At 37.8% G+C, this 72089-nt stretch overlaps 1 protein-coding gene across 1 annotated transcript; it reads right to left on the reverse strand.

Moving 5' to 3' along the window:
• Nucleotides 1–49974: 49974 nt before the first annotated feature.
• LOC149157111 (fatty acyl-CoA reductase 2, chloroplastic-like) lies at nt 49975–53445 on the reverse strand. The gene is made up of 10 exons (XM_089444989.1): nt 53028–53445; nt 52814–52920; nt 52517–52716; nt 52280–52380; nt 51974–52202; nt 51380–51541; nt 51220–51301; nt 50741–50989; nt 50554–50648; nt 49975–50155 (listed from the first exon to the last, which is right to left on the reverse strand). The coding sequence occupies exons 1-10, from the start codon at nt 53443–53445 to the stop codon at nt 49975–49977; spliced, it is 1824 nt and encodes a 607-aa protein (XP_089301115.1).
• Nucleotides 53446–72089: the final 18644 nt, after the last annotated feature.

The following is a 72089-nucleotide window of genomic DNA, read 5'->3' on the forward strand; positions in this document are numbered from 1 at the left end:
GAAAAAGTGAATCCATAGAAAACATAACAAACATAGTGATTGGAGCCTCCCACAAAAATACTCCAATCAAGAATTACATTTTCACTTGAATGATACATTATCGGAATGGTGGAGTCTATCGGTACTATGAATCGATGTGCTAAGAATGCATGAGGTCTATATAAATAGGGAGCAAGAGCGAGATTTCTTTTAAGCTCACAACCTACTATCCCTTTCACATCCCTATCGATTATCAAAATTTCACCATTGGGAAGGATAAGCATATCTCTCATAAAAATGGGTGCAAGTATATTCTCCATAGCCCAAGCTGGGTTAGCATCTATAACAAAAATTCTTCGATAGCTTTGAAGAGTGTTTAGGAAATTCCCAACAATTTATAAAGTGTAACCATTGTCAGGAGCACCACCATAGATTATAATTTATACCCTCTAAATCCATCATAAGAGGTTGAAACTGGCATCATATCAGATGAACAAGAGGAGGGGTATTTTCCCCATAATAACTTATAGGGCAGCCGCAAGCCAATTTTTAATTTAAAATAATTAAAAAATATAAAATAAATAATTGAGACGAAATGATATTTATAAGATAAAATGACAATTTCATCTTAAATAAATGCCTTAAACACCCCCTTCATATAATGATGCAAAACTCCCTTTCTTAGTAGCCTATCATGCCTCTCATATGATTCAAGACACACTTGAAATTGGTTCAATCTTAGAACCCTATTATCCATCATCTATAACAATTAACATTTACTTGGTTTCAAATTTATATGGCTTACAATTCATTCTTGGAAATAATTTTCCTATTCTTAATTGATTAATCCATTTTTATAAATTTTCTCATACTTTTGATCCTTAATTCTCTCCACTTTTATTAACAGTTTTCTACTCATATATATATATATATATATGTCTTTGTAGATATATTTTAATATTATTATCCTTTCTCACTTTCAAGCTTATACACATAAATAGAGTATCCATTTTAATCTATTTTTATTTTCTCCCCTCTTTTTGTGGTTGCATTTCCTTTACCTTCTAACTTTAAGTGGCTATTCAAATTCAAATCTTTGAAAAATATTTAATTTTTTCATTTTTAATATTCATTTTTAATTTTTGAAATATATTTAATTTAATTTATAAATCAATTTCATTCTTAAATTAATCTCACTTTAATTACTTTATCTTTTTATTTTAAATAGTTTATTTATTCATTATTTTTTATATTTTACTTTTATTTTTAATTATATTTGCCAGGTTGAAACATGTAGATTTTATGATTATTAATAATTTTTTCTTTTATTTTTTTTAATTTCAATTGCTATGATTAAGCATTTAAATTTTATGATTAATACTAATTTATTTGCAATTTATAATGCATTTTTTGTTTGAAATTATCTTTAATTTCACTTTTTATTGTATAGTAATTTTAATTATACCATAAGACGTTTCTCTTTGAAATGAATTCCCCTTTGTGCCACTATGCACTATCTTACACCGTTGATTGATGTGTTAGATGATTAAAAAATATTTACCATCCGATCATCATACATAGTTATAATAAATGTTGCGATACAGTGATTTGTTACCTTAACGACCCACATGGTGTGCATATCTGTTCGCTTGCATATCATATTGCCCACTTACTCGAGGGTTATGGTCTTCTACAACTCCAACTGTGCTTAGTACACTTTCTTTGAAGAAATTGTAAGATGAAAACATCATCCGGCCAGTGGTCGCCAAAACTTGTATAATCTTTTCTCTGTTTGATTGATTCATATTATTGCTTTTCTCTGTTTGGTTGATTCATATTATTACAAGAATATTCATAGTTGCTAAACTTTTTGTTTCAATTGTTGAAGATAATGGAGAATATCCTAGAATAGGTAGAGTTGGTTCATGTAACCTCATGATAGGAATTAGTTTCTATTTCTTAGGATGCTATTCTAACTTCCCTAAAACTATGTTTCCTATTTAATGTGTAATGTGGATGAACAATGTAGAGCGTTCTGTAGAGCCAGACTTGTCTGGTTCAGACTCTCTTTCGTAGAGCTGACTAGTGGGTTTTATTCTTATTAATTCAAACATTACCATTTTTATCATGGTATCAGAGCGTTAGAGCTGAGGAACCTGTATGTTGGCTAGTGGGTCGTTCTTTGAACTGAAATCATCACAGGTTTTGAGTGGATAGGCGCGATGATAACACTATTACACTTCTCGAAATTGATATTTTTCGACCATCGCAGTTTTTCAATGTACAACTGCGATAGTCTCAGAATATTGATGTATAACTGCGAAAGTCTCGGATATTGGGCATATATCTGCAATGATGTCTCAGACAATTGATGTATATCTGTTACAGTCTCAGATAATGGGCGTATATCTGCGACGATTGTGTAAATCAAAGAAACTACATGGGCGAGCCAAGAACAAGGCTGTAGCTATCAGAGAAGCTAAGTGAGGAAGCCAAGAACAAGGTTGTAGCTGACAACAGAAGGTTGTCTTGAGGCTGAGAAGGAAGCCATGATGATCTGCGGGTGTGCTACAAGATCAAACAACATTGAAGATCAGTGATCTGTCTCTGTCACAAATCTGGGGTAAATTTAACATCTTTTACCCATCGAATTTTTTTTCTAAATTGCCAAGATGAATAAAAATATATTTGAAGCATGCAGGAATGAGGATAACAAGCTCGATGGTTCCAATTATGCAAATTGGGAGTTTAAGATGTAGACTCTGCTAGAAGCGCAAAGTGCTTGGAAGATTGTGAATGGGGACGAACCAAATCCTGCGGCTGGACCAACATCGATCCTAGATTGGGAGAAATGAGAAAGTAGAGCAAGGACAATGTTAAAGATGTCAATGAAAGACTGCATCATTCCGCACATCAAGGAATGTAAGTTAGCTAACGAGATCTGGGGAATCCTGAAGGAGCTGTACGAGATCAGGAATTCAAATCGTCTTCTGTTCCTCAAGAGTAAGATCCTGTCCTTAAAGATGGAGGATAATGAAACAATTACTTCATTCGTAGCAAGGATCAAGGATCTGAAGAACAAACTAGCAGACATTGGTCACACAGTCGACGATACAGATCTTGTGACCATTACAATGAATGGTGTCATGGATGATTATAAGATGTTCATCACTGGGATAAACGCCAGAGAAAAGATCCTGCATTTTGAAGAGTTGACAGGAATATTGATGTAGGAAGAAGAGAGGAGATCGACTCTGAAGCCCCAAAGTGCCAACCTTGCATTAATGGCGAAGAAGAACTTCCACAAAGGGAAAGGGAGTCCACAACAACAAAACGGAGCAAGTTCACAAAAACGGCTAAATCAGACCCAAGGTATGCATCTGAATAAAACCTACTCTGAAACTAAATGTTTTTATTGCGGAAAATTGGGTCATATTTCCAGGGAATGTAGGAAAAAGAAGTATCATGAAGAAAAATAGAAGTCGAAAAGACATGCAGGTCATCTCGCGAATAGTGATCAGGTGCAAAATCTCAGATTGTTCATGGCAAATCGAGATGAGAATGTTGATGAAGACATCTGGTATGTAGATTCGGGAGCGTCAACACACATGACAGGGAATAAACATTGGCTAGAGGATTTTAAAGAAATCAACGAAGGCGCATAGATTTACCTAGGTGATGAAAGAAGTCATCAAATCAAAGGATGTGGGAAAGTTTCTGTCATTCTACCTAATGGTAATATCAAACAAATCTATAATGTTATGTATGTGCCTGGAATAACAAAGAACTTGATTTCTGTATCCATGATTACAGATCAAGATTTGAAAGTTGAATTTTTAAAATCTAACTGTTATATTAAAGATCTGCTAGATGGCATGAAGACAATTGCTACAGGGATCCGAACAGGAGGACTGTACAAGTTGGATGTGAGACCTGCACCAGTTCGAGCATTGACAACAGCGAGCCTGACTACATAAGAGCTTTGGCATCAGAGATTCGGCCACATCAACTACAATGATTTTTTTTACTATAAAGGAAGGAAATGGTAAGAGATCTTCCTATGCTAAAACAAGTACATAATGATTATGATGCCTGTATTTTAGGAAAAATGCATAGAGAAGAATTCATTGTTAGAGTAGAAAAGAAACAGAGGGATATACTGGAGTTAGTGCACATAGAGCTTTGTGGATCCATGCAAACAAAATCATTAGGAGGTGCACTGTATTTCCCACTGTTTATTGATGACTGTACGAAGTTTTCTTGGGTGTATTTCTTAAGTAAGAAGAGTCATACATTCAAATACTTTAAGCAGTTTAAAATATGATTGAAAGACAAACAGGGAAACAGATAAAAACTCTTCGTTCTGATCAAGGGGGAGAATACAGGAAAGATGAGCATATCAGATATTGTAAAGATCATGGAATTTTGTAGCAGTTTACAGTACCCCATACTCCACAGCAGAATGAAGTAATAGAAAGAAAGAACAGAACACTGGTGGAATGTGCTAGAAGTATGCTGAAAGATAAGAATCTTTCAAATGGTTTTTGGGCTAAAGCAGTGAATACTGCAGTTTATTTGAAAAAAAGGATTCCTACAAAAAGTCTTGAGTCTAAAACTCCTTTTGAAGCTTTATATGGATATAAGCCTGCAGTAAAACACTTAAGAATATTTGTATGTAAAGCATTTTCCTACATACCAAAGGGAGATAGAAGAAAATTAGACTCAAAGCATACATATTATTCGTCATATAAAGCAAACATATTATTTAATCCCTCTACTCACAAGATCTTTGTTAGTAGAGATGTTAAATTCCATGAGCACGATAATGAAGAACCCGATGAGCACTATGATGGATGGGACATTCCATACTTTGATAAAGAAGAAGCAGAGAACAATCAGGGTCAGCAGCAAACAAAGGTAGAGGATGAACAACAACAGCAGTAGCAGCAATAGCAACAGCAGTAGCAGCAACAGTAACAGCAGCAACAGCAACAGCAGCAGTAGTAGGAAGAAATAAATGATAATCAAATAAGTTTTGAAACGACCACCCCACCACTTAGGAGATTAGGTAGGAACGCTCAAATGCCTACAAGATATAGGGAAAATGCTTTTATAACTAGTATGATGAATGTGGTTGAACCATCTAGTTATAAAGAAGCAAATGAAAGTAGCGAATGGAAACAACCATGGAACAGGAATATGATTCAATTATCAGAAATAACACTTGGGAATTGGTAGAACTTCCTAGAGGAAAACAAGTCATAGGTTTCAAATGGTTATATAAACCGAAAATAAATGCAGATGGAACTATAGAAAAACTGAAAGCTATGTTGGTTGCAAAGGGGTATAAACAAAAAGAAGGGACAGATTATGAAGAAACCTTCGCCCCTATAGCTAAATTGAACACCATCAGATTGTTAATCGCTTTAGCTACTAAGAAACATTGGATGATGCACCAACTAGATGTAAAGTCTACATTTTTGAATTGAGAACTGAAAGAAGAAGTTTATCTAGAGCAACCGGAAGGGTTTGTCCAGAAAGGAAAAGAACATTTAGTCTGTAGGTTGAAGAAAGAATTTTATGGACTAAAAAAAGCTCCCAGGTCGTGGTATAAGAAAATTGATTCATTTTTTCTACAAGCTGGCTATAATAGAAGTAAGAATGACCCTAATCTTTACACCATGAAAGATGAACAAGGGTGCGTAGTGCTAATTTCATTGTATGTAGATGATTTGATAATTACCGGTGATGATACATATCTAATTGATGAAATCAAGCAACAGATGCAATAGATGTTTGAGATGAAGCATCTCAGTGAACTCAGATACTATTTAGGTCTTGAGATCTGGAGAGATTCAGGTGTAACATTTTTGTCTCAAGCAAAGTATGTCAAAGGCCTGTTAGAAAAGTTTAGAATGGATCAGTGTAAGCCGACACCGGTACCATTGCAGTAGAACATCAAATTGTAGTGTGAGGATGGCTCAAAAGTGGCGGATGCAACACTTTACAGACAGTTGGTTGGGAGTTTAATCTACCTAACCACCACTAGACCTGATTTGGCTTATGCAGTAAGCTTGTTAATCCAATTTATGTCTAAGCCACTCGAAAGCCATTGGAATGTAGCGAAGAATGTTTTGAGGTATCTACAAGGTACTGTAGATTATGGAATTATCTACACTGACTCTTCTGATGTTAGGTTGGTAGGATTTACAGATTCAGATTGGGTAGGGAATGTAGATGATCGCAGATCTATAATAGGTTATGCATTGAGTCTTGGATCTGGGGTGATCACATGGAGCAGCAAGAAGCAGAACATAGTCTCCTTGTCCTCAGCAGAAGCAGAGTATCAAGCAATGTGTGCAGCAACGTGTGAGCCAATTTGGTTGCAGAGACTTCTCCAGGATGTTGGGGAAGAACTGACAATTGCAACAACAATCAGATGCGACAATCAGAGTTCAATCAAGCTGGCAAATAATCCAGTGTTTCACAAAAACACCAAACATATTGATACTCAATTCCACTTTGTCAGAGAGAAAGTCCAATCCAAATAAATTCATCTGGAATATTGTAATACATGTGATAATGTTGCGGACATTTTCACTAAGCCTCTTGGAAAAGTTAAGTTTCAAATGTTTAGGGAGATGTTAGGCATATATGTGAACCCATTCTCCATTAAGGGGGAGTGTTGAAGATAAAGGAGAATATCCTAGAATAGGTAGAGTTGGTTCAGTAACCTCAAGATAGGAATTAGCTTCTATTTCTTAAGATGCGGTTCTAACCTCCCTAAAACTATGTTTCCTATTTAATGTGTAATGTGGATGAACAATGTAGAGTGTTCTGCAGAGCCAGACTCTCCTGGTTTAGACTCTCTTTCATAGAGCTGACCAGTGGGTTTTATTCTTATTAATTCAAACATTACCATTTTATTTTTTATATTTTACTTTTATTTTTAATTATATTTGCCATGTTGAAACATTTAGATTTGATGATTATTAATTATTATTATTATTATTATTTTTAATTTCAATTGCTATGATTAAGCATTTAATTTTATGACTAATGATAATTTATTTGCAATTTATAATGCCTTTTTTTGTTTGAAATTATCTTTAATTTCACTTTTTATTGTATAGTAATTTTAATAACACCATAAGACATTTCTCTTTGAAATGAATTCCCCTTTGTGCCACTGTGCACTATCTTAGACCATTGATTAATATGTTAGATGATTAAAAAATAATTCACCATTTGATCATCATAAACAGTTATAATAAATGTTGCGATACAGTAATTTGTTACCTTAACGACCCACACGGTGTGCATATCTGTTCGCTTGCATATCATACCATCCACTTACTCTAGGGTTATGGTCTTCTGCAACTCCAACTGTGCTTAGTACACTTTCTTTGAAGAAATTGTAAGATGGAAACATCATCCGGTCAGTGGTCGCCAAAACTGGTATAGGATTTTGTCTATTTGATTGATTCATATTATTGCTTTTCTCTGTTTGATTGATTCATATTATTACAAGAATATTCATAGTTGCTAAACTTTTTGTTTCAATTCATAAAAATAGTTCTCCTCCTTCTTGTAATTCATCATTTTCCATTCTTTTATGATGTCTAATTCACTATTTTATGGTCTTTTGATTTGTTCCACTCATTTCTATAGTTAGAAAGTGTATATTCATTAGTTAGTTTGGTTCTCGACTTCACTTCTCTTCTAAGCACTCTTCTAAGCATTTTGACAAACAGATGATCACGCCAGTGATGTATGCAAGAAGCTGGTTCATGACTTCTTTCTCTGCGGACAATCATTTCCATTACTTGTACGCATTTGGGATGTTTGTCTCTACGAGGGGATGAGTGCAGTTTTTGGAGTGGGTCTGGCACTGCTAAAATTATTTCAGGAACAACAGTTGTTCGTCCAAAAGGAACGACAATTGTAAACAACACATATTTCTAAAAAAAAATTCATTCATTCATGCAACAATGTTTACTATATTCAATCATGCAAGTAAAAAAGTAAAATGGACAAATTAATAAGCTATGTCCGTAGAAAATATATACATTATTTAAAATTGAAAAGAAACAATTTTCATGAAAGTAAAGCTTCTGAGTCATCACCCCCTGCACCTAAAATTTGCATAGTGGAATCACTGCATACCTGTTGACAAGAAGACTCTTTGGTGAGTGGCTTGTGATAAAGTCGCAACCGGTGTCCGTTCACCCAAAAAGGAGAGCCAGGCCCATCAATGGTAATCAAGGTTATAGTGCCATTGTTGTGTACTTCATGAATCTCATACAGGCCAAGCCACCTTGTCTGCAGTTTGCCTGGAAAGTCTTGAAACATGGAATCATAGAGGAGCTCACAGTCTCCTTTCCGAAACAATTTCTTCTTAGTAAGGTTATCGTGCCACTTATCCCTTTGTTGTTGAATAATTGTTGTACGTTATAGAGTAAGTAGCCGTGCTTCATTCAATTCATTTAATTGCTAAAGTCATTTCGTTTGGGCCTCTGTCAGATCCAATCCCACTTCTTGGGCTGTTCTGAGAGTCTTTATTTCAAATTCGATAGGAAGAATTGGTTCCTTACCAAATACAAGTTGGTACGGGGAATAACCAGTAGTGTTTCGACAGATTGTGCAATTAGCCCACAAGGCCTCTGGCATTTTAGCAACCCGGTCTCGTTGGTGTGTTGAAACTATTTTAGTTAAGATCACCTCAAGGACCTTGTTGGTGCTTTCAACCTGCCCATTCGCCTGTGGGTGATATGGAGAAGTGATTCTATGTGTTATATGATGGTTCCGCAGGGTGGTCGTAACCTTATGTATTATAAATTGTGGACCCACATCTGCTATCACTTCCTTGGGTAAACCATATCACACAAATAACTCAAACAAAAAATTAATTACAGTTTCTTCCGTAGCCCTTGGAAAAGCTACTACTTCTACCCACTTTGTTACATAGTCTGTAGCAACTAGTATGTAGGCTTTTTGGTTTGATGGTGGATTGAATGGGAAAACGAAATCCAATACCCAACGTTCGAAAGGCTCCATTACCAACCATGGCTATAATGGCATCTCATTGGCTTGACCAGGACGACCCATCCTCTGACAGCTATCATAGGCCTGAACATATTTTTTTTTCATCTTTGAAAATAGTGGGTTAGTAATAGCCCATTCAAAGTATTTTATGTCTAGTCTTGCGATTTGCAAAATTTCTGCCACAAGGCTCGTCGTGGCAAGCTTTCAGAATGTTGTAGATCTCATCTTCATGAATACATCATCGTATCTGCATATCAGACCCTGTGTGGAAAATATATCCATTGATCCAGGAAAATCGGGTGCTGCGTTGGACAATCAACTTCCTTTCTTTAGATGACAGGTGCCTTGGTAGTTTTCCTACGTACTAAGGTGTCTTGATTGCCATAGAAAACAAATGTTCGTGTGGAAACTGGTCATCCACTATTGATAAATCATTCGTTTTAGGTACCCGAGACAAAAAATCCGCAATTGGATTTTCCTTCCCTCGTCGGTCCTTAATAGTAATATCAAATTCCTACAAAAGTAACAGCCAACGAGTCACCTGCCCATTAGTAACAGGTTTATTAGCTAAATATTTAATAACATAATGATAAGTATACAAAAATACTGAATAACTTGTTATATAGTGTCTAAACTTGTTTATGGCAGAAAAAACGACTAAAAATTCATTTTTTGTGACTGTGTTATTATGTTCATCAGAAGTGAGATTTTTAATGATACAATAAATATCATAGGGATTTTTGTCTTCTTCTTGTCCAAGAACAATGCCTATTGCTGTGTCTGATGCATCTGTGGAAATGTGGAAAGGTAGCTCCCAATTTGGTCCTCGTAATACTGGTGCAATTGAAATCAACTTCTTCAGATCTGCGAAGGCAACATCGCATTTGTCAGACCAATTAAATTCGACCTTACCAGCTAAGACATACAAAGGTGCGACAATTTTTAATTTTTTTTCAATAAATCTGCGGTGATATCCCACGTAGCTAATGAAACTACGTACCTTGGTCTGGGTGTGGGTCGTGCAAGAATTACCTATATTTTAGCTGGATCTACCTGTATTGTTGCCGCGGAGATGTAGTGTCCCAAAACCACACCTTCAGTCATCATCATATGACATTTTACATTGCTCAAGCATAACCTGGTGGCAATGCATCATTTGAGTACATTTTCCAGATTTCGCAAGCCCTACTCAAAATCATTCCCATAGGGGGTAAAGTCGTCCATGTAAATTTCGAGCCCTTCGTTGATCAGATCAGAAAAATGCTCAATATCACCCTCTGAAATGTGGTGGGAGTGTTGCATAAACCAAAGGGTAAAACTCTGTATGCAAACGTACCCCATGGGTAGGTAAACGTGGTTTTGTCCTGGTCTTTAAGGGCGATTTGGATCTGATTATAGCTAGTGAAGCCATGAAGGAAGGAAAAAAAAATGTTTCCTTGCTAAGGTGTCGAGAACTTGATCAATGAATGGAAGAGGGAAATGGTCCTTCTAGGTGGCCTTATTCAGGTCCCTGTAGTCCACGCAGATTATTCATTTCCCATTTTTTTTGGGAACGACCACCAATGGGAAGACCCACTAGCTATTCGAGATAGGATAAATAAAATTTATATATAGAAAATTTTGCAGTTCCTCTTTCACAATATCCTTGAGATGGGTATTCAACCTTCTTTGGGGTTTCCAAATGGTGTGACCATCCTTCTCAATGTAGATATGATGAGTACATAGTTGGGGATCTATACCTTTCATGTCTGAGTATTCCTAGGCAAAAGTTTTTTTTTAATATTTTTGTAGTACTTGAATAAGCCTTTGCTGTTGGTGGCTATCCAAGTTATCGTTAATGTTAAGCATTTTACCTGGTTCGATCTCAATTGGCCTGCTGTTATAAACAACGATCGTGGGTATACGCTGATCATCTGCGTCCTTGGAGGGATCTCCATGTGCCTCATTATCAAGAATGGCTTTTAATACTTGACATGTCGGGTTATTCATAAAAAATGGCCTATTAATGAAATTGTTAATCACATCATCCTTTGTCTGATTCTTAAATTCAAGAGCTTCTTCCAGCGTGAGAGGAGAGCAGATGTTTTCTTCCAGATATCTAGGTGGGTGCAACTGAGTATTTACAGTAGGTAGACTTGGTTTAGCTAGAGGATATAAAACAATTTCTTTCATAACACTTCCTTGTGTAATAGTCATGTTCCCTGTACGACATCCTATATAGGAATCTGCCTTGCTAACCAAGGTCGACCCAATATCAAAGGATGTCCATCTAGCCTAGTCCTTAGGTTAATGACTAGGAAATCCATAGGATATTCCCAAGAATCAACAGAAACCGTTACATCTTGTAAGGTCCCTTCATATCGGACTACTGATCTATCAACAAGTTTCAATAAGGTTGAGGTGGGTTCCAAGGCTGTAATGCCCAAAACCCAGCAGGTTTCAGTAGTCAGAATATTAATGGCTGCTCCAAGGTCTACTAATGTGTTTGGAAAGGTGCAACCTTGTATTTGAATGGTTACTACATGATTCCCTAGGTATTCATATTTAATCGGCTCTTGTTTACCCAGAAGTAGGTCAGATAAAGTTCCTACCACATGTAATTTTGGTGGATTTTTCAATTTCCTCCTAGGATTTTTCCAACATAATTCCTTAATTGTTCTTGCATAGATCAGGATGTCTTGTATGGCCTGGAGGAGCGAGATATTTATACACAAATTTTTTAATTTCCTCAATATATCAAAATCAGGATAAACAATAGGTTTAACTATTTCTAATCTTTCGGGGAATGGGGGAGAAGAAATTATAATTTTCTTTGAATTTTGCTGCTTGACTGTGTCTTCTCCCTGTTTGATTTCTGTAGCAATCACAGTCGATGGATTTATTTCAGGTTGTTTTTAGTTTCTTTTTCTTCTCTGGAAATAACATGCCCTGACCTCAGCCGAAGCTCATTACATTTTACTGGTTCTGTTTCGTTATCCAAACTTTTGAGAATTTGTCCATATTGGACTGGTCTATTGTTATTAGGATTTAGATTTGGTTGAGCTGGCAGTTGGGGGTGTACGAAAGGCTGAGGGTTTTGAAATGGACTAGGCAATGTGGGCTGAGGTTGAGAACTCGCTCCCATGGGTAAATTTCTCATCCCCATGGGGCGCTTCCAATTTTGAGGCCAATTCGGGTTCTGTGAGGTGGAAGCAGCCCACAGTGAAGGGTAAGGATTACTAGCTGAACTTTTCCAGAAAGGGGCAGGGCATTGCATATTTGGCTAGCCAGCTCTTGGGCAGGGCTGGTTTGACCATGGTGACATGGGGTATTGTTGGGATTTCCAGGTAGAGAAAAGTGGTTTAAATTTCCGTGATGTTCCAGGATTTTGCTGTGGATGATATTACATAGCAAAAATCAAGGATGGGTCTTGTGGCATACCTGAGGGTCGTGCTTGCCATTGTCGACGCTGTGTCATTAAGTATGTCGGCTTTGTTCCTTCCTCAAATTCCTTGAATACTTCTTTTAACCCTGAAAGCAATGGACACTGATCCGTGGCATGACCCTTGGTGCATATAAAACACGTTTGTATCATGTCCAAAGGACATTCCCATTGATTGTGCTTCTTTCGACATCGTTGGCAGAATATGGCTAGTGTCTGTTCTGCCTTAGCTTGTCTATATCTGGCATGTAAGACATATAAGTGTGTAGTCAGCGTGCCTAAGGTATATGTCTTGAAGTCTTCCAGGAAGTTACTGATCTCTACTCTTGTCACGCCTCTGCTAGGTGGTTTTCTTCCTCTAGTCATGGAGTCTTGGATTCCTGACCCGGTGCGTGTGCTACCTCACGAACACCTGATACACAATCGAACAATTTTATTATAGTATTATTGAGAAATGTCACCTTTCCCTATCATATTTAAAGTTTTTATCCATTCTTCTTTCATCCCTTTTGTTAAGTTGGCTTTCAGGACTGCTTTTGGGAATGTGGAGTGAGGGGATCTCTACAAATTGTACTAAAACCATTTGACATATTCCTGTAGAGTTTCATTATCCTTCATATACATTTTAAATATTTCATCTTTTAATTCCCTAGTCCTACAGTATTCCTGATATTTCCTGAGAAAATAAGTTTTTATGTCATCCCAGGAGTTAATAGTGCGTCTGCCTAAACCCATAAACCGCCGCAAAGCTGCTCCTTTTAGGGTAGAGGGGAACAACTTAAATTTTTGAGGATCGATGGTGTAATCATAACCTCTACATAGGATGTCAAACTCAAATAAGAAAGCAACTAGATCCTCTGTGGTCATCCCATGAAAGGTTGGGATATTTTGCAAGGGAATAGCTTTCATTGGGGCATTGGCTACTTGGTCGAAGATGGGATATTCCAACGTCGAGGTCTCACCTTGAGGTGGTTGATTCGCCATTTGGTAGATGAAGTGCCAATATCCTTTAGGGATTTCAGGGGGTGCTATCTGAGTGAGTGGAGTACTCATGATCCGAAGTGGATTTTCTTCACTGCTCAAATCTGGAATCACAGGAGATCCTAGTGGCTTTGCCTTAGCAGCTCCATTGGTTTCTCCCTCTCCTTCTCTTAAATTGCATGATTTTCCCTCTTGTAAAGGACCAGAGTATTGGTGATTTGGACATTGGAAACTTTGCTCGGACCCTTCAGTCTTGCTATGGATCTCGACATAAGCTACAGTTGGTGATTCTGCTGCTTGAGGGATCAAAGTAGAGCCCTTTCCAGATACTGTTCGGGGTCCTACTGATGCCTGAGATTCAACTTTCCAAATGATTTCATCTATGAAGGTTGGTCTCCCAAGGGTCGCCGATCCCTGGGCTTTGGTGGTTTTTGGTAGTGTTTTCTGATCTATTGGTATCTTTTTTCCCCTAGTCATTCATTCCTATACAACCTCTGTGTATCTTCTGAGAGCAGGCAATAGGAGAAAGCTTTTTTCTTGCTGTGTATGCAGGTTCTTACCTCCCATTTTCAATACCCAATTCCCTTCAGAGACACAAATTAACTATTATCTTTGACAACCTCCCTGGAAATGACGCCAAAATGTTGGTGCACTAAGATGACTATTTAAATCAATCTTAATTCCTACATTACATTATCAACCTGAGATTCATCTGTTTATTTCAAGGATGTCACCACTATCTATGCAATAGAGGTCAGAGGTTGTTACATAACTAAATGAGTCTAATATTTCATCAAGTCGTTGCAAGAATGTATTAACAAATCCTTAATTCTCGAAGTTCAATCAAAGACAACTCAAACCATAAATCTAAATCTAGTCATAACTGTTTTGCAAAGGAAATGAAATTTAAACAGATGCATTAAAAGAAACCATATCTAATAGGCTACTGTCTAATCTAGTAAATGGAAAGAATCAGTACAGAAATAAACAATAAGTAACTACTTCAATCTTGAGCATGAATCAGAAAGAGCATCAATCAACCGTAATACTCAACTTATTCTACGCAATTCATTAAAAGAACAATATTAAATCAACAACGTTAAAGATCTATTTCAAATGCAGATATAAAGAATAACTTGATTCTATAAAAGAACAATAATAAATAATTGCAGAAAATAAAGAAATAGTTATGACACAAAGGAGCAACGAATCTTCTAGTGACCAGGCCCAAAGCCTCCAAAAGTTACTGCTGATAAAGTTCAGAACGTGATTAAGAGAGGATCTCTATATTTCTCATTAACTGAAATAATAAAGGTACAAAATCATTGTAATGTCAAAATATGCTCTATTAAGTACAAAGATACAATAACAGGTAAGAGTCAAATCGACCCCGATCCTTTTCACCCATCGGTATCATATAGTCTAATGGAAAACTAATGGATGAAAGCGAATCCTAAGGATCAAGAGATCCTTAGGATTTCGTGGCTAAACTATCGGATTTTTGTTTTTCGAATTAGCATTCTCGTTCATATCTTTTGCTAGCTCGTACATCCAAGGAACAACCTTCTCGTGGTTTAGCACTGTCATCCTATCAACTGAACTACAATTGTCCAATTCTGCTTTCCTGTGCATAAAAGCAAGCAAAAGTTAGTCTTTTCATGCTAAAAACATGCAATATGTCAATGATTGATTTTACCTAACTTTCACAATCTTTTCTTCCAAATCCTTTCCGAGAATGAAGAAAAATATATAAAAGAGAGTGATTTATTAAGTAATGTAAGGGTACAGACATACCTTTTCTGTGACGCAACATTGGGATGGGTCTATAACTTGTATGGGTGCAGTTTCATCAGTCTGTGCATGTTGCGCCTCCTGCTGTACCTATCCCTGCTGTGCTTCCTTCTCTCGCTGCATAACTCCTCTTCTTCCATGAGTTTCCATTTCAACTCTTGCAACTCCTTCTCTATTTCCTCCTTGCCTTTACGCGATCCTTTTGTCGTGCTATCACCTCTTGGCCTCAATCTCCAAAGCTGATTCCATCACAAGTGGATTTTCTTTGAAATTGAAACTTTTCTCTGCCTCTGTGCTCTCAACAACCTTCCTCTTGCATTTGTCGCGTGCAGGTCTGCTACCCTTTGCTGTCGCTGATGGTGTTTCTCGCTGCGATTATGCTGCCATTTCTCTTGATATCATTGTCTATGAAAAACTTGGCATCTTCATAGATAGGCAAGCTCATAGACACTTTCTCTACTGCATCCCCAGTTGCACTCTATTGATGGTGTTGGACCCGCCAACATGTCAGGTGATCTCCCCTATAAGAAGTCCCAATTAGACCTCAGACCATTTGGTGTAGGAGTCCCAGCAGTGGGTCGTATGGTATAGCCTTGACCGCGGTTTTGCACAAAGGCAAGTAAGATGTTCCTTTTGGTACTAAGGGTGTGACATATGCGGCAAGTCAAGGAAGGTGCATGAGCGGTTCTAACACACGGAGGGTGAGGTGAGTGCCCCCCTTAGAAACCTGTGAAAACACGTAGTTACGAAGGGAACACACGAGAAAAGATGCATCACAACATGGAAGGTAAGTAAGCTAGCAATCCAAAGTGATGGTTAAACCAACATAACATTTCAGTAAGTTTCATACATAAATATACAGAAAATAGCTACACATGCATGCGTAAACAAACAGATACATACATCATTTAAAGTAAACAAGATAGCTGAAATAGAATACGACATATGCATGAAACATGCTAGCTCTGCTATATTAATAAGTGTAAGTTCCAGTCGTACAATACAACCATGACCAACCACTAGTTCTGACAGCGGAACGTTACAGCAACTGCCGCCTGCTCCTCCAAAGAGATATAATAGCTTTGCACAGTGGAGAAGCCAAGGCTCATTACAATACTGTCCAAGGTTTCTCTAAGATACTCCTATTGGAAGCTTGGTTGACCAAAATCATCTACAATGAGTTATGAGGGAGTATTTATAGCAAAGGGTGGGGTGGCGCTTGACATTCCCCTTTGTGACAGTTCATCTACCCTCATGACTCTTCATATACTCTATGACTGTTACATCCAACTATTGACACTTGAACTTACACTTGACAAGACATTACATACAATCTGCACATGTACCCATGTGAGACAAAATAGGCTTGAGAAAGCCATGAAAGACATCACTATGACTTGGACAATTGTGGGAAGACCAAATCTTCGACATCCTCATGGTGATCGATAATAAAGAATTGATGCCAAGCCCGATAGTCTGCGATGGTGTCAGTGTACTCTAAGGTGACATCTTTTTGGAAATGAACTCTTGCCTCCATAGTGTCTAGGTACACTGCTTAGGCTCCTCTATCCAACACATTTGATAACATGCGCATCATTATCTTGAGTGCAGCTAGACTAGCCACATACTGAAGCATGGTGTCTGCACTAATCACCAAGTCTGGGCTGGTGGCTAAGTGCATCAACTCGTCAAAGTACGAGTCAAGCTCCAGTCGGACCTATGCCTTTGTCGTTTCCTGGGTGAGTGCCCCAATAGATGGGATTGCATGTGAACGAACAAAAACATCCATACTCCTGAATACCCATGCATGGGAAGCCTGTAGACTAGTGATGAGCTGCGGGAGGTGTTCATAGTTCCGTATCCGACTCCAAATGTGTTACACAAAAAATTGTCACCATGACTTTCTACAGTTTGTGTGAGTCCACCACCACTCATACATACCTCCTTTGTAAGTCTTAATCCTCATCTCTTCATGTCAAGCCTTGAAAATGGGAGAAAGACCTTAAAAATATCTCAAACCCTGGTTTCACACTTTCTCCAAGTATTGCCTGTGGTACCGCACCCAATGGTCACATGACCTGCGAACCTGACCGCTCTGTCTATTAAGAAATGGGTGCGAACCCCTGTAAAAGTTAAAAAGCATGGGTTCATTCTTAAAAACTCACCTTGGGTCACTTCTGGACGCTTCTAGAAGGAATATTACGTTGGCAAGTCCGCTCCACCTTGGTTCATCCATTCCATAACTAAGGTAGCTAACTCCATGATATGAGGTGCTTATCCCATTGAAGGAGGAACTTATCCCTTCAATGGAGGACCTGCAACTGCCTTCCTTTGCACTATAAATTAAGGCATTGGGCTGGTTGTAGGGGAGGTTGAAAGCTGAAGATTTTTGAGGGTAAATGCTGCTGGAACTTAGACTTCCTTTTTGAGCTTATGAGAGGAGAGATCACATACCTTTTGTCTCATTTGGGGAGTGAGTGAGGCTTGTCAAAGTAGAGGAGATTCCCACTGGACCTTGGAAAGAGCTTGTACAACATCAAGGCACCAAGGTTGTAAAGTTCTTTTATTCATAAAGTTAATACAATCAAGTTTATTTTTCTCAATGAACTGTCTTTAATGGTTTATTTTATGAGCTCCTTGATCTTCATAATGAACATGTTTTATTATATTATCTATGCAGGTGTTCTTTGATGTGTGTTTGTTTGTGTATGCAGGTTATTAAAAGGGAACTACTTGAAGTTGTTGGAACAAAACTGCCACAAATAAGCATTGGACCGAGGTAGGGTCTATTACACCTCTTAGTTTTCATTTATGAATTGAAACATGTTTAGAGAAAAGTAGATTTTCTTGTGCTGCTTGTTGCTAGATATCATTTGATACTAGGGAGATTAGTCTTGTCCGCAAAAACGATTTATCCGGCCAACAAATTGGCGACTCCACTGGGGAACTAGTTTTGGTTTTTAATTTGCCTTTGCTTTTGACTTGAGAAACTTGAGTTTTGGTTTCTGATTTTTGCTTGATGTGTGTGGGATTGGGTACTTATTAGATCCTGGTTTGATTTTTTATTTTTCAGATTTTTGGAAGAGGACTGCACCTTCTGCATTAGGTACAATGCGGACCTGTCCGCACTGTTACAGTATAACACAGAGCGGTACTACACCTGGTTCTACTGGGAGCCTGCGGACCCTGTCAAAAGGTTGAAAAACCTAAGATCCTTCTGCCCAGTTAGGTTTAGTTTTTGTCCATAGCTGTTAGTTTATGCCCAGATCTGCACGTGTCTTGACAAAAGTTCCTTGTGAGTTAAGTTCCATTGGCATTCTTGTTTTAAGCTTTTATCAATTGGGTGTTTTGAGTCTCTTTTTTGAGAAATTCTTAATTTGATTTCATTGGTCATTACTTGGAGGTTTGTCTCAGTCTTTGGGCTAAATTGTGTATGAGTGTTAACCGCCTTTGAGTGTTTTTATTTTTTGATCTTTGGAACTCTCACCCAATTTTCTCGACTTGCACTTGATTGGTTCTTAGATTACATTAGAATCATCTTGTGTTTGAGAATTCTCTTGCATAGATCACATTTGCATAATTAGAATTCTCATTTTCAGAATATGAATGAAAAATGTGCATAGATTACATTTGCATACTTTTCAAGTGAATTGTGCATAGATTACAATTGCATAGTTTACATTCTGAAAAATCAATCGTAGATTTAGATCAGTTTTCTTTGATTTGAATTTACATATTTTTATGCTTGTTTTTAACACACAAAATAAAAATAAAAAACTGTTTTGGAATTGATTTGCATTATTTTTTCTTGATGAAATTAGTGCATTAGAGAATTTGTTATAGTTTCTCTTAATGATCAATTTTTTGCATTGTTGGAAGTGAATGGAAACTCTCTCCTTACTTTAGTTAGGATTCATAGAATTGAAAAGATTACATTATCATATTCGATTGCATTCAGTTTTGGGTCGGGTCATAACACCATTGGTTTCATATCCATTTACCCTTTTGAGTAATAACAGCCTAAATAACATAGCGCTTAATTAAAATTCATCTAGTAATTTTTACATTTTTAGGGCTCTTTCCACCAATCTAGCTTAGGCTAGTGTCTTGGAATAGGTTTTAGTTAACTCTCCAAGACAGTAAAACAAACAAGTAGTCAATCTTGCGGTAGGGAGAAATTCCAATTGTTACATCTATGCTTTGGGAAAGCTCCTCTTAAAGGAGAAGCACGAGATCATATCTGAACCAGTGAGGTAATCAATCCTTCCTCATTGGGAACGATAGAAGATATTCACGTATTAAAAATGGTAAACCTCGGATTGACCATTGTCGAGGAGCCTGGGGTCACTTGTTGGTAAACCTTGGATTATGTCAAGGAGCCTTCAAGGGGATTGAGCTTTGTTACTCTACCCTTGCGTGTGTATCGGATCGTAGACTGTTCCCCCAGGTATATTTGTTTCTGTTGGTAACCTTAGTGGCCATAATCTATAGGATTCTTTCCTAAGGTGACGGTGGAGGGAAGATCCCACTGTAACTGGAGTAGACGTTGACTAGAATCACTTGGACACTCTGGGTGGTTCTCTTCACTTGAGACGGTTATAGTGGAGAAACTTGTGCCAGTCTGTTTCATTAAGCAGTTTGTCAGGGTAACTGTTCCAACTGCCCTTTCTGTATTGAATTCTGCGACATTGGATTTCATCACCAACTAGTGTTTTTGGTACGGAAAGTTACTGTTTGTGTGTGGTTTGACTCCTAGATTTGATAGCGCGTGTTAATTTGTTTGTTTTTACTTTTAGGGACCATAGGTGTGAATTGTGAATTTTAATTGTTAGACGTGAATTGTGAATTGTTAATTTTAGTTTTAAATTGTTAATAAAATTCACTGAAGTTGAATATAATGGCAACTGTTTCGGAATTTACCAACCAAGGAACCTCTCTTAACGAGAATCCTAGTACTTTCCTTGCTTTGAAAATGTTGGTCCTCCTTATATGGCTACTTTGTCATTACCTGGATTTATAATAGGTTTACCGATATGGTTATTTTCAACTTCGTTGGCCCCAAATACTCCAATTGTTCCACCTCAACCGAATGCTTCACCTCAACAGAGTTCACCATCTCAACATCACCAACCTTCTGTTGACCCTTTACCTTCTCCACCTAATTTTTCTTCCTCCATTGCTTCCTCTTCGCTTGGTAAAAGCCTTGACGCTAGTAACCAGGTGGCTAAGAAGAAGAAGAAAGTGAAGAAGAAGAAGAAGAAGAAGAAGAAGCAAGATAAGAAAGAAGTCAACCAACCAACCATGGCTGTAAGTGTTAGTTGTGTTGAGGAAACCTCCAACATGCATCGTAAACCCAAATACCCTTGCAGGCTTTGTAAGGGTGACCACTTCCTTATCAATTTTCTTGGTATTCCAAAGGTCTTGGAAGTATGGTCAGAAAAATCTCATCAACTTTCCATTGATCCATCAACCAGTGATAGTCAGGTTCCTGGGAAAAAGGGTAAAGTTAGGTTTCCTTGTAAGTTATGCAAAGGGAGTCATCAAACTCACATTTTCCCTCACATGGATGAAGCCTCAAAATTATTGGAAAGCCTTACTGTTCCACAGCAAGAATTTCCAACTGGTTACCGTAAACTTTCTCCCAACCTACCGTCAACTGACGAAGTGATTGATCTAATTTCAAGTACAATCGATCCCACTCTTCCATTGGAGAGTGAAACTCATATCACTCAGGTTGATGATCCATTAGTTGATCAAGTGGTCGATTCAATTTCACATTCGGTCGATCCCACTCTCCCTTTAGAGAGTGAACTTCATACTGCTCAGGTTCTTCTTGTTACATCAGATTCTTCTACGGCGGGGGGCATTTCACCTGTTTCTACAAAACCCCCTCCAAGTACTGAGGTCTTTTCCTTTGATTGGAATAGACTAACAGAACCTCGTCTTCATTCCTCCATCCCTTTCCAAATCATTGTCAACGTTGGTGGTAGGGACATACATTGCACAAAGGTAGATGAAGGTGCTTCTGTTAGTATTTTATCCTCAACTACTTGGAAAGCTTTGGGTTCCCCTTAGCTTGTGCCTATTACGCAGAATCTGAAAGCTTTTAACAGAACCATTTGTGAACCTTTAGGGATCCTTCCTAAGTTTTCTATTATCTTGGAAGGTAAAACTGTCTGTATTGATCTTATGGTAGTTCAAGGTCCCTTGGATTTCAATTTACTCCTTGGGCGAGACTATGTTTATGCAATGAAAGCTGTCGTATCAACACTCTTTCGCGTGATGTCTTTCCCTCACAATGGAAATATTGTGACTGTAGACCAGCTTTCATTCCCTAGTCTTGTTTCAACTACCAATAATATGACACCCCTAAATGTTCCTGATTCTAAAGTGGTATCTACCCCGCCACGGGTTAATTATGTGGCAACTGGTCCCATGTTTTCAGTTACCGATGTAAGTGAGCCTCTCACTGTTTGCTCATCTTCCTTTGATTTAGATCCGGTAATTGACATGGAAAACTCTATGGGATTACTTGAACGTGATGTTCTTATCCCTTTTGAGTCCCTTGACATGTGTTCCTTCCAGAGAACTATTATTCCTTCTGATGAAGACCTCTTGGAAGCCATGATCAAGGTGTGTCCATTGACATGTCTTTCTTCCAGTTGGAAGCCATGATTAGTTGTTCAAGGAAAGTTCCTTTTACTGTGTCAACCTCGTTAAAAAATGAATCAGTTGGTCATAGGATAGTTCCTTTTACTGAGTCAACCTCGTTAAAAAATGAATCAGGTGTGCGGACAATTCTTTTCTTGTGTCAACCTCGTTAAAAATGAATCAGGTGCGAGGATAGTTTTGTTCATGTGTCAACCTCATTAAAAAATGAAACAGGGTGTTATGAGGATGGTTTATTCCTGTCTCAACCTCGTTAAAAAATGAAACTAGATGTCATGAGCATAGTTCCTTGTCTTGTGTCAAGCTCGTTACAAAATGAAACAAGGAATCTCGAGGAAAGTTCCTGTTACTGAGTCAACCTCGTTAAAAAATGAATAAGGTATGAGGATAGTTCCTTGTCTTGTGTCAACCTCGTTAAAAATGAAACAAGGATAGGTTATATAGGTAGATTGTAGAGAGTAGAAGCGAGGATAATTTGTTCCTGTCTCAACCTCGTTAAAAAATGAAATTGGATGTTTCGAGGATAGTTCCTGTTACTGAGTCAACCTCGTTAAAAAATGAAACAGGTATAAGAGCATAGTTCCTTATCTTGTGTCAAGCTCATTAAAAAATGCAACAAGGAGTCATGAGCATAGTTCCTTATCTTGTGTCAAGCTCATTTAAAAAATGAAACAAGGATTCATGAGCATAGTTCCTTGTCTTGTGTCAATCTCGTTAAAAAATGAAACAAGGAGTCATGAGCATAGTTCCTTATCTTGTGTCAAGCTCATTTAAAAAATGAAACAAGGGTTTTGAGGATACTTCTTTTCCTGTGTCAACCTCACTAAAAAATGAAACAACTCCCCCGAGTCTTTCCAAGATCTTGAAAGTAAACCTTCATTTCAGCCACCTAGTTGAATGCAATGAGGCTTGGGGGCATGTACCTCGATTTGCGTCATTATGCTGGGGGCATGCGAACTTATAACAAGCATAGTTTTTCATTTCAAGCTTGCGTAAACATGAAACCGAATCCGAACATAGTTCTTTTCCTGTGTCAAGCTCGTTAAAAAATGAAACAATACCTCCTCTAATTGAGTCGAGCATTTGACTAGATCTCATAAATGTTAAGTTGTATATTTAGGTTAGTTATTTCAGTTTTTTGCATAATTTTCTTACAGTTTTAGTTCGAGTCTTTCAAATGATCTCGTAACTGAACCTTCATTCCATCCAGCTATTAATTACCAGCAATGTACTTAGTTGAATGAAATGAAGCTGGGGGGCATGCGCTCTAGCAGTTATGCTTAGGGGGCATCAAGCACAATTTTCTCTCTGTTTCAAGCTTGTGTAAAAATGAAACTACTCTGAAGAATAGTTTTTCTCTGTTTCAAGCTTTTGTAAAAATGAAACCTATCTCGAGTCAATTTCAATTATTTTCAAGACTCGTTAAACTCATGAAAATCCCGAGATTATTTTGCTATCTTTCATTCTCGTAAAACAAATGAAAATGCCGAGTTCTTTCTGTCTTTTCCTGCTCATAAATTAAATTGAAAGTCGGCCATATGAGTACATTTTTATCCCTTTTTCGAACTCATTAAAACTTACAAAAAAGTGAAAACCATGAGTACATTTTTATCCTTTTTTCGAACTCGTTAAAACTTACGAAAAAGTGAAACCTTAGTGTCAGGCCAGGGTAACTCCAGAATAAGCAGAAGAAAAATTGATATGTTATTTCATTAGAGAACTATTGTTTATATACAAAAAGGAGACGGAACAGTTCATCTTCTTGATGACTGTTCACGTTCTAGTTCACCCATCCGTTGAGGATTAGGTGTCAACATTCCCCCCCTTAATCTGAAGGGATGTTGGTGAGTCCAAGCATCGTTCTGAATCTTTCAAGCTTTTCTCTTCCAAGCGCTTTGGTGAAGATGTCTGCAATTTGCTCGTTTGTGGAACAATGACGGAGATGGATTGTTTTGGCCTCAACATGATGTCGGATTAGATGATATTTAGTATTGATGTGCTTAGTACGATCATGGAACTTTGGGTTCTTGGCCAACTTTATTGCAGAGGTGCTATCAATCATGAGTGGAGTTGATTGTATTTGTTTTACCTGCAAATCTTCAAGAATTTTCCTGAGCCACACAATTTCTTTCGTTGCTTCAGCTGCTGCCACGTATTCTGCTTCTGTTGTGGAATCTATTGGTACTGATTGTTTGCGTGATCTCCAGGAGACAGCTCCTGATCCAAGACTCATAGCATATCCTAAAGTAGATACCCCAGTTTCTTTGTCTCCATCGAAGTCTGAATTAGAGTATCCAATCAAGTTGAAGTCGTCCACCTGTGTATACTTGATTCCAAGGTCTTGAGTTCCCTTCAAGTACCTTAGAACTCTTTTTGCAGCAGACCAATGTCCCTCACAAGGCTTTTGCATAAACCTGGAGAGGATTCCAACAGCAAATGAAATGTCTGGTCTGGTAGTAGTGAGGTAGATGAGACTTCCTACAAGCTGTCTATACTTTGTTGCATCCTCAAATTCCTTTCCTTCAATAGATGTGAGCTTCAAGTTTTGTTCCATTGGAGTAGAAAGAGGATTGCACTCTGTCATGCCAAATCTGTTTAACAAATCTCCAATGTATTTCTTTTGAGAAAGAAATATGGATTTTGGATGTTGGGTTACTTCAATGCCAAGATAGTAATGAACATAGCCCAAATCAGTCATTTCAAAACTTTTTCCTAATTCTTTCTTTATGGATGCAATATAGCTTTCATTGTTCCCTGTCATTAAAAGATCATCTACATATACCACAAGATATACAACTGTTTTGCCAACTTTCTTGACAAATAAAGTTGCGTCATCAAGATCAAAATGTTTGAAGTTGAGTTTCAGAAGATGCTTAGTTAGTTTTTCATACCAGGCTCGTGGTGCTTGTTTAAGGCCATACAAGGACTTCACAAGTTTGCATACTTTGTGTTCATGTCCTTTCATAGCAAATCCTTCAGGATGGGACATAAAAACATTCTCTTTTAGATCTCCATTCAAGAATGCAGTTTTTACATCCATTTGATGGACTTTCCAACCGTTCTGAGCAGCTAGTGCAAAGAGTGTCCGGATGGTGGCCCATTTTGCTGTGGGGGCAAAAGTTTCCTCATAATCGACCCCTTCCTTCTGTGCAAAACCTTTTGCCACAAGCCTAGCTTTGTGCTTGTCAAGTGAGCCATCAGCTTTGTACTTGTTCTTGTAGATCCACTTGCAGCCAATTGGTTTGGTTCCAAATGGAGGATCAACCAGCTTCCAAGTGCCATTCTTTATGAGGGAATCATACTCCTTCTGCATCGCTTCTTTCCATTCATCATGAGAAGAAGCTTCTTTGAAGGAATTTGGTTCAAAATCTGTAGACAAGTTCAATTCACAATCATAAGTAACATCCATATCAACAGGTGAATTAGAGTTATCTACATCACCTCCATCTTGTCGGTTTGTATTTCTGGTTCCTGTTTTTCCAATTTCATCAGGATGAACACTTTCAAGTGTCTTTGTCAGCCACTTTGGGGGACCTTTCTGAGATGGTCCAGGCTGCTCTGTTGATTGAGTTGGGACTGAATCAAGATTGAGTCTCCCAATTCTATCAATTACATCACTTAAAGGATCATCCGGTGTTGGAGTTTCATGCAAGGGAGATTGTTCTTCAGAAGAAGATTCCATATGTTGATCTAGTATAGGAATCCCCCCTTCAAGATGTGGAATCTGATTCTCAAACTCTTGAAATGATTTCGTTTTTGTGAATCTATCCAAGCGATCAAGTTGTCGCTCAACAACACTGTCAGATTTGGATGATTAAAGAAAAATGACATCTCTAGATACAACAAACTTTTTATTTACTTCATCATAGAGACGGTATGCTTTAGAGGTGTTTGAATACCCCAGGAAGATACACTTACGACTTATAGCACCAAGTTTGTTTCTATGTACCTTTGGTATTAAAGCATAACAGGTGGAACCAAAGATCCTGAGATGTTTTACCGAAGGAACATGTCCATACCACAATTCATAAGGAGTCTTGTTTCTTATAGCACTAGATGGACATCTATTCTTTATATATGCAGCACATAGAACAACATCAGCCCAAAACATTATCTTTACATTTTTGAAGAAAAGCATGGATCGTACCATATTCAAGATTGTTCTATTCATTCTTTCTGCTACACCATTCTGTTGGGGATTATAAGGTACAGTTGTTTGATGTTTGATCCCATGTTGGCGAAGATAGTTTTCAAATTCATTTGATGCATATTCTTTTCCATTATCAGTGCGAATAGACCCAATATGAGATTGTGCATCATTTTCAATCCACTTATGAAAATTCTTGAATGTTTGAAAAGCATCAGATTTGTTCTTCAATAAATAAACCCAACACATTCTGGTGTAATCATCAATAAATGTCATGATATATTTATTTCCATTTGCAGAAGGAACAGGCATTGGACCACATAAATCTGAATGAATGAGTTCAAGCTTCCTATGTGCTCTTGAATGTGAATCATGAAAAGACTGTTTGCTATGCTTTCCTAGAATGCAAGCATCACATTGCTTATGTTTTCTAGGAATTGTAGGCAAACCAGCAACACCATTTTTCTTTAATAAGCGGAGACTGTCATAGTTTAAATGTCCAAATCTACCATGCCATAATAAACTTGATGGAAGTGTACCTTCTTCATGATGAGAAATATATGAGAAATGTTGTGCACGAGCAGAAGTTCCTTGCAGTTTAAGAAGTCTTTCTTCTTCTATACCCCTCATGACAAGTGAGTGGTCAGATGCCTTTCTTACCTCAAGCTTTCCATCAAACATATGAATGGAGTGACCTTGCTGGCGGATGTGGACCAGGGACAACAAGTTTCTCTTGAGCTGTGGGAGATATAGAACATGATCCAGAAGAAAGTCTAGAAGACCAGGCAGTTTAAGCCTGATTGTGCCAAGCCCTGATGGCTTGATTTTTGACTGATCTGCAAAGTATACTGCTCCATCAACATTGTCAGTGAAATCTTCAAAAAAATCTTTCCTATGAGTCATATGACAGGTTGCTCCTGAATCAAGCAGCCAATCATTTTTCGAAGAAGCAAGTGAAGCATTAAACAAATCTTCATTTACTCCAATGTTACATTATGCCTCAATATAGTGAGCGGATTCAGGTGCTTTACCTTTGTCTGTGTCATCAGTTTTACCTTTCTGCTGGTTTCTTCTCTGCTCAATTTTTTCCCATGGTAGCTTGCATGTAGAAGCATCATGTGATCCATTTCGTTTGCAGCGAATGCAATGCAGATCTGCCTTTTCTCCTTGAGAATGTCTGCCCCCCCTGCCTCTGAAGTATCTTCCTCTTCCTCTTCGTCCACCTCTTCCTCTTGTAGAATCTTGAGCAGGATGCTTTTCTTTATGAGCAAGGCAAACAGTCTCTTCAGAAGATTCAGGGACTGTTTTCTTTCCAAAGGCTTTGTCTCTTTCAGCAAACTTTTTCACAAGAGACTCAAAGGTTATGTCTTTAAGATTTCCATTTGCTTGTAAAGACTCAAGATAATTGGAGTAGGTAGGATAGAGTGCTTTGAGAAAGGCAATAAGAGAGATATCCAGCTCAACCTTAGTGGATTTAATATCATGCATTATAGACTTTATTTCAGATGAAAGAGCAAGGGGATCATTATTTTTCAGTTCAAGAGTGAAGAGTTTAATCATGAGCTGAACAACTTCAAGTGCAGAATGTGAATCATAGAGTTCTTTCAGCTTTTGTAAAGCTTCAAAGGCAGTGGAATAGGATGAAATATGACGACTTACTTCTTCATTTACAGATGCTGCGATCAATGCATAGGCTTTGCTGTTCTTGTTTTCCCAAGTGACAAGTTCTTTATCTGATGTAGGCTGCACAGGGTCTTTGTCTTCTTCTCCGACACACACTCCTTTCCACAACTCATTGTAGATGAGGGTGTGTTTTACCATCCGAGACCATTCAGAATAGTTCTCCTTGCCAGTGAGAACTATTCCGACCATAGAGATGATTGAATGCATTCTGTAAAAAATACCTCTGCTGATAAAAAAAACTTTCCTTACATTACAGCCTTCAAATCCCTCTAATGTTTGCTAGAAGCATCAGCATTGAAATGATAAATTTTCAATGCAGCATTATCATTCAAAAGAAAACTATGTAATAAATTGCGTAATATCAAACACTTTGATTGATATATATAAATACTTTGAAGAACAACGCAATACTCAGAATGATAAATAAACCCTTTGAAAACTGCACAATACTTTGACTGCTTTGAAAGACTGCTTACATAAACTGCGCAATACTTGACTCCATTCGGACATTCACACTCATATACTTGCGGTCGTGAGTGATGAAAAACAGAATCCAAACTGCTCTCAAATAATAAATGATGACAAAACTGTTCTCAATTAAATTACAGTGCTCTCATGTCGCCATACTTTTAAATTGGCTATCTAATAAGACATTTACTACAGAGCCTTTCGAAAACCATCTACGAATGCCACTTCTATTCATTTCACAAGTCTTGCAATATGAATTTGGTGCAAAAGTTTCTGAGTATATGAAACATTATTTATAACACGATGCAACGTGGACTAAAGTAAAACTTGAGATTGTGCATCATAAAACTTGATATAAAAGCGTGACTTGTCCACTGATATACCAGCGTGACTCCAAAATGTCTGCAATCACTGTACTCAACTTCCCATTCACGCCTCGGTCCACAGCGTAATTCTGGGCTCCACCGATGTGACCATCTCCTACTCTCTGCTTTCCAATACGAATTTCAACACACTCTTGGGTGGTTCGGACATGGATACAGTCGATCACAAGCTCAGGGTTACAGTTTATCGAAACTGGTTCTTGAGTGCTTCATGGACGCAGAGACTCTGTGCTATTCAAAACCTACGAGTGTGAAGACCAGTGCCGAGGCGCAGAGCGGATTGGTAGAAGGTGTCTTGCGAAAAGATGATCAGATGGAAATACAAGGTGTGTAATCGTTCGGAGGAGATCAAGGGATCGTCCTGCAATACATTTTTCACAAGGATATCCACCCAATGTTTCAGCTAAACAATTGAGGCGATTGTATGTGTAACGTTTGAATAGCTCAGTGCTTATGGACGCTAAAACGGTAAGATATGTTCATAAAAACAATGCGCAGTCTTTGGCAGTCAGAAAGCGCATAGAATCATCATTGAGATGCAGGACAGAGGCGCAGACAATCAATGATGCGCAGAGAATCAATGACACTCAGAACAGCGCTCAGGAGAGAGCAGCGCTCAGGACTGAGCAGCGCTCAGGACAGAGGCAGGAGTTACAACTATTTTTAGAACCTGGGACCTGTGCTCTGATACCATGTCAGGCCAGGGTAACTCCAGAATAAGCAGAAGAAAAACTGATATGTTATTTCATTAGAGAACTATTGTTTATATACAAAAAGGAGACGGAACAGTTCATCTTCTTGATGACTGTTCACGTTCCAGTTCACCCATCCATTGAGGATTAGGTGTCAACACTTAGAGTCTTCTTTAAGCTCTTTTTTGACTCCTAAAATATGAAAAGATTGCCGAGCTTTCTCTTTTTAAACTCGTTAAAACGGAATCAAAAAGACGGTCCACTTACAGCTCTTTTTCTGACTGTATAAACATGAAAATATTGCCGGACTTTTGTCGTTTCAAGTTCGATATTGGTAATAAAACGACGTGACTTTGATCGCTTTTTTTACTTTTTCAGGTCAGGGCCACTAAATATGAAAAGTACTCCTTGGTCGTAATGATCAAGCGGTTCTCTCAAGTATTATTTTATACTTTTTCGGGCTTGGGAGACACAAATTTACGAAAAAGGACAACCATGGAGTTTTCTTAAGTTTTTCTTCTGACTCCCTAAAATTGAAAAACACCGAGTTTCTCCTATACTGGGCTCGTTAAAATTTCACAGTAAAGGACCTGTTCAATTACAAACAGGAACGAACCACTCCTTCTTAGGGTTCGAATTTAAACTAAGTTGGACTCATCCGAAGGATGAGCTTATAATCAAGCAAATGTTATCCTCCTCAAGCTTGTCAAAAATAAAGAGGTACTTGCCAGAAATGGTGGGGGAAAAGAGAGAAAAATGAACTTGTTTGTCATACTTTGTGTCTCAGAAATGCATTCAACCACTCTTGAACACGACACTTTTTGTTCACCTGGGTTGGTAAATCCTTTGCCTAACAGTTAATCATGCCACATTGAAAGTCTTCAGCCGGTTTCTGGGTATTAGCTTTGGGTCAATTGTCACCAAACCATCTGCAGTGTCATTATGTGTTCAAGAGGTCAGTCCAAATAAACCATTCATCTGTAAAATATCTGTCATCCATCTTGACCATCCCTGAGTTAGTACTTGCAAATATATTTCTTTAAACTTGATCTATGATTTCGTGTTGTGGGCTCGCCTACGATGGATCGCTTTCTATCGACTTTAGCTCATTATCTAGAAAGATGATCTAGAAATCATCAGTACCTTGGAATCTGCATGCCTCAACGGCAGGTTTCTTGCCTTCGACGACAAGTTGCATCATTGGCCTTCGATCAAAGGATTCTGTGACGTGTTCGACATCAACTCATCTATTCACATTTCATGGATTGTACTAAGTACTTTGAGAGCCATTGACATTACTGGTGGTTTCTCTCACACTTGTTAACAGTTTACATCATTGACTGGTAATCAAGTGGTTTCTACCATGTTCGACTTCGACACATTCATTCACATGGATAGAATTGTACTAGTTCGGGAAGCAGAAATGAAGACCCTGGATCTAGTTTCCACTATCCAGGCTGCGAGGAATTTTGTTATCATTATATAGTAGACTATTCATAAACAGATGGCTGAGTCCATACTGTGTCCATATGTCTCTACTTGTGATGTATTACAAAATCATTCCTGTATCAGAACAGTTTTAGATAGTTCTTAGTCAGTTTTGATCTGAGTATGGGAATGTCTACCTCAGCGATGATATTTTCACATATATATATTTTGTGTTGAATGTTTTTATAGGTTCCGACCGGGGTATTCACAGGAAGATCCTTGAAATGATAAAGTCCTTCACTCTTCTTAGATGATAAAAAAATATCCTCATCTATTACAGACTTCGCACTTCAGGGGGCAATCTGTTACACAAAAATTGTCACCATGACTTTCTACAGTTTGTGTGAGTCCACCACCACTCATACATACCTCCTTTGCAAGTCTTAAGCCTCAACTCTTCATGTCAAGCCTTGAAAATGGGAGAAAGACCTTAAAAATATCTCAAATCCTGGTTTCGCACTTTCTCCTAGTATTGCCTGCGGTACCACACCCAATGGTCAAATGACCTCCGAACCTGACCGCTCTGTCTATTAAGCAATGGGTGTGAACCCCTATAAAAGTTAAAAAGCATGGGTTCATTCTTAAAAACTCACCTTCGGTCACTTCTGGATGCTTCTAGAAGGAATATTACGCTGGCAAGTCCGCTCCACCTTGCTTCATCCATTCCATAACTAAGGGAGCTAACTCCATGATATGAGGTGCTTATCCCATTGAAGGAGGAACTTATCCCTTCAATGGAGGACCTGCAACTGCCTTCCTTTGGACTATAAATTAAGGCATTGGGCTAGTTGTAGGGGAGGTTGAAAGCTGAAGATTTTTGAGGGCAAATGCTGCTGGAACTTAGACTTCCTTTTTGAGCTTATGAGAGGAGAGATCACATACCTTTTGTCTCATTTGGGGAGTCAGTGAGGCTTGTCAAAGTAGAGGAGATTCCTGCTGGACCCTGAAAAGAGCTTGTAGAACATTAAGGCACCAAATTTTTAAAGTTCTTTTATTCATAAAGTTAATACAATCAAGTTTATTTTTCTCAATGAACTATCTTTAATGGTTTATTTTATGAGCTCCTTGATCTTCATAATGAACATGTTTTATTATATTATCTATGCAGGTGTTCTTTGATGTGTGTTTGTTTGTGTATACAGGTTATTAAAAGGGAACTACTTGAAGTTGTTGGAACAAAACTTCCACAAACAAGCGTTGGACCGAGGTAGGGTCTATTACACCTCTTAGTTTTCATTTATGAATTGAAACATGTTTAGAGAAAAGTAGATTTGCTTATGTTGCTTGTTGCTAGATATCATTTGATGCTAGGGAGATCGGTCTTGTCCGCAAGAATGATTTATCCGGCCAACAAGATGCGTTCCTTCAACTCGACCGCTCTGGGATTCATCATCTTGGGCAAGTGTAACAAGGTTCCCTTGTATTTCATTGTCCATGTTTTCATGTAATCAATAGTAGCATGCACGTTTGATAAGATACGTGCTCGAACATCGCCGCTGCCAACCATTGAGATGGACAACTGCCTTATGCACAGTACCAAACTTAGAATACAATGCCTGCATGACTGTGTCAAGGGACAATACTTCATCCAGTATTTCCTTCTTCAACTCTACTTGGGTGGATGCAGTAACCAGTTCTCCTCCCTACTTGGCCATCTGTAACTCCTTAGCTATTCGATCATTCTCAAATATCAAGAAGCAAATACTCGAGCTAGTGGCTTCGACATATGCTCTGGTAGCATTGGCTAATGCTGTTGGATGCTTGTGCATGTCAGACATGATCACTCGTTCCTCAAACTGCGCAGGAGATGTGTGATCATCTAGAGTCGACACTCTGTGAGATTGCATAACTCTATGTTGGGACTCATCGAATGAGATGTTGTGCATCTCTCCCTCTAGATTGTCTCCAAGGATTTCAGTGCCTCCTTGGCCGCTTGGGACATGCTCCGCTTCTGGATTCTGTGAAGCTGGTGGGTCAACCTCTTGGTGGCGAGGCATCAGGTCAATGTCTTTCTCTAACTCTTGTTTCTCCATATATGTATCCATCTGATCAAGTGCTTGTTCAATCTCTTGCTCATGCCATGGCTCATCCTGTCTGCTTGGTGCCAACTGTTAAGATGAGTCGAATACCTGTATAGGCGTAGTTTCATTTGTATGTGCATGTTGTGCCCCCTACTGTACTCGTTCTTGATGCGCTTCCTTCTCCTGTCCGTGCAACTCTTGTTCCTTCTGGAGTTGCTCCTTCAACTCATGCAACTGCTTCTCTGTTTCCTCCATTCTACGTTTTTCTATCTGCCTTTGCACATTCCTCTTGTCGTATTGTTGCCTCTTCACCTCTATTTCCAAAGATGCTTTCTGCACAAGTGGGTCTGCTCTGAACTTGCAGCTTTGTTCCTCCTCCATGTTGTCGACAATCTTCCTCTTGCCTTTGTCACGCGTTAATATGCTTACCTCTACTGCTGTTGTTGCTGGTGCTCTTCGAGATTCTGCTTTGCTAACCATTCCACAACGATGCCGACCAGTTCATTGGGTTTGGAGAAGTTGTAACAATATCTCCATGGGTCTTCCTCCGCCCAATGACATGCCCCGTGGATCCACTGAAACTGTACTCTCGTGCAGTGATCTTTTACAAAACAATGCGGGTCATACAGATTGTAGCTTCAGGCATCGAATGGATATTTCTTGATCTCTTATGCTTCGATATTTTCATGCTTGAAATTCTGTATCTCGTATAACCCGATATGAAATGAAAGAGAGGGTCGAGGTGCCTTCTTCTTCCAGTGTAGCCTGGCTGAAAATCCTACGAAGATGTGGTATGATACTTCGTGCATGACGAGCTTGTCCAAGTCAAACTTCGGTAGAAAATGCGGAGGCTTCTCTACGTTGTACATTTGTATGAAAGTGCTGGACGGCGAGGCATACCAATATTCTATATCGATTAGTTCCTCCATTACTGCCTTCGACATGAGGGGTGGATCCTGTTCAAATATCATCTTATACACTAGGGTGAAAAAATCATCGGACAACTATGTGATAACTCCTATGAAGCTGCATTCGGACAACATTTTACAATAAGTGTTCACAAAGGTCTCCACTGATTTCCATGCGCACTTCAAGCCTGAGAACTCCTGACAGGCACAGATTGCATCCAAGATGTAAGCGGACATGTAGATTTCTGCTTGCTGACCTTTGGGCAGCTGTCGAGCTCTTGCTACTTGTTCCTTCAGCCTGTGAGCCAACATGTCGGACTAGTTGCATGCTTTTCCTTCACTGGCCAGTTGGTCCAACACGATCACCAACTCTGCGGGAAGGTTTCCGTGCTCTCTTGGCCATACAAGCGACATGCAAAGATGACCAAGTATTGATACGCCTTCTGTAGTATCTTCGTCTTGTAAACCTGGTTGGGTGTCATCCTGAATTTTCTCGGCTCCTTCACCAAGTTGTTTAAGATATCCCTGGAGTTGGCATTACTGTTGGGTATGTTGAAGGGTGTTTCCATGGTGACCACTGGCTTTGATATATGATACATCTGTTCATAATCCTATGCCCTAAAGGTAGAAATCTCCATCTTGCTGGCACTTCTCAATGTCATCATCTTAGGATCAATGTGCGAGAAGATCCAATGTATCATGTTTGTGTATGGGAACACGGGATACCTGCATGCAATTCGGTACAAGCCGGACTTGTGAATTTTCACATAGACTTGGCGGTCTTTGAGTTCTTCCCCAAATGTTCCTGCAAATGCATCATTGACCTCTTGCCATTTCAACTTGATGTCCTTGTCTACAATCAACTTGGTGTCTTCATAGATCGGCAAAATTGTAGACACTATGCTTATGGTTGATGTAATGAATACCGTTGTAGTTCACTTTGATATGGTTGTGCCTTTATTTGGTGTTTGATCAAGAGTTTTCTCAACTTTCTACCTCTCATGCACTTTGGGATTACCACATAATGAGTATGGGATGTATTATAATGTTTTATTCTTTTAGTTTCTTTATCTTCATTGGACTAGTGGCATATACGCTACCTATACATCCTTCCGTTAGAGTTCATGATGTTTTCCATGTTTCTTTACTTAAAATATATGTACAATATTCTAATCATGTGATTAATTGGTCTGTGCTATAGGTGGAACTAGAGGGAGAGTTCTAGCTAGAGCCAATGTGCATTCTAGACCAGAGGAGTCTCATGCTCCAGAATCGATCCATAGAGCAAGTCAAGGTGTAGGAGAAGCACTTTGGGATAGAGGAGGCCATGTGGGAAATGACTGATGCCATGAAAGGTAGTTATCCCTTCTTATTTGCTGGTTAAAGCAAGTGTGTATGTGATTGTAAATACCATATAGAGTTGTGTGTATAAAGCTCCATTAAACAATATGTGTTGTGTTTTGTTTTTGGTGTTGCATATGGGTAGATGAACACTGAGGATAGTGTTCCCTTAAAGGGGAGGGGACTATGACAACCCCACCCATGGTTATCTCTTAAAAAGCATTGTAAAAATATTTTGCTATGCGTGAAATTGAAAAAGAAGGGACTGAGACAAAGGGACACAGATTCCAGAGATGGGGATGATGGCTTGCTTGGGATATTGTGGTTTCTTGTGTAGAGAATTAAGAAACCCGAATTTTAGGACAACCATTAAAAACTAGTTGGTGCATAAATTTAAGAGACTATTTCTTGAATTAAATGGGTTTTAAGAGAAAGTATGCAAGCCCATATTTCTTAAGAAACAACAGCAAGAAAAGAGGACACAAAGTCCAGTAGAGGTTCTGCGCATTGCAGGTCACAAGGACGCAAGAAAAACACAAAACAAGGAAATATACATCAAGAGGGACACTATTTCCCAAGATAAGGCTAGAAGAATTAGAAGGCATGCAAGAGGAAAACATAGAAAAGGTAAACGAGTTTGAGCATCCAGTGAGAGAAAATGAGTAGGAAAATCTAAAGAGAAGAGAAGAGAAGAGAAGGGGATTGGTTCTATGGTTCCATGGAGGTTGTGGGTTGAGCTGCTAGTCTCTAGATCCCTGTAACAAATTGGGGTCCCCAGAGGCTATGGGTTGAGATAGTATCCTTGGAGCCATGTAACCGCTTGGGTCCCTCGAGGCTGTAGGTTGAGACAAAGGTCTCTCGAGCCCTGTAACAACTTGGGTCCCTAGAGGCTGTGGGTGGGGATAGAATATTTGGAGCCCTGTAACAACTTTGGTTCCATGGAGGATGTAGGTTGAGATAATAGACTTTAGAGCCTTGTAACAACTTGGGAAGAGGCCATCCTGAAGCATTATCAAAGGAAGACTTGATTGAAGAACTGTGGTTACGGAAATATTGTTACACTGGATTCTGGACTCCCTAGGAGGGGATGTGATTTGAAAATGGGGCACTTAGGCTTCTTGTCTAATTTACAAGAACCTCTCCCACTTCCAAAGTTTTAAAATTTTCCCAAGTCTTAATGATAATCCAATGTGGAATTAAAAATGCTTGACAATATAGTGTATGCTTATGTTTGTTTTAAGCTGATTATATGCTTTAAATTCTGTTGTTGTGCTGTAAGCTGATGTGCTCAAACTGATATACAAATATACATAACAGTAAATAAAGTAGCAGAGGTAATGCAGAAATAAAGCAGACACATGAACAACAATATTAATTTGGAGTTCACCCACAACTCTTGGGCTACATCTCTGTGATCTCTAGTTAATTCAACTAGGCTCTCTGGGATTATGGTATAAGTCATTTTTACAAGCTCTTGGCTTAACTCCTGCTGTTTTACACAAAAACAGTGGGTTCAGACACTGTGTTATTCCCTCTGTCTCTTGGCTCTTGGCTCTTGGTACTTGCTCTTGGCTCTAACTCTGGCTCTTGGGCTATGGCTCTGGCTCTCTGGCTCTTCAACTCTGGCTTCTTTATGCCCTCTATCAGTTCAAAGCCCTCTTGGCTTTTCACTTGGTTTCCAAGTGATTCCCTTGGCTGCCTTTTTCTTCTGCGCTACCTCTTTTGCCTTAACTTCCTACTTTGGCTTCACCTTTAGCAGCGAACCCTCAATAATCAACAACAACAACCAACAACAACTCAGCCCCCTCTGTCTTTGACATTCATGGCTTTAAAGCCAAATCGACGTTGTCTGTTTGTTTTCCCTTTCGGGCTCTCTGTCTTCCCGCTTTGGTCCACTCAAATCCCTTCTCTGAGCATTAGCAATCATTGCTAAACACCCTCAGGGATGGATGCCACCTGTTCCATAACGGAATGGGTCATTGGCACTTGAAATCCCCAAATTTTGGCATTCTCGGCTTACACAGGGAAAATACACTAACAAAGGGAAAATCCATAGAAAACACTGTTCTCGGACTTCAAATTTTCATAATCGGGTCCACCCATAATTGCTATTGCAAGTCGCCAATGCCTTGTTCCAAGGTTTCCCTTTGTAATTTAAAATTTCATTAAAACTGTGAAAACACCGCAAAAATGGCTTATGACGGATTTCAAATATTATTCGTTTTCATTCCAAAACCCCTTTGGGTCTGGACTTCATCGCATCGTGCTTCCCCATTGTATTTCTTTTAATAGCAAAATGTAGAACATACATAAAAAAATGCCTTTCGGCGGATTTCAAAATATATTAAACCTGGTTCATATTGTCGCCGGGTCCGGGCAATCGCATTGCATTTATATATATATATATATATATATATATATATATATATATATATATATATAACATATCCCTACTCCGCTGTAATGCACCGATGCGATATTGCGATGCGACTTGTCGCTATCGCAAATCGCTCATGCCCCGGGCCAGGGTAGCGCTCTGTTATGGTCGCTGCTTGTGATATCGCTCCGTTGCAATCATCGATTGCGATGTCGCGATCGCAATAACCATAGGTTGTGCTCCGATATGCTCCGATAGCCACTGCCGATTGCAATTTCCGATCGGATCTGGACCGTTGATCGGCCAGATCTGACAACTTCTGCTCACTCATTGTTCAAGCCTCCAATAGGCCTCATTTCTGCCATTTATTCATATTTTTGGGTCTCGATAGTGTAATTTGATAGGTCTAAAACTTCTCCTTTTGCGATGGTTTTGACCTTTTAGGAAATTTTGAAGACTTGAAGATTTAGAGGCTTATCCAGGATCCATTTTTGGATCAAGATGAATCACTATGAGTGCACTTGGGGGTGAGGAAGAGTACCTCTAGACTCCCTGTGTTGAAAAAATAAGTGCCACTCAGCTGGTGGAATTGAGGAAAAAGTTCCTCTGGTGTCCTTGTTTCAACTGGAAGTTGGTGTTTTAATCCCTTAAGCAAACACCCCACCTATAATTTTCAACCTACCTCAGAAGTGATAGCTACAAGTATGTGTGGATGCAATTGTCCATGGTTGGGTGGAGAGTCCTTTTCCTAGACTCAAATGCCCTACAAATTCAAAGATAAGTATCTGCTTATACTTGTTTATTTGTTGATGAATGTATGATGCATTTCTAATTGTAAGGGTTCAAGATTTTTAGGACTGCATTTGTGTTGTTAATGATTGAACATGTGGTTACCCCTCTGTGGGGATATGTCACCGATGGACGTGTCTAACATATCTGTGTGTGTGTCACTTCTTTGAAATGGATGAAACTCATAATGAAATATGTAACGATGAGCTTCTAAAGCTGGAAATAAAATGTTGTGTGATTAAGCTTAATGATGTTGAACACAAAATATTTAATGTATAAACTATGTACACAACCACATGAGAATAAGGATTATGTTATATTTCTAAGTTGAACCTTATTTTAAATGAAATGCTTAATTGTATTGAAAGCAACACATAAATAAATAACATAAAATAATAGATACAGGTCGTAGAAATAGTCATACGAGCTTGGAAAGAAGCTTGAAAATTGTAGGCCCAGAGGCATTTTTTATTACTATGAAAGGGTTACATGTAGGTCCTCTACTTGGCAGGGTCTGCATTTGCTTATAGCATCTTATTACTTAAGTTACAAGATGTTTTTCCACATGTAAAAAATTGCATTAATGTTGAGGGTTGTTTCCCTTGGAGCCAGATGAGCCCACTATCTTTACCTAAATGGTCTTCAACCTTGCATTCTCAACATGCTAGATCTCTTTCGTTGGAATCCTAGTGTCTTCGGTGAGGCACCAAAAGGTTCCGCATAGCTCCATAGAGATGCTTATAGGATCAAAATTGATTCTGGTACTGACAATGTGTGGCAAGCGAGGTGGATACCTATTAGGATCTCAAACCAAGCCCGTGGTAGGTAAGTGTTGCAGGAGCACCTACGTTGACATGCGTGGGATTCCCTGTCCAAAAACAGGGAATGTAGGCGGGTCAAGAACTCCTTGGGGTTGGATTCGACCAAGATCAGGAGGGGTAACACCATGGAACACCTTAATAAACCAATGACATCAACATGAATCCTTGATGTGGATCTGGAATGCTTCCAGACCCCTTACATAGAACCATGGTCGAGAAGATTGACTCAAGGAAGTCTATGCAGTAGTAGAGCTTGTACTTGGGGCGGTCGCGGAGATCCCCATCTGAGATGTCGCATGAGGTAGGCCCAAAGACCCTTAGCCAAGCCATGATAGAGAATGAGAAGGAAAACTTGTTGCGGTACAGAAGGATCAAGCTTTGTACTTATAAGAAAATATCAGGCAACCTTATCCATTCATAGATCAACCACTAGCCATGGATACCTTCCATTGTAACAACCAATTTTTGCCTCACGCGATTGGTCATAAGAGTGTTGACATGGCCTGGAGATAGAACCCAAAGGTTTCTCCCTAGAACATCTCTAAAGGCACAAGCAAGGGAGAACCAAGATTAAAGCACAAGGATGATGCGACAAGATGCGACAAGATGATGTGTGCCCAACGATGTTGCTATTGGCTGGAGGGTTGACCCACAACCCACATAAGCCTAGACGTCTAGCCCGAAAGAATGGAATGAAGGTGCAATGGAAAACGCCAGGAAAATCTTGGTGGGATAATGCAAAAGGGGTATGTAGCTGGGCCCACACCATTTTCATGACGCTATTGGTCAGGGAGTAGCCCACTTTTTGAGTCAACCCGACGAAGTTCACCCCAAAGGCATAAAGCGGGATTTAATGGAAAAGTGTCATGAGGAAACCAACATTATGATGTAAGTCATACCACACGGTAGTATGCACATATCCGGTTGGTGGAGAAGGGTCTCACTAGCCAAGTTAACCCAATGATATGACCCAAAAAAATAAGGGGAGTCGAAAAGGAGGCTTAAGGGTAAAGGAAGCGAGATGAAGTGGCATAAGTTGTAGTGGAAGTTGAGAGCTATCGCAACAGACCAATGAGAGAAGGGACTATATGGCCCCACCATCCACACAAGCCTGATAAGTGAAACTTGACAGGAGGTAAAGGATGCTTTTGGTATGCGCCGAAAGGGACCGAATGAGATGACAAGGGTCGGATACGTGGTCATCCATGCAAGCCTGAAAAATCTCTCATTGGTGGAGGAAGGACCCACAACCAGGTCAACCTGACGTTTTGTTCCCAACGGAATAAAGAGTCATCACAAAAGACAATGTGTCGGGATAATGTGAACCTGTGACAATAGTGATCTATGGACATGTTTGTGCCTATTAGGAGGAGGTGCGAGGGAATCACTGTCCTTGTAAGCCCGGTGTAAAGAGCCTGACGAATAACCAAGTGTACAGTTTGGGAATCGTCGGGAGAGGGTAAGCGGGTGATGTGTCTAGTGGGACCCACCCGGAAGGCAATCAACTAATGCAGAGAGAAAAGGCTAATTGAGTGATTTTTGGGCATATATATAGATATATATAAATGGAAATATTAACATGTAGGGTTCTAAGGAGGCACAAGTTAATTGGGGTAGAACCCAAGGTTAGATGGAACTGAGGGTTTGGGTTGCCTACCAAACGATTGGAAGTGAGGTTATAGACTGCACATGATTCCAGGGTAGTGGAAAGTACTGCCGGTTTGTTTGGGAAAAGTTCCCAATCAAACCATTTGCAACATTTAACGCTCCAGGTTTATCCTGTCCAAAATATTACAAGTGAGGAGCATCAGGGAGTACAAAGTAAAGGTATCGTGACTAAGTATAGATAAGCTCAAACTGTCGAGATTTTCTAATGGCATCTTCCTCTGTTTGTGGCAGAATTGTCACTACATCTTTTGTAATTGTGGGCAAAAGATATTTCAAAAAGGAATCTAGAAGAAGGGTTAGTGTGACATAGACCTTACATAAACTATGAAATTTTCTCCATTCATGAATATGGTCTGAGATGTGGGTGGAAGTTGTTTGGCGAAAATGGGTCAATAATTCCAACCCCATGTCATGACGTACTGGGAGATAGAAAAAGTGGGCAATGATCGAGCTAAAGATTCAAATATGTCATGGGAACGAGTTGTCTCGCTCACATACCAATTTGCTGCAAGGCTAGTGAGGTTGCAATGAAACAATCTCAGATAAACTGAGTCCTTTCATGAAATAAAGAGCTTTATTATTTTTATTTTGTATTACATGGTTAAATTTTTCAATGAAAAGCCAAGCCAACATGCACCTACAATGTTCAATCCTCTTTAACAAATTTCACTTTCATTTGTTACCAATGTTATGTACGATTATGTTTTCCTTGTCATTATTGCAACCATAAACATCAGAAGAAATAATATTAAATAAAACTATGTCAAATTTTAAAAATTAATTAAGTAAAATTAAAATAATATAAAATTCATTTTTTTAAATTAAAATTAAAAATAAAATTAACAAATACTACTTAATAGAGTTTAGGCTTCTGTGATCCATATCAAGTTAGAGAAAGATTCTTCGGCGAAAATCACATGGAATCTCATTTGTCGACGCGTTTCGAACCAACTAGTGTGGTTCATCGTCAGGACAAGTTGAAGAAACAGATCTAGCTCATCATGCTAAATAGTCTGAGCGGAGCCTCCAACAGCTATCTTCCCTAACGACTAGTTTGACTCAAGGACAGGGGTCAAAATTATTATAATAGTTTAATTCGTAAAAATAAATAAATTATTATTAAGGGTAAATGGTACAACTATCTTCCCTAACGGCTAGTTTGACTCAAGGACAGGGGTCAAAATTATTATAATAGTTTAATTCGTAAAAATAAATAAATTATTATTAAGGGTAAATGGTACGAGACCTAATAATTAAAAATTATAAGTTAATTAATAATTTAAAAGGAAAATTAGTCAAATAAATGACCTTGAAATGCCTAAAAAATATAAATAATTTTATTTAAAAGTATTAAAAAATAAAAGGTAATAAAGAAAATCAAAGTTAATAATTAAAAATTATAATTTAATTAATAATTTAAAAGGAAAATTAGTTAATTAAATGACCTTATAATAAATGGATAAGTGAAATGCCTAGATATATAGAGTAATAAATAAAATATTATTATTGAGGGTATTTGGCACGAGACCTAATAATTAAAAATTATAAGTTAATTAATAATTTAAAAAGGAAAATTGGTTAAATAAATGACCTTATGATGATGATGATGATGATGGTTAACGTCCGCTGAGACCAAATAATTATCTATCGGACCTAAAAAGACAAATTATTTATTTTGATTTAAGATTTTATTCCTATGCTCAAAAAGCTTGGAGAGAAGCTTCCCGAGTTCACTATAATTTTGGCATTGTAAAAGGCTAGGAAGGTCAGTATTGTAACAAAGGTTGTGAAATTGAGATCTAATGTGGTTGTATGCAGGGCACTCTAAGAGGAAGTGGTTTTCATCCTCGATGCTCCTATTCTCACAAATATGGCAGATCCTTTCCATCCATGGTGTTTTAGGAACTGCCCAACGGCCAGTTTCACTATGGAGCTCATGAGAATTCGTTCTAATCTTTGCTATATTAATTTTCTTCTTTGAGCTAGTTAAAATAGAGAGATACTTTTGATCTTCAAGGGTGGGGTTGATGACCTTCTTATAATAACTTAATTTTCTTTTAGACGCTAAATCTTTCTCACACCACAATTTTTCTTTGAACTTAGAAGTAACAATATCTTTAATGTTATTTATGTTTTGCAAAGCATCATTCTCATTGTTCTCCCAATAGTTTAACCAGGCCCTTGTGTCCTTATGCCATCCTCGGTTAAGCCTTAGGTGGTTTTGGCTGGAATTTAAAGCTAGCTTAGGAAGTCTATGGTTGTCTATGTTATTGAGCTTGTGCTTGTACAACAGAAACCTGAGCATAGCCAGGCTCTCAATAGGAGAAAGACCTGCTTCTATAAGGAGAATAGGATAGGGTGTATTACTTTTAATTTTCAGGTTATAAGTTATAAAACGCTTCTGGATTTGCTCAATCTTTCTCCATGATTCTCTGGAGATGCTGCAGCCCCAAACTTCACAGCCATATAAGATAACAGGAGTGACTAAAGTTTCAAAGAGGAACTTCTTTTTATCCCACATTACGAGGTTTGTTGTTTTACAATTATTTTCAAGACCAAAATAAGCTTTCCATCCCCCATTGATCCTTTTCTCAATACTATGGTTCCAGTTGAGCTTGTGATGGATATCAATTCCTAGGTATTTGTAAGAGTACACTTCCTCCAAGTTATTATTGTCATACATAAAATTAGCGCAAGTGTCCTTCTTGGATTTGATAATCATAACTTTTGTTTTGTCAGTGTTAACAGTCATACCCATGGTAGAGCAGAAATCCTTAAGAAGCTTGAGTTGCTTATCAAGATCAGAAGGGCACCTTGCCAAAAGAACAATATCGTCAGCATAGAGAAGAAGGATAACGACTATCCCAGCTAAGATTGTGCCACCACATCCTGCTTCTTCTAAATAACCTTCGAGCTTATCGATGTAAATGCCAAATAGGGTAGGGGAGAGGGGGCAACCTTGTTTAACTCCGATGTTACACTTAATATCTTTTGACCACCCCTCATTGTTCTTTAGCTTGGCAATTACATTCTCGTATAGCCTTATAGCAGCAGCTCTCAACTCAAGAGGAACCTTTAGCTCTTCTAACCTATTCCAAAGGTTGTATCTAGGAACCGTATCGAAAGCCTTTCTAAAGTCTACACAGCAGCAAAATAAATTGGATTTATCATTACGACATTCCTCCGCAATGATCCTAAGCGTAACAAGGTGGTCTGTTGTTGAGTGATGCCTTCTGAAACCTGCTTGGCCTTTAGCCTGCTTACCTTCACTTTCAAGCCATATGCTTAACTTTTTTTCCAGAATACTACCATACAACTTGGCTAAGAGAGGGCTGATCATAATTGTCCGATAATTAGAGGGGTTATTTGTATCTCCACTTTTAAAAATAGGGATAATGAGGCTCTCAGTCCAAGGTTTAGGGAACCCTTGCTTAACAGCTTGATTGAAAAGCTTGTGGATGTGGGGGATGAGGACAGGGCCTCCAATTTTTAAGATTTCTGCCTGGTAACCTTCAATGTCCTTAGCTTTCCCATTCGCGAGGTGATTAACCCCAAACTTAATGTCTTCTAAAGAGAAGACTTCTTTCGTTGTGAGCAGGGTTTCCAAATTATCCATGACATTAGGAGATTCATAAAGCTTTTTAAGATAAGAATTCCAATCATGCAGAGCAATTTTATGATTATCCTTAGTCTTCCTAGTCAGAATCTGCCTCCAAAATTTCTTAGGAGCTACCTTAGAGAGGTGTAAGAGATTCTCCTGTCTTTGACGAATGTACTGCCTCTTTTTCCTTTTAATTAGGGCTTTGTATATTCTTATCTTGTCCATTTTAAGAGAATCATCAACAGCTTCCTTAATTGCTCTCCTCGCATTTTTACAATATTTGTCATACCAGGGATTGGTTTTGCTATTTCTTTTATTATTTGAGACTTCAATTGAGAACTTTTTAATAGAATATGAGAGGGTTGTAGTAAAATTATGATATAGGTCTTCTATGTTGTCTATACTAGATAAAGGAGGCAGATTAGTTTTTAATTCATTTAGAAAGAGGTCCTTTTTATTTTTATCAAATATTAAGTTCTTTTGGTTGTAAGTATTATTTTCTATGGGAACTCTATGCATGACAAAATTGAGGGTTATAAGTAAAGGCCTATGATCGGAGTCAGGCTCGTGGTCGTTTAAGATGTCAAAGTTTATCATTTCGTTGTATGATGGAAGATCGGAAATAACATAGTCTACCACGCTGCTACCAAGTCCATGGATGCAGGTCATCTTGCTGGAATTGGGCCACTTTTTTAGACTGTTGCAAATTATGAGATCCTGAGCACTACAGAGCTTGATTAGCTCTGACCCAAACAAATTTTCCCCGAGGTCTTCAGAGCTCCTTTTGTACCTACTAGCGAGGGAAGGGTCTTCGTCTAACCAAAGAGGATTAGGGTTGGAACGATTGCTTAAAATAATAGCTTGGTTGTTTGAAGTTCGAGCATTGAAGTCACCTATTAAAAGGATATTACCGTCATTCCTTAGGCTAGAAATATCATTCTCTAAACTATTGTAAGGGTTAGTTTTATCTAGATTCTTCTTCTTATAGAAGTTGGAATTAATGGGGGGGAAATAACATATTGCTATGTAGGACTTTTTATTATTAATGTCTCTGATCTCTATCCAACTAAATTGGTTGTAAGGGTCGTTTTTATAAATCCTAACATAGGGGGAGATGTTCTTCTTAATGTAACAAGCTATTCCCCCAATGCCTCTATGGGAGGATCGCTTGTTCCACGTAGACCATAGCGTAAAGCCATCTATGTTAGGGACCTTAGATTCTTCGTGCTCCCAAGTTTCAACAAGCAAAATAATATCAACATCATTTGAAATCCAACTTAGCTTGGGGCCTTTGTTCCATGGGAAGCCCCGACAGTTCCAAGAAAGGATCCGGAGCATGTTTAATTGCTATTGATTACTATCTTTTTGGTTTTTGTCTTGAATACAGGCTTTTCTATTTCTGATTATTGCCCATTTTCCTTCCTTTCTAGCTTCTTTTACCTTTTGAACCTCCTTTCTTAATTCTGCTTGATCTTCTGGAATGAGATCTTCATTTATGAATATTCCCATTCCTTTTAGACTTGAGGTTTTACTAAGTATGTTGTGCTTATGATCAGTAGAGCTCACCTTTATGCGGATTAATCTTCCTTTATTCTCGGTTAATTTCCCCAACCTTGTTGCTTCTGTGAGACACACTGTTTCAATTTGTAATCTATTATGTAATTCTGTCTGGACTAAGGCTAAAGTATCCTCATCTTCTTCCTCTTTTAAACCGAAGATTATAAGGTTTAAGGTCCTTTTGTTACGTTCGTGGTCTAATTCTATTAATTTTTTCATTTCGTCTTTAATTGGTTTAATATCTAACTTATCTACCACACTATTTAGGGTGAGGTGGCTGTTAACTTTTTCTTCTAATTCTTTAATCATGTCTTTCATTTTAAGACCCTCTAAGGTATCAGCGTCTCCTTGCTGGGATGGTTGGTTAGTATCTTGGTTTTGTTTTTCTATAACATGCAATCTAGTCTCCATTGCCTCCATTTTATTCTCTAGTTGTTCTATTTTATTTTCTATTTGTTTTTGGATAGTGTTTTCAAGAGATGCAAATTTATTTTCCAGCACGGCTTCTAACTCTTTTTGTAACTTGGCTTCTCTTTCTTCTCTACGTTTCTCTAAAGACTCTATATACTCATAGAGGCCTTGTAGTGTAACTGTGCTAGGTCTGCCTTTGGTAATCTTTGGTAACTGTGGTGAAATATTCATACTTGAAATTATATGAGCAAATATGTATTAGAAAAGAAAAAGATAAGGAATGTGTGCACCTGATATCCGAACCTGATGTGCGAGCCAAGATCTCCAAGCTTTGGATTTATGTATGCGAGCTTTAAAACCAAGATCACCGAATGCGTTTATAAATGCGAGCCCCAGAACCAAGATCACCGAGAGCTCAAATTATATATGCGAGCCAAGATCACCGAATGCGAGGGTTTATATATATTTCAAATACCGGAGCCTTAGAACTGGAACGAGGGTACCGAACCGAGACTTCCGCTGTTTATATATGCGAGACTGTTTATATCTGTAGACAAACTGCGAGACTTCCGCTGTTTATAACTGCGAGACTGTTTATATCTGTAGACAAACTGCGAGACAAACTGCGAGACTTCCGCTGTTTTCCGATCTTCGATATATATATGCGAATTGTCACCTTAATATGCGAGAGTTCCGCTGTGTATATATCGAAGACTGCACTGTTCCGCTGTATTTATATCGAGAGTTCCGCTGTTTATATCGAGAGACTTTATATATAACCGAACCGAGACTTCCGCTGTTTATATATGCGAGTTCCGCTGTATATATATCGAAGACTGCACTGTTCCGCTGTATTTATATCGAGAGTTCCGCTGTTTATATCGAGAGACTTTATATTCCCTTATATATAATAAGGGAATAAGTTAAATGCCTAAGAAATATATGAAGAATATATAAAAATAATCTTATTTAAAAGTATTATTAAAATTGTATGTTAATTAAAAATAATAAAAGGTAATAAAGAGAATCAAAGTTAATAAAAATTATAAGTTAGTTAATAATTTAAAAGGAAAATTAGTTAATTAAATGACCTTATAATAAAGGATAAGTTAAATGCCTAGATTTATAGAGTAATATATAAATTAATTTTATATAAAAGTATTATTAAAAATGTATGTTAATTAATAAAAGGTAATTAAGCTATAAAAAGGAACTTAAATGGAAAATTAGTTAATTAAATAAAAGATAAGTTAAATGCCTAGATGTATAGAGTAATATATAAATTAATTTTATTTTATTTAAAAATATTATTAAAAATTGTATGTTAATTAATAAAAGGTAATTAAGCTATAAAAAGGACCTTATAAGTTCAGAATATAATAAAGAAAATCAAAGGATGATATGTTAGATCGGAAATTAGTTAAAAATATAAGCTGTAAAGAATTTGAAAGGAAAATTAGTTAAATGAAGGCCCTTAAATAAAAATAATCAATATATAAAAATAATAGGAATTAAAATGGAAAAATAGGCATAAAGGACCTTGAAATATCAGAAGAAATAGGTTGCTATACATAAATAAATAAATAAAAATCACGCGAATAAAAACTAATAAATAAATAACCAGAAATTTAAAAAAAAAATCGAAAAATAAATAAATCAATAAATTAAAAATAATAATAATAATAATAATAATAATAAAATAAATAAATAAGTAAAAATAAAGATAAAAGACACAAAAAACCAAAGAGGACGGAAAAACGACTAGGAAGAGAGGGCTGGGACCCAACACCTACTGACTTTCCAACCATCCTCTCTATTGAAATTGCTTGGTCTCTTTTCAATCTCAAGCGCTTCTTCAATACAAACATGATGATTGGTTTTCTCAACATGTTCAGCCAAAGCGAAGACTTAGATCTCCTATGCTTCAGATCCGCTCCGACAAATGAGATTCCATGTGATTTTCGCCAAAGAATCTTTCTCTAAATACTACTTAATTAATTGGATTTTTATACCCTTACTAAGATCACCCAATATCATTCCATGTTTAATGTGCAATTAAACCTTAAATCATAAAATGAAAACTTTGACATAATTTTACACATACTATATACTTAAAATAATATTATTAATGGTTGATAAGAGTCAATAGACATCAAAATACTCACCTCATGATATATCTCACATACTAAGATTTTTTTATTATTATTAAAAAAATTAGCTAAATTATAACTTTATTTTAAATAATAATAATAATGATAATAATAATATATGAGTTAAATATATATACATTTTAAAAAACATGTAACAATATTCTTAACCATGGAGATTCTTAATTTGTAAATAGACTTTATTATTATCCCATGGCCAATATGGTGACTTACTATTTCTACATTTTTACATGCCCAAAAAACCATAACTCATGTTCATATGACATTTTTTTGAATTAATCAATTTAATTAAAACTAGAAAAGACATACCTAATTTTGAGATAAATTTCAATATTTTATCTATGACATATCTATTTTTAAGATAAATTTCAATATTTTATTTATGACTACTAGTAAAAATATTCTAAGATATTTAATGAACATTAAATCCCTACCATCCATTAATAATGATTGATAATTAAATTAAAATTGTAAAAACTCTATTCCAAAATAAACACTCCTATGAACTTAACATGAAATATAATTGTTATAAAGTTGTAAAAAATAGACTATATATATTTAAAAAATTTCTGAATCAGCCCTATTTGTTGTGTATTTTAAAAGATATAATAAGTCAAAAAATATAATTTGTTGTGTACTTTGGAAAAAAAATCACATTCTTTCTTGAAATTAATTTACCAAATTTCAATAAAAAATTACCTTTATCTATAAATTATATTATATTAATATATAATTTATATTTAATTAAGAAATTAAAACAAATTATGTATTACATTATATAATCCATGGTTACAAATCCAACTCTCTATACCACGAAAATTATAGTTGGACTTACTATCAAGAAAATATGAAAACAACATTGAAAAGATAGTTATATGTAATTATACGTTATCTTCTATAACATTGGACTTGAATTAAAGAAAATATCAAAACGATTTTGATAAAAAAGATAGTTAAGTGTATCTTATTTGTTAAGAATAATATATATATATATATATATATATATATATAAATTTAAATAGATTTATCTAAAAGACTCTACTAAATTAATCAAAATGTAACTATAAGGCACTAAAAAACCAGGTAACATCCCAATCCCAATAACAAGTAACCAGACCTTTCAATTCTCCAAACCCTAAAAATTCTTAAATACAATATTGAAAAAATAGTCATATATAATTAAGTACTATCGCTTTATTGTAAGTTAATTATTTTAAAGTTTTATTTACATGTATTTAAATAATTTTGTTTGTTTTTATCACTATAGAACTTTTAAAAAATTACATAAAATTAAACGAACGATATAAAGTGAAACAGTTGAATGTCTCAAATTATGAATTCCCGTTATTAACATAGTTGCCATACAATTAATACGACTACCAAAATGATTTTGCTGACTGCAATATTATTTACCATTACTTAGGTATCGAAATATAGACTATAACAGGAGTCATTTACTATTAAAGTACACGAAGAATTTGAATATTTTCGTGAGATACATGGATATGTATCTTTATTAGATTAATCTTCTATTATATTCATATTCGGCTTAGAAATTAGTGGCACTAGATTTCTGCAGGGCGTTCTGCTCCACCGCGTCCTTTCCAGACATATTGACGAAGTCCAGGAATATGAATATTTGCAATGTAATTTTCCCACTGGATATTCTTAACATCAAATCCGAAACTCGCTTGCTCCTCTGCAGAGAGCTCTTGGAACAGCTTTTCCAAATTCGAGATATCGAATCTACACAATCATATTAAAATATGTTTTTTTATATATTTGCGTGTTACACAAACATATTAAAATATTGTTTTGAGGTTTCCGTGATCAGTGCTTTGTGTGTAGTTTTCTTTCGGAGTTCTCGCATCTATAATTGTTTACATTGACTTTTTGAGTCATCCACCGTGGGTTATCATCAGGATAGATCAGTAATTGTGTAAGACAAATCTGTCTTACACAATCACTGATCTATCCTGATGATGAGCTGATGGCAACTCATTTATAATGGGTATTAAATAAGTAGAAATTATATGTCCACAATAAGATTATTAACCTATCAAAAATTTAATGAGGAAAATATACAACCTAACTCATTTAATTTCCATTCACAAACTAATTATTTTCAGTCCGCTCTTGATTACCTTGCTTTGTTGAATGTATACGGCTTGTAGATCTTGGCCATGTACTCCAATTGCTGTAAGATATACTCTGCAGTTGATGATGATAACCCAGGTGTCTGCAGGAAGACTATTGGGTTAGATATGCAATCTAAAGTTTAAATAAATACAAAATGCCTTTACAACTTACATTGTTCTGTGAACTAAAAACCGTTTCCAAAGCCTGCCTGTAGTTCTCCATAGTATTAACGCAGGTCACTTGCTGCAGCAATCTGACTAGGTTTCCTCTGTTATCAATGTAAGGATTACATTTAAAATGTTGAAATATTAATTTTGTAGGGTCTCCGATTCTCAAGGGATTTACCACCGAAGAAGCAACGTGGTAAACCTTTACGCCACTCTTTTCCGCGTGTTTTGCCATGGCTGATAAAGTTGCATTTACAACCATGTCTACGGGTATCTGTAATTTGAATCGAACAAAAAAGGATTATAAAAATTTAGGATGATGTGATCTATATTTTGAATATTGGAAAATCTTTCTCTCGGCAATAATCACATTCTTTTTATTAAGATTTTCGAACCATCTAGCAATATCTCTGATGTGATTATTGCGAAAAGGTTTACCAATATAGAAAAAGGATTCTCAAGTACTTCAGAAACAGTTTTCCATATTGTGATATAGTTACTAACCAGATCGAGCACAGTATCTGGATCGGCCAAGAAGCAAGGTAATTGACCTTTGCCATAGCGCGTAATGGCTGGATCCAACATTCTGCGATTTAAATATTCGATTTAGCTCTTGTTATGTGTATTAATATTCGGTGAGATTCGTCAAATGATTATAGCATACCGGTGGCCTTCGATCCATCCAGGAAAAGGTTGACTGTATGTGCTTTCAATAACAGTCGGACGAACAATAACTACGGGTAAATCTTCCCTGCCATCGCATATTACCATCTCCGCCATTGCCTTGCTGAACACGTAAGTATCCTGCCAGCCGTATGATCTTGCCCTGAAAAACAGCGTTCCAATAGCGAACACCTACTGAGATATGGTGGGATTTGACATTGAAATTGAATACTTTTATCAAAGTTTAATAGGTTTTACTATATTAATATGAAGGACACGATGATCAATGTTACAGAGATAATAAAAAAAAGGAACAAGATTGAAAGGACGAAATTTTTTGAAGTCAAATTCCAACATTGGGAAGAAACCATATTGATAGCCTTTACAAAAAACATAAATCAATAATTTATTTCTTTTAAAACACTAAGGTTAACCCATGTAAAACACTAATGTCAACTTCTATGGAAATTATATAAAAATTGCTTATAACTTTCAACTTCTAGGAAAATTTTATCCTATGTTCCAAGAAAAAAGATGTGGCTATGGTTACACCATGAAAGGAAAGGAGAATTCACAGCTATCGTTATAATGTCACCTTTCCATTCCCAAATCTTTCATCCTTTGAGCAACCTTCCCTTTCTTCAACTTGTAGTTTTGGAGATCTGAAAATTCAATCTCAAAATCTTCTAGAGCTTTGCTTGCTAAATGAAATTCAGCTTGGATGTCCAGAGGTGGAACACATATCGATTTCTCGTTAGCTATACTATACCCCATCTGAAATGGCTCCTCCAGTACTCGGCCTTGTCTTTGCCCGTTGACATATGCTGGAATGAAATAAACCAACAACGATGAGATCGATAAATAATTTAGGTTGAAACGGAGGATGAAATCGATGAGTTACCAGTAGAGATGTGCATCAAAAGTTGGGTTTTCTTGCAGCATTTGCCGAATTCTAGAAGGCGAATAATTGCCTTTGTGTTGGTGTCCAAAGCGACATCGTATCTGCAACAGATGGTGCTCTTAGTTGTATCTATGGTTAGCAGATTGCACAGAATCCAGATATTAAAATGAAGTCAAATATTAACACTATTCAAATGAAGTCAAATATTAACACTATTCAAACAAATAATACAACAACCTTTCATCGAATGTTGTGTTGGCTGCCGAGCTGACAATAATGTCCACCTCCCTTGTAAGCACATCGACCATATCTTTTTCAACTCCAAGATTTTGTTTCGTCATATCGCCAGCCACAGGGACCAGTCTTTTCAACATGAATTCATGGAATTCATTACCATGAATTTCACGCAACCCTTTGAATAACTCGCTGTTCATAACCTGACTTTCGCAAATTATTAGAAATTGTTATGATCATCGCATAAGTCTAGTAATCTCATTTCTAGTACTTAACTCTAGAAGAGGATATTCATCATACTTCATTTATCAATCTTTTCGATGCAGAGGTGGACTCATGATCAGCCCTGATTATCAAAAACAGCTTTCCGATATCTGGTTGCATTCTCAATATTTTTTCTATCAACACTGCAGATATGAGAAACAAGCGTTCATTAATTACGAGTGAGCCAGCAGGAGGTGATCTAAATAACTAAATTAGAAATAATTAATAACTTGAGGAAGTTGTGTTACACCTTTTCCCAGAAAACCCGTGGCACCAGTGATGAGAAAGTTCTTCCTCCTCAGAAAATCTACAATTCCAAGACCCTTGTATGGGGTTAAAGAAGTGTTCTCAGTATTCCCCCCAGCGATTGTGGCAGCCGGTAATCCGCTTCTTCTGCTCAGTGAGAATAAAGTGCCTTTTGAGGCTTCATGTTTTGTGCTCATCAACACTAACTCGTCTGAATCTGCTCTTGTGCAGCAGAATCGATTAGGTTTTCTTGACTTACTACCCACCCCATGATTTATTAGTACTGAACTGGGAAACGAAAAAGACGACGGGATAGTCCGCTTGATGGGGAGGAGCAGTTCTGATTTCTTATCCCTCATATAACGAGCAGGAAAAAAACATAAAGTAAGATTGGGATGTGGAACTGTTTGTGACATAGCCATGACAGCCCAAATAATATTAGACTCCCAGAGTTTTACAGACAAATCGACGAACACTGCAAACAAGGAAATACTGAACATGAACCTATATTATCAACGTATAAAATATATCAATATATTGACATTATCAACGTACGAATATATTTCGGCCACAGCAGACTTAAATGAATAGCACGAATGACTAGTCACCGAAATTAATGACCAGACCAAATGATGAAGTTGTTGAACCAACTACACACGCGAGAGTCGCATGATATTAAATGCGACGATGACAGAAAAAGGAATTATAAGCTGTTATAGCATGTAATTAGTTTCCAGAGGCAGTGACATAGTTGCTGAGAATTTCTGGAATCTTGGGCATTACAATATGATATTAAATGAGACGGTGACAAAAAACAGGAATTATAAGGTGTTACAGCATGTATGTTTCCAGAGGCAGTGACATAGTTGCTGAGAAGAATCTTGTGTGCACTGTTTCTGTGCATTGTTTGAAGAGCCTAAGAGCTCACAGTTTAGGATGAATATTTCACCCATTTAATGAAAAAGGTATTTTCAATTTTTTTTACAATTATGATTTATATTAATATAATTAACATGACAACTATGATTTATATTAATATAATTAACATGACTATACATGTATAAAACATTTTAATAAAATAAAACTAGAATATAATATATTTGGATATATTTTATTAAATTATATTGGTTTTAAATTTTGATTTTAGATTTATAAAATGTTATACTCTTGAATATAATATATTTGGATATATTTTATTAAACTATATTGTTTTTAAATTTTGCTTTTAGATTTATAAAATGTTATACTCTTGAATATGATATATTTATATATATTTTATTAAAATATATTGTTTTTAAATCTTGATTTTAAATTTATGGAATGCTAGAATATAAGTCCCTTTGTGATACACATACACATGCATGTGAATGTGATGGAATTACATAAGCATAAATGAAAGATAGATTCTTGGGGTTCCCTTATATTAACTTCATATAAGATTGCAAATATTAAAGCTTTAAATCTGATTGAAAATTCATATTATTTAATTTTACGAATTCATTCATATCTTATGGCCCCCTTCCCTTTTATTTATAGCTTTTTAATTTAACCGTATCACAAATATTTAAGATTTATACTCTATTGAAATTTGATACTATTCAAGTTGGAAATAATTAATTCCTACTTGTCTATGGTTGTAATTTCCTAATTGAGGAGTTTGTTCCTACATAATAGGAATAAGCTAGAATATAGTTTCTCCTAGTGTGTGGTTGAGAGAATCTCTCAACCACACTACTGTACGTCTAAGATAGCATTCCTATCTTGAGACTATTGATTGTATAAATATGTGTGTAATTTCCTCATTCAACAATCAATAGAATATATTATTGAGTGTCTGTAATTTTATCTTGGTATCAGAGCCAGTGAGGGCTTGGCCCTCCTGGGCTGAGGGAAAATAAAGTGTAGTTTTGTCCATCATATCTGTTTGAGAGAACCATAAGGCGGTGGCAGCGAAGACGCGCAGATTTGATTCTACAGAGAATCGGGTGGATGAATCTTACATCCCGGCGTGTGGATCTCCTGGATCCGGGTAACGCAGAAATACATGGAATTGGTTACAATTTCCATATAACATTCAACGAGACGCTCCGAGAGTATTGACTCCTAGAATGCAGAAATATCTGTGATTCCAAGGCAGAAAGTTGGGATGTGCTTCAATTCGAACTTCTCAGAGAATCTCAAGCCCGTCGCCATGTATATACGGTTAGGATAGTGCAGTCCTCGATAGTGTCGCAGTATTCGTTCCTGCGTTATCAGTCACCATGGGCGCAGAACCCAGCGATAATTTCCGTTGCCGGTATCAAATGAGGTGTTTATATGTGATATTAGCAGGAGTGCTACTGAGGGTGTTTTCACCTGGACGCAGCATAGTTTGACGGATGAATGTTGCCAATTTTTTTAGACATGTTTAGTATGATTTTGTAGATTGGAATGGTTAGGTGAGGGCGGATGTTTTCCTTTATTACGACCAGATAGGTCATTTTCCGTGCTGTGTTGAGGCCTATGGAGTTGATCGAGCTCTCAGAGAACTTGGTGTTAAGGAAGGTGACACAGTAATAGTTGGAGAGAGGGAGCTAGTTTGGCATGATTCTATAACTGGTTACTCTGTTCTATCTGGTCTTGCCATGGGAATGGAACCCATCTGTGGCCAGACCTATGGTGCTAAATGGTGGTCTCTGATGGGTGTAACACTGCAGCGAACGATCATGATTCTTCTCTGTGCTTGCTTTCCCATAGGTTTATTATGGATAAATATGGAAAGGATCCCTCTGTTCTGTGGCCAGGATGCCAACATTACTTCCATGGCGGTCACCTATCTGTTTTTCTCTCTGCCAGATTTGCTGGCTCAGTCCGTTCTCAATCCGCTGAGAATCTATCTTAGAAGTCAGAATATCACCACGCCCTTAACTCATCCATAGCAGATGCTGGGGAGGTTGGTCTACAGAGTGCTTCAAGGAATCGAGATCGTACTAAAGATCGCTGGTTGAGTCCGCTGCGAGCTTCCGATCTGTCCCAGCAATTGGAGCATATTTTATGACTCGATATTTTCTGACTCGATAGGCAGCAAGCAGAATGAATGTGGCGCATACGAGACCTCCGGTTTTAGATCGAGAGCGAATCTGGTACATAATACCGGATCTGTGCGTTGATCTTTGCATTGTGTAAAGATACTCTGGAAGCCATGAAGAGATAGTGCAGGAAGATCATGATCCGGAGGTGCCGCCGCGCAAGCTCATATTCGAATTCGAATCCAGTGTGGACGGGATACCTGCTGCGCCCAGACTGGCGCATCTGATATCGGGATCTGCCATTCGCTTGGCAACCTTTCTGCAGTGAATCGACAGCTCAGTGTTGGGAATATAGCCAGAATGCCAGGGAGGCCATGTCTGTCCCAGAGAGCACTGAATGAAGCTTGGCCATTGGTAGAAGGAAATAGAGGAACTGAGTTGGAAGCGCAGGAAACGTAATTGCCCATTACAAATACTGATTGCCTCTCGATATTTCGCTTTCAGTACAAGGTAAGTCACGGGGAAGCCAGCCCCTGCTTCCCCCTGCATTGGAAACCGTACTTGAGGGGAATTTATCATGAATGTGAGTTTCATCTCTACCCATATGATCTGGAGTTGCTACAGTTTGCAGTTCCTCGCCTTTGATTTTGCGAAATGCTCTAGTTTAAACTGAGAGATCCTTTGTGAAAAGTGCAGTCTTTCAGTTCCCTTGAATGCCCAAGTCATGGATCGTGTAAAACGGTGTAGTTTTGTACTATATATGTTATTAATCATCGGCATTGCAGAATCCACAGCAAAGCCATTGCAGATTAAGCATGGGGGTATACAGAATACATCGACACAGGTCTCTACAGCGTTTGCTTAAGTACCATGTGGTGCCGAGGAGGATTGTGGTGGAGGAATGGAGGAATGAGACCCATCAGACTTTGAACAGATATGGGCTTAAGTTTAAGGTGAACGGGGATGACAGAAAAGTAGATCTGGGGGCTGTGATTCATCCCAATGCTGTGGTGAAGCCAGATGGAGTCACTCATGGCAGTGACAGAGTCCTGGTGCCTAAGTCAGTGCAGGATGATTTCAATCCGTGGAGGACTGGGGTTGTGTTGGCTGTGAAGCCTGAGGGGGCACCTGTCGTTGATGGCCCTTGCTGCAGACCCTCGGATCAAGATTGCTCAGATCCCAATTGCCGATGGAGTGACGCTGTGCAGGCGCCTTTCCTGCACTTGTACAGCAGTTTGAAGCAATTATGTCTGCAAAACCAGAGGAAGCTTGCTGACAAAGTAGCAGCAGCTGGATACTTTGTGGTTGTTCCTGATTTCTTTTATGGAGATTTGGTGGATCATGTGGCGGATTCCAAATCTGCGTGGAAGAATTGTGATGAACTCCATGATGAAATCATGGTGCGGTGGTGTGGCTGGAGAAGTAACCAGTGTGCTGTAGTGGATCTGTGTGTGGTGCCACAGAACCGCTGGCCGTGGTCAGATTTGCAGAAGCCGAGACTCGACCTGCGCTTACGGTTGGTGATAGGGGAGGTGGCACCGACGGTGGGCTCAAATTGACTGATTAATACAAGATGCACCCATAGAGGATCGAAGTTCAAGTACCAGGCCTCTGGTGCTCACTTCGCATTGCATTGGCTCTCGTTTTTCACCGGTGGCAGCTTGGTGCCCTATGTGTGGCCTGAAGATTGTGGATCAGGCTGTGTATCATACTTGGGTAAATGTTTTTTGGTGAAGTATTTTTTGGAATTTAAATTGATATACATATTGAGATTCCGGACCTCAATATGAAGTTATTTTGTTAGAATTCGCGACTCTAACGAATGACAGGTTCATGGAAGTTCCAAGAATTTATTTGACAAAGATGCCCAAGATGTGAACTTGGGATAAAGGAGCAACAACAACAGTTATGGTGGACAACAAAGTAGATTTTTTGTTTTAGTGTGGTTTGTGGAATAGACTCCCTAGCATATTATTGTAATAGTCATTGTATGTACCAGAAACTCCAAATGTTGAATGTAAGCCTTGTAAAGGCATTTGAAAGTTCGTGGTGATCTCAAAACCACTTTGTAATGGTTTGTGGTCAGCCTGAAACCATCTTTTGTCACTGTAATGTGACGGTTGGTGGTGAACCAGAAAAAATCTATAGAGTCCTAGTGGCTACAAGATTTGCCCGGTGGTGGCATATTGAAGTTGGCGGATTTGCCCGGTAGTGGTAAATCGGATTTGCCCGGTGGTGGCATATTGAAGTTGGCGGATTTTCCCGGTGGTGGTAAATCGGACTTGCCCGGTGGTGGCATATTGAAGTTGGCGGATTTGCCCGGTGGTGGTAAATCGGACTTGCCCGGTGGTGGCAGATTGCCTTTGTGGCTGAATCGCCTATGTGGCTTGAGGTGCCTTTGTGGCTGTGTGTACACAGGAGCTTTGTGCTCGTAGGAGCAGGTGGACTGCAGTAACACCTGGCTCAGACTCAGATGATTTGCTCTGAGTAGAAGGGGATTGGTGTTTTTCGCGCTAACAACAATGCCAGGAAGGCCAACTGGCGCGTATGTTAGGCCATTAGTCGCGCCAATAGGTGCGGGATTTTTAGTTAAGGATCGCGCCAATTCACCTTCGAGGGGATCTGCGGGAAGCCTCAACTTCGTTTGACGGTCTGCAAGGGGTGCAGGATCGGAGAAGTTGCAGATCTATCCGGGAGAGGCGGATCGGATCAATTTTGATCAGATCAATTCTTCGGCTGTATTGGAAACGTCAAATTTGCAGATTGTGGATCTGTCCGAAGACGGAAAACTGTGTTTTTGGAGGTTTTGTACATGCAATTCGTGTGATGATGGTGGATTTGACTATCATGACAAGTAGTCATTAAGGGGGGGAGTTGGAAATAATTAATTCCTACTTGTCTATGGTTGTAATTTCCTAATTGAGGAGTTTGTTCCTACATAATAGGAATAAGCTAGAATATAGTTTCTCCTAGTTTAGTGTGTGGTTGAGAGAATCTCTCAACCACACTACTGTACGTCTAAGATAGCATTCCTATCTTGAGACTATTGATTGTATAAATATGTGTGTAATTTCCTCATTCAACAATCAATAGAATATATTATTGAGTGTCTGTAATTTTATCTATTCAATTGTATGTGTTGATTCATAGCTTATGACCCTTTTTTTTTATCCGTAAGATTATATTTATTTGTTGGATATTAGAAAATGTCCGATTGTCATTTATTAGAAAGTATTTATTTCTCGGGATAGTGTATTTATGTATTTTATTTAGAAAACAAGGATCGCATTATCAAATGAGTGTGAGTGAATAATGATCTTCCTAATGTGTTAATGGTAATGTAAACATGGAAAAATAATAATATGTTAATCTAGGGGCAGGATTAAAAATATTTTTATAATAGATTTTGATATTGTGTAAAAAGATGAAATGTAGGAAACCAAATTAGCATTTGGAATAATAACTTTTTTATCCATGGAAGTTTTGTATGATTGTGAAATTCTAGTTTTTCTAATGGTGCTAAGTTAACTTTCGTCTAATATAAAATACACATGTTTGTGTTAGTACAACAATTGAGTATCTAAAAGATGGATTTCCTTAAAATATTTTGTAGAGTTATAGAGAAGAATTTCTTCTTGTGCACTGCTCACATGAACTTGACGATGGAAAAATTAGCAGTGGGGCGAGAAAAACATGCATGCATTCTTAGAAATGAACTTGTATTCTTAATCCTATAGCCTTGATGCACCTAGAACCTCCATGCATGTTTTTTGACTAAAATATTTTAGGAACATGCATCGTTTCCTCAATAGGAGGGTGCATGCACTTTAGAGGCATGCACATTCTTATGTAGGAGTACACATGCCTTTTAGAACACACATCCATTCTTATGTAAGAGTGAACATGTGTTCTAAAGCATGTGCACATTCTTATTAGGATGTCTAGGGCCTCAAGACCAATATCGGGTGCTCAAAATTGGTAATGGTACCTATATAACTAGTTAAAGGCAAAAAATCACATTGAAAATTCATTATGGTGGTTCAAGGTGTCATTCACGGTTCAAAAAATCTATACGCTTACTTTAGGGCATAACTCTCAAGTTTATTCCCCTAATCATATCCAAGGTTCACATTCTCATACTTATTTAAAATACTCATAATGTTAATTATCCTCATCTAGACACCAAGGGTACATTAGAAAGGTACTTTATAGTTGTTCAACATCTTCTTATTGGTCCTAGATGCCTACAATCTTCCTTTAGAACCTTAGGTCTATGTTTGATCTCTTAATCATGTCCAACGACCCAAAACACATGCCCCATGCTCAAATCTAGTAATCATCCAAGTATTCCCACTATAATGCCAAAGTTATCACCAAGAGGTCATTTATGATGGTTTGAGGTGTCATTCATGATGCTTGAGTCGTAGAATATACTTAATACCTTGACAAGTTCAATGTGGTAGTTTGAGACATCTTGTTTGGCCCTATATGTCTAAACATTTTATACATTAAAGATAAGGTTGGGGTTTCCCCCACTATATCAAGGTCTTGAGACCCATACTTAACGCTCAAAACCTTGTGGGTACACTAATATCTCTTCTTAGAGGCCAAGGATACCATTAATAGGTCATGTGTGGTGCTTTGAGGATTTTTTCATGGCCCTAGATGCTTCAAGGCTTCCATTAGGAGCTAAGGCATGGCCTTCTTCCCTAATTTGTTTCCAAGATGTTGGGACATATACCTTCTGCTTAAAACCACCTATTGACATCCATGTGGCACCAACATCCCCAACCATAGTCTAAGGAACCCTCAAGAGGCCATGTGTGCTTGTTCAAGGTATACTCATTGGCTGAAGAGGGTGAGAATCTTTCTTTAAGGCATCAACTTCATGTTTCCTCCCATAATCATGGCTAGGGAACCAAGATCTATACCTAGTGTTCAATAATTTTATTGGCATCTATATACCTAGTTATAAGCAAAGGATGCCCTTAAGAAGTCATTTGTAATGGCTTAAGGTGTCATTCATAGCCCTAAATGTGTAGAAGCTTCCTTTAGGGTAAAACTCTTAGGTTTATTCTCTGATCATATGTAGCGCCTAGAGCCATGTTAGGGCTATTTTCGACATGACTCAAGTAATAGCACAACTTTCAACCAAAAAAACCCCAACAAGTATTGACCCTTTTGGCATCACCTGTGAAAATAGGCAAATTCTCACCTGAATCACTAATGGGAGCTATGAGAAGTAGGTTTCTACAACAATGAGGGGAAACAATTTTCATAATGGGAAGGAATTTCATGCTACTCAACCATCAATTTAGACACTAACCCTGTTAACATACATCCATAACATTGATGACAACTTTATTACAGGTCTCTCAATTTGACCTTTAGATGGCTCTAATTAATTAATCCTATGGGTTATGGGCCCATGAAATTTTCTTCTATCACCTTATTGCACAACAATGAACTATAAATTTTTGTGCAATAATGGAGCTCCCAAACCATGCTCCAATTGCACCACAAAATCTCCTAGTGACATTTAACTTCATGCCTATTCCACATTTCTTGCTAATGCATAATACCTATGAATCGACGCTCACAGTCCCACCATGATGTCACAGGTCAAGGTTTCGAGACTGGGATGAGGTTGGAGGGTCAAATTCTTTTATTTCTCTCTACAAGAACTGACTAATGCTGGACCCAACCACCCAATTGGGCCTCGATCAAGTTGGGGGTTAGGCTTCTATTAGGAAAAATACTAAGAGGGGGCTGAATCAATATTTTTTTCAATTAGTCTTCAATTTCAAATTCAGAAAAGTGTACACTATTTTTCTTTCGATAACTTGCATGTGTATATGCTTTTAGTGAGTGAAGGTTGCGTATGTGCAAATTACCAATTTTCACAATCTTAATAAGTTGTTTAATCTAAGCATTACATCATTATTTCATTAATCGTGAGAAGTAAATAGTAGATAAAGCATAATCGATAGAAACACATCAACATATAAGGACATCAGGATTTTAGGTGGAAACCCAATGTGGGAGAAAACCATCGTTGTTGTGATCTCTGCCAGCTTCAAAAAAATATTCTTACAATTTTGTATTGGCGTAGATTCTTTCCAACATGTAGGCTCCTACCTGTAGGAGGCTACAACCTCCACTCATTCTCCAACTCCTACTGGAAGGGAGCTACTACCCCCTGATCAAGTTTATTGCCTCTTACCAGAAGGAATCTCTGACTCCCTTACTAAAGGATACAACACTCAAGACCTCTATGGACCAGAAGGAATCTCTAACTCCCTTACTAAAGGATACAACACTCAAGACCTCTATGGATCCACGTGTCCCTATCAACCTTAAAAAACATGCAAGCCGCCTGATTACTGAATACCAATAACCAAATCATTGAATCATTGAACCAACCACTGAATCCTAATAGTGAATCACTAAATAACTGAATCGCCAAATCATTGAACCAATCATTGAATAACAATACTAAATTTTTGCAACCATATCATACCAATGCACAACCAATCACTAATATAGTCGGGCACAACAAACATATTGATGAAGACAAACAACACTAAAAACTTTGTTCAAATAAAAAAACTATACGTGACTGCCATTAAGTGGATCTGCATATATATATGCGACTTCCATCAAGTGGCTCTGCTTATATATGCGACTCTCATGCATAGCACAAACATACAAATCTCAAAATATTCTTTTCACCAAACTCTCTGTCAAACACAACTTTTGTATACAATACACTCTGCAACAAGTGTATCAATATGTTAAAGTCATTCAAACCCTCTTTGCAACAAGCTTATCAATATGCCAAATACCAAGTCAACATATCTCATCTACCATCATTATAATCATAAATTAATATGGAAACAACTATCAATTAAACACTCCCATGCATCATAGTGACTGCAATCAACGAAAACAAATAATAAGCAACTAATTTAATCAACCCACATTAACTTGGATATTATACATGACTATTCTGAAACATATCCTCGTATGTATGTGACATTAGCAAATACAACTTGCGTACAGATCTCAAATCACTAAATTAAATTATCTTTGCAAACATAACCCATGCCAAACAAAGATCTATGCACACACATTCAAATCATAGTTCTATTATAACCACAGATTTTGCATTGTCAGTAACTTAAATATTTTTCCATAATCACGCCCACAATAAGAAAATCAATCAAGAATACTTTCATATCTCTCAGATCTGAGCATTCTCCTTGCTCCTTAGTGCACACATGTTCCAAATCATATCACGCATGAATATTCCATCCAATGCACACCCAATTCCTTAATCTCCTTCTCCTTTTATAGCTTTTTACCTTACCAATACCATAGGAAATTCTTTTTGGTAATTGTTATCGGTAATTGTTGACAGGATCAAATAGATGTTGTCATAGTACTGTGGGCATTTACCATGGGGAAATCTCTAAGTTTTCTATTTTCCATGGGTAGGGTCATGTATGCAACTATTTTTCATTAGACTTGCATATGTATGTGACTCTTCTTCACAGGGGTCGTGTATACTTTTCAAATTTCACATTTTTCATGTTGTATCTTGTGACTAAGTTGTCAGTACTCTTCATTATCCTCTGCAATTCTTGTACCATCATTCATGTCATTAGTAATAGTTATATAAAACATAATATTATAACCAAGTGGACATCAAGGACATATTTTTCATGTAGGTTGCCATCAAGGACAACATACTATCAATAATGCCAATAACTTCTCCTGGCCTTCCTCCATTGTTGGCTTTGACTTTCATTAGACCTGATTCCTAATTCCATTCTCTCTCGACAACCCCAATCATTCCTTCAAGCAATATTGGTTCATAAACTTAGTGCACATACTATCATCCTTGTGATCTTCCATTTAGGTCGCCTAGAACCAATGACGACATCCAATAACTCCCTTGTGCTTCTCTCTTTTTTGTGATAAACACAGTTGCTGATAGGGTTGTACAAAATAAACACAAGGGATTCAAATAATGTGAAATATAAAAAAAAACATATTACATTAACTCAAAACACAAATTCGTCCTAATATATCACAAATCCATCAAATGCGGCCTAATATATCGGGCCTAACCCCAAGGGCATCGAGAAGATTTGACCTCGTGACCTCTCAATAGACAAGGTACTTAGCAACGAGGACTCGACCAATTGAACTATCCTCGGGGCTTTAAAATAAATACTTAATTGTTAATTAATGCAATAGACAAGGTACTTAGCAATGAGGGCTCAACCAATTAAACAATCCCCGGGGCTTTAAAATAAATACTTCGATGTTAATTAATAGAGATATGCTATTTAAATAGATAATTTGTGTAAAAGAGACTTGTTTTCAATTTTCTTTGATCACTCGTAATGACCGACCAGTTCATTTGAGTGGTTAATAAGTTGTGTGGATGACTTTAATTTTCTTTTTAAGATGTCGAACTAGTACATTTGATCTATGGGCAGATAGCCTTTAATGTTTTGGAGGGTTCAATTATCAATGATAACATCGTTTTATTTTCGTTTTGTTCGATGTTTTCTTAAGATCTTGGATCTGGAGTAACAGAATGAATTTCTTTGTCAAAATGATTTAATTATGAACACTGAAATCTAACTACTAAACTGGAAACCATTTAAGAATACAATCAATGAAAAACCTTCATAAACAAACGGAAAGAGAGCCATTTAAGATTTGAAATATTCTAATAAAATTCTAAAGCTTCTCCAACCCCTGAAAATAACTACTTGCTAATAAGCATTAAATAAACAGTGCAGTGTATACTTACAATTAGATTTTAGTAGGTCAATTATCTGAAGATAGGTATACATAACCCCTCATTTAATGGCCATTATCTGGCCATTAGCAGGCCACATATTTGTTTCTCGGCCAACGACGATTTACTTGTACAATGTACTTAAGTCGAATTCAATCTGCCATGTTATGTCCGGATTTCTAATTATTTAGTTTGGGTTCTGAAATTGTTTTACTATGATAAAGCTAGTATAAATTTCAATCATTTGCACACCCGATTATGCATTTACTATGATAAAACTTGTATAAATTTCAATCCTTTGCACACCAGATTATGCATTAAGAATTACTTTTTGTCTTTTATAAATCTTATCGTATATACATTTGACATCCGTTCATAAATTCCCTCGTCTTTTACTAATCTTATCGTCTCTAAATTTGACATCCTTTCGGAAATTCTTTTTTGTCTTTTACAAAACTTGTCGTCTCTCCATTTGGCATCCTTTCAGAGATTCCATTTTGTCTACTCTAAATCTCATCGTCTCTCAATTTGACATTTTTTTTCATATAATTAATATTACAACATATGGTAAATAGGGTTGATATATGTAAACTTATATCAATTAATTGATATATGTTAAAAAAAATAATTATGATTATTAATGATAATGAAGTTAGAAATAATTAATTCCTACTTGTCTATGGTTGTAATTCTCCATTTGAGGAGTTTGTTCCTACATAATAGGAATTTAGTTTCTCCTAGTTTAGTGTGTGGTTGAGAGAATCTCTCAACCACACTACTATACGTCTAAGATAGCATTCATATCTTGAGACTATTGATTGTATAAATATGTGTGTAATTTCCTCATTCAAATTAATAGAATATATTATTGAGTGTCTGCAATTTTATCTTGGTATCATAGCTTCAGAGCCCGTAAGGGCCTCTGGCCCTTCTTGGGCATAGGAAAATAAATCATTTATATTAGTCATTTATATTAGTGTTAAGTTTGTTTGTCCATTGAGGTGATCTGTGGCAGTATAGTGGAATAGATACGAGCTGCAGGAGGAGAGAATTTGTTTCCGGTTGACATGACTCGAGTCAAATGATGGGGCGGTAGACTGCCGAAGTTTGATCGCTGAAGAAGGAGCTGCTTGGAGTGGCATAAGGTTCGGAGGAAAACATAAGCATTTTTTTTTCCGCTGGGAAAAAGGAAAAAAACTTGATGCTAGACTTCAATGGTCAGACTATTGTGGTGAATCTAATGTGATTGCGGGAGATCTCGGATACACATCCCTGGATGTGTGGCTGTGTGAGAACCCACGTAATCTTGTGGGTGAGTAGCAGCGGATTTTTTTTGGGAAAGGTTGTATTATGCTCCTTGGAATCTGCATGAAAAGCATTGCTTGTGAGATACATTGGGTGAAACCAGCCAAGGAAAACTAGTCATCGCAATCGTTGGAGCTGCATGTTGTGGCTTTAGCTATAAATGTGTTGGAGACCACCCGATTCTCTAGTGAAATCTGTTTCATTGTTTGGTGCCTGCTACGAGAGGAGAGAGATCCTATCAAGAGCCAGTAGATCGGTTGAGCTGGCGGTGATGCTGACTTGATGCCGAGAAATCAGCAGATCTGGTAATGCTAGGTCGAAAATTGCGATGGCGCTCCAGGTCGAACATCAAAAATATGATTAACCCCTTCGTGGCTGGCGTGGCCGTCGTGTAAGCTGGCGTGGCTGGCGTGGCCGTGAAGAGAAAGCAGAAGTGGTCAGCGGCCTCGCGCACAGTCACGAAAGACTCGTCTGCGCAGGGGAGCGGGGACCCCAGGGATTTATGGGGAATTATTTTATTTATTCAAATTGTACTTGAGCTATTTTGACCATTATCGCTTGCTCACTGTTGCTGGAGTTGGGAAATCCCCGGGGGTCACGCCAATTTGGAACCAGAGCCTCTGATACAAGTATTTTTGAATTTATATAAAGCAAGCTGTCATGAGCTCTGTAAGGAAATCGTCAGAATTTCAGTTTTATTAATCGTGTGGATTCTTTGAGCTAAAGAATGAATAGCAGACGATTAGCCTTGTTGAACCGTAATGATCCAGTTGCTAATGGCGGAGGTTTTACTTTGTTCGTCGGGGGTAAGTCTGAGATTCTTCGTTTTGCTTCCCCATTCGCTGGCGTGATATTGGCCAATAACGACAATAACTTGTTTGATGACAACAATGATCTCAATGGGCCCTACGCTGCTCATTTTAGCCCATCCATGGCGATTATTGTCGTGGTGCTGGTGGCCGCGTTTATTGTGTTGGTTTTTTTATCTGTCTGCCTCCGCAGATGTGCCGGAGAAGAACCAAGCCTGAGAGCTTCAAGACGAGGGGCAAGGGGGCCCGCTGCACCAAAGATTACGCGACCACCCCACGCGTTAACGGAACTGCCAAGACGATCACAGTGGAGGCGGGCGTTGTTATGCGAGATTGACCTCCACCTCGTGGGAGGGAGTGTCGGCAGCCGGGTCTGTGAGCACAGGTGCCCATGGCAGCGGCCTTATAGGCAAGGGTTCCACCATCAATGAATACGTGGTGGCCATGCACTTGGTTGTCCCTGCGCCAGCATCTGAGGGGTCAGTGTAATCAGAAACGCTTGGAAGCTTTGCGGAACAACCAAGAGATTGAGTGTAGTGTATGTTTAGACCGTGTAGTATCAAAACCAACTACTGCTGAACGAAAGTTTGGTTTAATGTCAGAGTGTGATCATCCTTTTTGTATTTCGTGCATCTGCAACTGGTGAGGAAATAATCCAGTTCCTGGCATGGATGTGAACTCTGTATTGCGAGCTTGTCCTATCTGTCGAAAGCTCTCTCATTTTGTTATCCCAAGAGTGATCTGGTATTCAAATAAAGAGGTGGCTTGCTAAGATGGAATGTACCAGTTTTTTAATTTGGGCAGATTTTGACCGCGTTCAGTTTTTTGAAGGTGACAGCAGATCGGTCGAACAAGTGGACTGCTTATGTCAGGCAGAGGGAGTTCTGCACGCAAGTGCTTTCATGGCTATAGCGAGATAGCATTCGAATGATCCTCTTTCACGATGAACAGTGGAACGTAGTTAAAGCATGGTGGCGATGCCTTCGCATGGGACGATGATTCTTGGTGAACCTGATTGCATGTGTGGTTGCGCAGATTTCCCATCCCATCCAAGGAGGCAATCATTGACAAGGGAATAGTCATCCTTTGCAAATTAACAACGTGCCTAGGTTAGTTTTGACATGAAAGGATAGTTCTTGGTGGATCGAGGCCAATGGATCAGCTCAGAGTGTAAATTGTGTCGTGGCTATCACTGAGGTGAATCATCGGAAAGGTTTGATGACCTGAGAGTAGCATAAATGTGTATGGCTTCCATGATGTAGCAGAGGTTGTATGGCTGTTGGGATTCGAGCGCACTAGAAAGTGCATTTGTAAAGGCCAATCGATGGCAGAGCGTGGAGAAGATTAGCGTTGGCAGAGGATTGGAGGTGTTGCTGCTGTGTTTCTGGAGTGGCAACCCAGCGTGGAGAAGATTGTTGGGTCCAAAACACTGCAGGATCGGAGGAGATCAGGCCGGTGGTGTGTGCCGAGCAGGCGACCAATTGCATATCGCTGGTTATGATTCATGACATTTCGGGACTCTAAATAGTTGCTATTAAGTTTGGGAAATAATTATCTTTGGGTAGAAATAGAGAAATTAAATTTGAAGAGTTTATGTTGTATTTTGTTGGAATCATGTTTAAATATTATTGAGCCTTATTGAGCCTAGCTAACTCAATGCAAGCAAAGTTATTTTGTTAGAATTTGCAACTCTAACGAATGACAGGTTAAGCATGGAGTTCCAAGAAGTTATTTGACAAAGATGCCCAAGATGTGAACAATGAACAGATGAGGTAAAGCAGTAGCGACAACATTTATGATGGACAACAAAGTAGATGTTTGTTTGAGTTAGTGTGGCTTGTGGAATAGACTCCCTAGCATGTTATTGTAATAGTCATTGTATGTACCCAGAAACTCCAAAAATGTGGAATTAGATGTAAGATTTTTAAAGGCATCTGAAAGTTCGTAGTGATCTTAAAACCACTTTGTAATGGTTTATGGTTGGTGGTGAGCCTGAAACCATCTTTTGTCATTGTAAAGTGAGCGTTGGTGGTGAGCTAGAAACCATCTATATAGTCTTTGTGACTGAAGTGCCTTTGTGGCTGGAATCGTGGATGTCAATGCGTTGTTTGACAAGTTGAGCGAATCTTTTGCCTTTGTGGCTGTGTGTACATGAGAGCTTTGTGCTCAATTGAGCAGGTGGACTGTAGAACACTTGGCTCGAACTTAGATGATTTTTTTCTGAGTAGAAGGGGATTGGTGCGTTTTTCGCGCTGACAGCAGCGCAAAGAAGGCCGACTGGCACGTCTATTAGGCCATTAATCATGCCAATGGGCGCGGGTTTTTCGTTAAGGATCGTGCCAATTCACCTTCAAGGGGATTCGCGGGATCAGAGAAGTTGTGGGTCTGTCCGAGGGCGGCAGATTGTGTTTTTTGGAGGTTTTTTACATGCAATTCGCCTGATGGTGATGGATTTGACTATCATGACAAGTAGTCATTAAGAGGGGGAGTTAGAAATAATTAATTCCTACTTGTCTATGGTTGCAATTCTCCATTTGAGGAGTTTGTTCCTACATAATAGGAATTTAGTTTCTCCTAGTTTAGTGTGTGGTTGAGAGAATCTCTCAACCACACTACTGTACATCTAAGATAGTATTCCTATCTTGAGACTATTGATTGTATAAATATGTGTGTAATTTCCTCATTCAAATTAATAGAATATATTTTGAGTGTCTGCAATTTTATCTAATGATGATAATGGTTAATTTTGGTCTATCAGATCTAAAGAAATGAATTATTTAGTTTGATTTAAGATTTTATTTCTATGCTCAAAAAGCCTGGAGAGAAGCCTCCCAAACTCACTGTAATTTTGACAACGTAAAAGGCTATGAAGTTCAATATTGCAACAAAGATTTTGAAACTGAGATCTAATGTGGTTGTAAGCGGGGTACTCTAAAAGGAAGTGATTTATCATTAATTAAATTTAATAATATTATTAATTAATAAATAATAATAATAATAAATTAATTTATTCTAATTTATACATTATTAATTAATTTAATAAATAAATAAATAATTTATTTTTAATAGTTAACTAGTTCATACTTAATTAATAAATAATAATAATAATTAACTCAATATTATTAATATTATTTTATTAGTATAAATATTGTTAATTAAAAAAATAATCTATTCATTATTAATAATTAATTAATTCATAATTTATTAAATAATAATAATTAACTATTTATTTTATTAATATATCTATTGTTTTTGATGATGATGGTGGTGGTGGTGGTTAACGTCCACTGAGACCAAACTTTGGTTTATGGGACCTATAGAAAAGAAACAAATTAAACAAATTATTTAGTTTGATTTAAGATTGTATTCCTATGCTCAAAAAGCTTAGAGGGAAGTCTCCCCGAGCTCGCTATAATTTTGACATTGTAAAAGGCTAGGGAGGCTAGTGTTGCAAACTGAGATGTAATGTGGTTGTAAGCGGGACACTCTAAGATAAAGTGGTTTTCATCCTCGATGTTCCTATTCTCACAGAGATGGCAGATCCTTCCCATCCATGGTGTTTTAGGAACTTTCGAACAACATGTTTCACTATGGAGCTCATAAGAGTTAGTTCTAATCTTCGCTATATTAATTTTCTTCTTTGAGCTAGTTAAAACAAAAAGATACTTTTGATCTTCTAAGGTGGGGTTGATGACCTTCTTATAATAACTTAATTTTCTTTTCGGTGCTAAATCTTTCTCACACCACATTTTTTCTAGTAAAATTGTGTGGAAAATAGTAGAAATTTTAGTAAGATTTTGACTAAAATCTTATAGAATTTTTGGAAATCTAAATTATATTATAATTGTTAAGTTTCAGGATTTTAGTACTAAATACATTTTCACTATAAAAAAATTTATAAACATTATTATGATTAAATATTTTAAAAGAAAAAATAAACCGATTAAACTAAAAATGACTTTCTCAACAAAATTGTGAACTGGTTAAACAGTGCCCTTATTTTATATAATTGGACTTGTCAATAGAGTTTGAACGATTTTATGAGTTTTAATTGTCTAAATCGATTTATAATTGGACTCGTCAATAAAGTTTGAACGATTTTATGAGTTTTAATTGTCTAAATCGATTTACATAGTATCTGATTATACAATCGATCTTTTAGTTTTGAGCTGTGTGTATTTATTTTTCCCCACAGGTAACGCGCCTTCAATGTGGAGGTTTCATATTGAATCTGAGTTTCAAGCACTGTGAAGGCTTTGGGTGAAATAGCGAGAGGCGCGTCAAGCCCAACGGTTCCTCCATTTTCGAACAGAGAAATCCTTAGAACGAGGGAGAAGCGTGAGGCAAATTACCCTGGGGTCGGTGAGTATTTTAACCTGGAAGAAAATTATCTAGAATCATTGGTGCAAGCACCTGCAGTACCGCAGGAAATGAAAGCAAAATCGTTCTATTTTGGTTCAAAGGAAATTGCGGCTTTAAAAGGACAGATAGAGGCGGAAGAGGTGAAGCACTGCACCCCATTCGAAGTAATATCGGTGTGCTTGTGGCGATCCAGAACAAAGGCTCTCCATATCCCTGCTCATCAACATTCCACAATTCTGTTTCCCTTCAACGCCCGTTCTCGATTGCGGCCGCCTATTCCAACTACGGCAATCTTATAGTGTTCGCCTATGCTACGACAAAATCCGATTATCTCACTGAACGACCATTGTCCTTCGCTGCGAAATTAATTAACGAAGGGAAACGGATGGTGAAGGAAGAGTACGTGCGATCTTTCATCGACTTGGCGGAACTGAATGCTTTTCCAAACAATCATGGATGCCCAAGCAACACATGTCATGGTTATTACCCAACTTCAGACGTTTCCAAGATTATGCTCGACCTCGCAGAAGCGGATTTTGGGTGGGGAAAGGCGGCGCATGCTTTTCCGGTTTATCCAGCATGGCTAGACGTGTCATATCTAATAAGGCCCATGAAGGATTCCTTGCTTCTGTTTCTTTACCGTCGATTGCTATGGAAGTATTTGAGCAAGATATAAGTAATGCAATCAACGACTGCCCGAAGGCTTAGTCATCTTTTGAACGTGGGGAATCAAGACAGGCATTGTAATTTTCATGAGCCAGATTTAA

The sequence above is a fragment of the Pinus tabuliformis genome, chromosome 9 (assembly GCF_031772625.1).
Source record: "Pinus tabuliformis cultivar Carrire ecotype Pingquan chromosome 9, CPIR1, whole genome shotgun sequence".
NCBI lineage: Eukaryota > Viridiplantae > Streptophyta > Pinopsida > Pinales > Pinaceae > Pinus > Pinus tabuliformis.

Excerpts from the sequence above, each read along its gene's own strand:
- LOC149157111 (XM_089444989.1), bottom strand. The coding sequence starts at position 53,445 with ATGGCTATGTCACAAACAGTTCCACATCCCAATCTTACTTTATGTTTT. Across the intron at positions 52,381-52,516 it reads AACACAACATTCGATGAAAG|ATACGATGTCGCTTTGGACA; the intron begins GTTGTTGTATTA and ends CATCTGTTGCAG. Across the intron at positions 50,990-51,219 it reads CAGATACTGTGCTCGATCTG|ATACCCGTAGACATGGTTGT; the intron begins GTTAGTAACTAT and ends TTCAAATTACAG.